Source organism: Nicotiana tomentosiformis, chromosome 4 (genome assembly GCF_000390325.3).
Source record: "Nicotiana tomentosiformis chromosome 4, ASM39032v3, whole genome shotgun sequence".
Classification (NCBI taxonomy): domain Eukaryota; kingdom Viridiplantae; phylum Streptophyta; class Magnoliopsida; order Solanales; family Solanaceae; genus Nicotiana; species Nicotiana tomentosiformis.
Window position 1 is genome coordinate 21814048 of NC_090815.1, and position 72089 is coordinate 21886136.

General features: G+C 38.2%; 2 protein-coding genes across 2 annotated transcripts; both read left to right on the forward strand.

Moving 5' to 3' along the window:
• Positions 1–12133: 12133 nt before the first annotated feature.
• LOC104097088 (UPF0481 protein At3g47200-like) lies at positions 12134–14847 on the forward strand. The gene is made up of 2 exons (XM_009603601.4): positions 12134–12211; positions 13256–14847. Exon 2 carries the CDS (start codon positions 13295–13297, stop codon positions 14693–14695), a length of 1401 nt encoding a protein of 466 aa, XP_009601896.1. The 5' UTR covers positions 12134–12211; positions 13256–13294; the 3' UTR covers positions 14696–14847.
• Positions 14848–44337: 29490 nt separating this feature from the next.
• LOC104097089 (putative late blight resistance protein homolog R1B-17) lies at positions 44338–48011 on the forward strand. The gene is made up of 2 exons (XM_009603602.4): positions 44338–47651; positions 47785–48011. The coding sequence occupies exons 1-2, from the start codon at positions 45761–45763 to the stop codon at positions 47802–47804; spliced, it is 1911 nt and encodes a 636-aa protein (XP_009601897.1). The 5' UTR covers positions 44338–45760; the 3' UTR covers positions 47805–48011.
• Positions 48012–72089: the final 24078 nt, after the last annotated feature.

Genomic DNA, 72089 nt, shown 5'->3' on the forward strand with positions numbered 1-72089 from the left:
TCTCACGGACTCAGAGGAAGTTCAATGCAGCTTGGGTGATTGTGGATAGATTGACCAAGTCAGCTCATTGCAATCCTATGATGACTACCTACTCTTCCGAGCAGTTGGCTCGAATCTATATTCGCGAGATTGTCAGATTTCACGGCATACCGGTATCTATCATCTCTGACTGGGGTACGCAGTTTACATCACGGTTCTGGAGGGTAGTACAACGTGAGTTGGGTACTCGGGTAGAGTTGAGTACAATATTTCACCCTCAGACAGACGGGCAGTCCGAACGCACTATTCAGATACTGGAGGATATGCTTCGTGCGTGTGTGATAGATTTTGGGGGTGCTTGGGATCAGTTCTTACCACTTGCGTAGCTTGCTTACAACAACAGTTATCAGTCAAGCATTCAGATGGCTTCGTATGAGGCCTTATATGGTAGGTGGTGCCAGTTCCCAGTGGGTTGGTTCGAACCGGGCGAGGCTAGGCTATTGGGTACAGACTTGGTTCAGGATGCCTTGGAAAAGGTTAAGTTGATTCAGGATTGACTTCGTACAGCCCAATCTAGACAGAAGAGTTATGCGAATCGGAAGGTTCGTGATGTTGCATTCATGGTTGGTGAGCGGGTATTGCTCCGGGTTTCGCCTATGAAGGGTGTGATGAGGTTCGGGAAGAAGGGCAATTTGAGCCCTAGGTATATTGGGTCTTTTGAGATTCTTGAGAAAGTTGGAGAGGTAGCTTACAAACTTGTACTACCACCTAGTCTCTTTGCCGGTCATCCAGTATTCTATGTTTCCAAGCTTCAGAAATATCACGGCGATCTGTCTCATGTGCTAGACTTCAGTTCGATTCAGTTGGACAAGAATCTATCTTATGTTGAGGAACCAATGGCTATTTTGGATAGGCATGTTCGAAAGCTGAGGTCAAAGAACATTGCTTCCGTGAAGGTTCAGTGGAGGGGTCATCCGGTCGAGGAGGCGACTTGGGAGACCGAGCATGATATGCGCAGCTGTTATCCACACTTATTCACCAGCTTAGGTACTTTTTCTAACTCCGTTCGAGGACGAACGTTTGTTTTAGAGGTGGAGAATGTGATGACCCAAAATATCATCTTTAAATTTAATGATTAATTATGTGATCTAGGCACTATTTACCATTACTCGACTTGCGTGTGCAGTCTGTAAAAAATTTTCGGAAAGTTTTCAGGTGAAAAATGAATTAAAATATGAATTAGAGCTTTAAAACTCAACTGAGTTGACTTTGGTCAACATTTTGAGCAAACAGACTCGGATCAGTTTTTTGACAGTTTTAGTAGGTCTGTATCGTGATTTGGGACTTAGGCGTATGCCCGGAATCAAATTCCGAGGTCCCTAGCCCGAGATATGGAATTTTGATGAAAAATTAAAAGTTTAAGTTCAAATAGTGACCGGATGTCAAATTATGAGCAAACGACCCCGGAATAGAATTTTGATAATTCCAACAGCTCCGTATGGTGATTTTGGACTTAGGAGCGTAATCAGAATTTTATTTGGAAGTCCGTAGTGGAATTAGGCTTGAAATGCCGAAAGTTGAATTTTTGGGAAGTTTGACCGAGGGATTGACTTTTTGATATCGGAGTCAAAATCCGATTCTGAAAATTTTCATAGCTCAGTTATATCATTTATGACTTGTGTGCAAAATTTGAAGTTATTCCGAATTGATTTGATGTGTTTTGACACAAGATATAGAATTTAAAAGTTCAAAGTTCATTGATTTTAATTTGAGGTGCGATTCGTCGTTTTGATGTTGTTTGATGTAGTTTGAAGCCTCGACTAAGTTCGTATGATATTTTAGGACATGTTGAAATAATTGGTTAAGGTCCCGAGGGTCTCGGGTGGATTTCGGAAGGTAAACGGAATAGATTTCGGACAAAGAGTGCTGGAAATTTCTGTTGCAGAAATTTCGTGCGTGGAGCCAATTTTGGAAGCTTATATCTCACAATTCATAAGGAATCAGAACATTTTCAAAACATGAAAGTTATAGTCGTTTGATTATAGTTTTCAGAAATTTAAACCATTCATTATTTGGACATTTGTACAGAAAGTGATGATGGATTGAATGAAGGCTGGTAGAGCAGTTTCGCCAGAAATTTCGCCTGCGTGAAGCCGAATTTGGAAGCTTATATATCGCAATTCATAAGGAATCAGAACATTTTCAAAACATGAAAGTTGTAGTCGTTGGATTATAGTTTTCAGAAAGTTAAACTATTTATCATTTGGACATTTGTACATGAAGTTATGATCAATTGAAGGAAGGCTGATAGAGCAGTTTCTGGTGGACTTTTAGTGACGAAAAATGGACTTTTAGTGACGGAAAATGGACTTTTATGACGGATTGACAGAAACTTAAGGACCAAAAATGGTCATTTCATTCATTTCGTTTTGGATTTTTGGAGCACGGTTCTTGGGCGATTTTCACGAAAAAACATTGGGGTAAGTGTTCCTTATCCTATATTGATTATATTTCATGATTCCATACTCATTTACATCATGAATCCGTGAATTTATTGAAGAAAAATCAAGATTTTTGCAAAATCTTCTAAAAACGAAAATTTAAGATTTGGAGGTCGAGTTGTTATCGGATTTTGGTAAAATTGATATGGGTAGACTCGTAATTGAATGGGTTGTCGGATTTTATAAGTTTCGTCGGATTCCGAGAAGTGGGCCCCACGGGCAAAGTTTGAGCTAATTTCGGATTTTAATGAAAATGTAATATTTTCTTATGAAATTGATTACTATAATTTTTATTGACTGTATCGAATTAATTATGACTAGATACGAGTCGATCAGAGTCAGAAAATCGAGGAAAAAGCATAATACTAGGTTAAATTGGAGCAAGTCGAGGTAAGTGACTTGTCTAACCTTGTGTGGGGAAATTTTTTCCTAGGATTGGTATTGATGTGATTATTGAAATATGTTGAAAGTCGTGTGCATGAGGTGACGAGTGTCTACACGGGCTAAATTGCGAAAGATTATATTTTTAAATTGTGTAGATCATTGTTGCACATTTATTAAATTATTTTATCTTGTTATGTTCTTCATCATTGATTTGAGATATATACTTCAAATTTGTTTGATCTTTTCTTACTAATTATTTTACCTGTTTAGTTGAAACTTGGTTTCTTTTATTCTGTGCATTATTTGAAGGTTGATTTTCTTTAAATTAAATATTATTAATATGAAGTATTTGACATTTTTAAACTTGATATTGAAGCAACGTAGTAAAGATTTTGAAATATTATTTTCCTAAATTATTTACTCCTGAATATTTTTATACTCATTGTGAGGGAGCCGTGAGCTCTTTATTGTGGAAGAATATTATTGTTGAATTATTTTGACATGAGCCGTGAGCTCTTTATTGTGAAAAAATATTATTGTTGAATTATTTTGACATGAGCCGTGAGCTCTTTATTGTGGAAAAATATTATTGATGAATTATTTTGACATGAGCCGTGAGCTCTTTATTGTGGCAAACTATTATTGATGATTTATTTTGGCATGAGCCGTGAGCTCTTTATTGTGGAAAAATATTGTTGTCGAATTAATTTGGCAAGTTAAATTATTTGAGCACTTGAGGTGCAAATTGTGATATATTGTGATATTGATACGCATGCGGTGGTATAAGGTCTGGGTATTGAAATGCATGCGGTGAGATAAGGGTGGCTTGATACGCGTGGCTAGTAGGGGTGACTACTAGAAGTCATGCGGTATGATAAGGGTGGCTAAAACGCGGGATGCTATTTCGGGAAAAAATATTTTTTTAAAAATAAATTGTGAAGGCTCCCGCGGTAATATAAGGGAATGAGATATTGTGAAATTATTTATAACTTGGGAATACGAGGCGGTACCTCGGTAATGCCCTTGTTGATATTGATTTATGGCCATAGTTGCGTTCGATTAATTGTTGTGATTTTCATAAAGTTGAAGGAAATTCTGTTTTGATTCCACGAGATATTATTTGCAATTATTTGGTGTCACTAAATGTGACATATTATTTGATTCATTTCCAATGTCATTTTATTTTACTACATTGATAAATATTTTACCATGCCATTATTATATTCCAGTAGGGCCTTACCTGACCTCGTCACTACTCTACCTAGGTTAGGCTTGGCACTTACTAGACGTCAGTGAGTTACCTGTGCACGGAGACTTCGAGGTATATCTGCCAGCGTCCGCAGACTCTGGAGTCCCCTTCTATCATTTTATGTTGCTTCCTTATATTTTATTTAGACCTTGACATATAGAGATATCGAGAATAAATTCTTAGAAGCTTGTGACTTATTTCTACCGGGTTTTGAGATAGTAAGCAACCTCCACTTCCAACCAAGAGGTTGTGAGTTCGAGTCACCCCAAGAGCAAGGTGGGAAGTTCTTGGAGGGAAGGACCTCTCTACCTCATGGTAGAGGTAAGGTCTGCGTATACACTATCCTCCCCAGACCCCACTAAGTGGGATTATACTGGTAAGGTCTACGTACACACTACCCTCCCTAGACCCCGCTAGGGGGATTATAATAGGTTGTTGTTGTATATTTTTAAGTTTTTTCAGTTTTTTTAAAGTATTTTTTTTTTTGTAAAAATTGAAAAAATAATATTTTTTGTAAAAACTGAAAAATATATATTTTGTAAAAACTGAAAGAAAAAAAAAAGAAAATTGCAAAATATATATTTTCAGTTTTTTCAATTTTTTAAAGTATTCTTTTGTAAAAACTAAAGAAAAAAAAGATTTTGCAAAATATTTTCTTTTTTTAAACTAATGCATATGTAGTCCACTGCTTTAGTAGAGTTTTTTTTTTCCTTCAATTTTTACAAAAAATATTTTTTCAGTTTTTACAAAAACAATACTTTAAAAAAACTGAAAAAACTTAAAAATATATATTTTGTAAATTCCTCTTTTTTGTTTTTCAGTTTTTACAAAAAAAAAAGTTCCAGTTTTTACAAAATATATGCTTTAAGTTTTTTCAGTTTTTTTAAAGTTTTTGTTTTTGTAAAAACTGAAAAACAAAATATTTTTTTGTAAAAACTGGAAAAAAAACTCTCCTAAAGCAGTGGACTACATATGCATTAGTTTTAAAAAATGAAAATATTTTGCAAAATCTTTTTTTTCCTTCAGTTTTTACAAAAATAATACTTTAAAAAACTGAAAAATATATATTTTGCAAATTTCTTTTTTTTTCTTTCAGTTTTTACAAAAAATATTTTTTTTTTCCAGTTTTTACAAAAAACATACTTTAAAAACTGAAAAAACTAAAAAAGATATATTTTGCAAATTCCTTTTTTTCAGTTTTTACAAAAAAAAAAAAATCAGTTTTTATAAGATATATGCTTTAAAAAACTGATTTTTAAAACGGATCGGATGGTGGGTTTTTTAAAACGGATCGGGTAAAAAAAAGAAATGAGTCGTTTTCATCTGGTGCAGCCACGTGACACTCCATCCAAAATAAGGGTATACTTGTTCCAAAGTATGACAAGAGGGGTATATATGACCCAATAGTATAACAAGGGGTATTCTTAGACCATTTTCGAAAGTACATGGGTATATTTGGCCCTTTACCGTTGTGGAAATGATGGAATCTGTATTGTCTGTTAATATATATAGAGAGGATTTAATTCAAGATATCTTAACTAATATATAATAACTAATATAATGTGGGCTGTCTTGGGTGTGTAAATAATTTTTAATGGCACAACTGTTGTATAACACCCTTAATTTATTTCTAACACCATGTTAGTGGTTATGAATAAACTTCTTGACTTACTAAGAAAAGGCTAACTCATTGGCAGTTGGTGCGTGGAATCCGATCTGTCAACTCATGTTGAAGAATAGGAACAATAAATACTCTATATATCCATTTTCATTTGATTAAAGGCTTTTTAAAATATTTACTCCCTCTTTAACTTAAAAAATTTGTTCCAAAATAATTATACTTTAGGAATTCAAGATTAAATTTATTAATTGTTTCCAACTATACCCTTAATATTAAAGAAATAGTAGTTCTTTTTTATACTACTAGATTCTCAAAAAGCATTTAACGGAGTAACTTAGTAAACTATACTTTGTATTTATTATTTTTATTAATAGACGTAAAAAGAGCTAAAGCAACGGTTACAAAATACAGTAATTTTTAAGTATTAATGTCCTAACCCATACTTACAACCTTAAATACTTGATTTATCTAGTTTTATGCATGCTATAAAAATGTACACCAATAAACCGGTTTTATTTGGTAAACGAAAGAACAATATTATCCTTTAATTATATAGCTAGTATTCCTAATCATCACAAACTTTTGATATCATCACATAAGAAACGTCTATCGTAACATTTGTAGAAACTGAATTTATAAATTAGAAAGGGTAAAAAAAAAAAGTTTAAATAAATGAATGGTGGAGTTAAGAAAGTATAACTCGATTTTATCACTTTCTTCAAAATTTATTGCTTTGATGTTGTGGCTTTGGCTGTGTCCATAATCAAAGTCGAACGGAAACACTTTTATAGTTTTCTGAATGGATTCCCATTAGTAGTTTTACGAACAACCGTCTGCTATTATGCCGAGCATCCTTCCACGTCCTTTGGACCTGCTAAAGTTATTTATATAAATGATCATCGGTTTTGTCTTGCTGCAACAATCTGTTCTATATCAAGCACTTCTGTTAACAAATTTGTTTCATGCCATTACATAACCATTTAGCCACAATTATTGGCAGTAAATTAGTATGGCGACAACTTGCATGAAAATACAACGAGTAACCGCGAATACCACAATTCAATTCCGCCAAGGACAAAATTCGCTTCTCTTTTCACTCCATGTATGGCAGACAAACGGCCATAATTGTACTCTGAATTTTCCCTGTATCAACCGTCCGAGAATCAATTCTATTGAATTTCTTAACATTGTTAGTAAATTGGGTTCAAAACCAGAAAAAGGCGGAAAAGCAAAATTTAGAATCGAAAATGCAAAAATATTCCGAGCCTACAATTTTCTAGTGTTCTTAAAGAATTTATTCCCCTTACTCATGCCTAAAGTTGTAGATTAATTCCTCTCAGGATAAAACAGAATAGCGGCACTCCAAATTATAAAGTTTCGGCAAACTCAAATGGCGGAGTAAAGTGTACACTTGTGTTTGTTTTGGAAAACCAATGCAGAATAAGACGAGAAATTTCGGAATTTTTTGGTGTGTGAAAAAATGAGGCAAGGTCTCTCTATTTATAGCCAACAAATGGGTGAGAAAAAAAGGTGTCTTTCCTCGTGGTAGGAGTGTACAAAGCAAACCGACAAATCGTACCAAACGGATAATCTGAGTCAAACCGAGAAAATAAATCCAACTATCACTACTAGAAATTCGCTAAACACCGACCAAAAAAATTGACCAAAGTTGGTCGGTTATGGCCAATTACCGACCAAAATGCGACCATTTATATGTGGACGGTATTTTGAAGGTCGGAAAGGCATACCGACCAAAGTTTGTCGGAAATTACCGACCAAAGTTGGTCGGTCAATTAAATTCAAAAAATAATATTGCAAAAAGAAACCGACCAAAGTTGGTCGGTGTTTTAATTATGTAATTAAAAGATTCACCATCTGAAAATCGAACCGGGGTCTGTACTGTGGCAGGATACTATTCTACCACTATACCATTGGTGCATTTTATTTTAAGACTGTCTTTTATTTGATTTATACTCTTTAATTGTATTTTCGCACAAAAATAACAGACCAAAGTTGGTCAGTTTTATTAAAAAATAAAATTACCGACCAAAGTTGGTCGGTTTTTTAAAATGACCGGCTGCATAATTAACCGACCAATTTTGGTCGATTTTTTTAATATTAATTTTTATTTATTTTAATTAAAAAACCGACCAAAGTTGGTCGGTTTCTTGAAAAATAAATTTCGCGGGACTCAAAAATAGTTTCCCGTATTTTTGCGCCAAAGAAAACCGACCAAAGTTGGTCGGTTTCGTAAAAAATAAAAAATTAAAAAATAAAATATTTTAAAAAATTGGTCGGTTTTTTGGCTGGTATTTTAACCGACCAAAGTTGGTCGGTCGACCTTGGCTGATTTTTTTCGAATTTCTAGTTGTGTATGGTTCGGTTTGATTTGGTTTGGTATTGGAAAAAAAATTCGACTATAATTGGTTTGGATTTGTTTTAACTAAAAAAAAGTGAAACTGAAATCAAACCAACCCGACATTATATGTGTATAGGATAAAATCGATTTATATTAAATGTTCATATGGTAGCGTGACATATGCAATCAGAGGCAGATGGAAGATGAAGCGAGTAAAAACCAGATCCGAAGATAACAACTTCAGCTGGCAGCCTGGCACATGGAAGATATCGAAGGGAACACAATCAACGGAAGAAAATGAATGCTTGCCACCAGATGACATTTAATGGAAAATATTCCTAAGTATTAAATAACACAGATATTGCAGAGAAGTTTTTCATTCATGGCATGCCGTTACATATTTATCAATGACTCCCATTACTGTCATTTAAGAGGGGCTTGATCCTAAGACCTTGTTCTCTAGGTATAGCTATAAATAGCGACTTCAACAACCATTGTTAGGGAAGAAAATTCTGACAAACTTATGCCACACACTATTCCAAGCAGAATAATACTTTATTTTTTGTCTAACGTTATTCTTATTGCTACCTTCGGAAACTTTGCACCCGAAACCAAGTTGTCTGCTATTATATCTCGATTTCAACACTTAGTCTTGTATTTTATTTAGTTTATTTATTATTTTGGGATCAAATCGATTCGCTTGCCTATAAACCTTGTTATAAATTCAACGGTACCATTTTACAGGTAAACAGTTTGGTCCCCATCGTGGGGCAGTAGACAACTGCATAATTGAGGTGATCCTTGCATCTATAACTAACCTGTTTGATTCTTTGTTTCTCAGCAAAAATCGTAAAAGATGGCAGCTAACGATGTCAACATCGCACAAAACGGTGGGGCACAAGAAAATCTGCCTTAACACGAGGATTCGATCAACGACACCCGCAACGAGAAGGTTGTAGCAACGCCAGTTCATGGCGGGCGATATCCCCGACATGTACGGTAGGCAACTCCCGATGATGTTGAGGACGAGCACGCTGCGAAAACGGTGAAGATCTTGAAAGAAGAGTAAAAGGCCATCATGAGACATCTCTCATGGCAAGACAGGTCATGACAGAATAGGCAAGCGCTATCAGGTGCTTCCATCAACGCGAATAGAAGAGGCCATGTTCCTCCCAGTGCTCCAGCAAATCAAACAGCGCAAAGGGTTTATAACAACACCCCGACGAGTAAGATCAGCTTGGATAGGGCCGGGGAAGGGGGGATCGGTAGCGGATCCGATAACAACAACAACAATGATCCCTTCAAAACCGAGCTCATATGGTTCATGAGGGAAATGAACAAGCGGATGGACCAGAACGCGAAAGAATTCCACGCTCTAATAGATCAAATTTCGGGCGCACCACCGGTGCTGAAGGGCCCACACTCAAATAATTACACCTAGTTAGCGTTCAAATCGAGCGTAACACTAGAGTTGATTTTGAAGTTGTTTAAAATGCTAGACGTACCAAAAAATGATGGGACTTGAGACCCTTAGGAGGACATCACCACTTATACAATGACAGTGAAAGGAAACGGCTTGGCTCAACATGAGATTGAGTCGGTCCTGCTGAAGAAGTTCGGAGAAACCCTCACGAAGGGGGCCCTAACATGGTACTCACTCTTACCCTAACACTCAATAGATTCCTTTAAGATGCTCGAAGACTCTTTCATCAGCGCCCATGCCAGGGCTAGGAAGGTCCAAGCCCGGAAAGCGGACATATTCAAAATTTTGCTAGGAGAGTCCGAGTTGTTGCGTAAGTTCGTGATCAGGTTTCATAAATAAAGGATGCTGCTACCGGTCGTACCAGATGAATGGACGGCTGAGGCATTTACTAAAGAGTTAAACTCGAGTTCCAGGCAACTAGATGGACAGATATCCATAACCATTATGAATCAAAGATAAGAATAGAAGATGATCAACTTGGGTTCCCGGCATCTACTAAGGGTCGGGATCGAGAAAAGAACAGGGATAAATCGAAGGATGATTTTGATGCAGATCGACTATCTTCTAAGGACTAATTTTTGCCTTACGAAAGGGCCGAATGACGCGACAGTAGAGGGCTCCGGTTCGCGGATAGGTTCGCTCCCGATAGAAGAACTGACCGCCACAGGAATAACAGGTCATTGCAAGACAAAGAGGTATCGGGTTCCCGGGATTTAACCTATCCCAAGTTGTCGGAGTATAATTTCAATGTCAGTGTAGTGGAGCTGGTTTCGGCAATGAGAAACATCAAAGAAGTGTGATTCCCGAGGCCAATGAGGTCCGATTCTAGCCAGAAGGATCATAATTTATGGTGCGAATATTATTGGACTAATGGCCACCGGACTGGGCACTGTCAACATATGTGCGAAGATGTAGCAACACTGTTGAAAAGAGGCCATCTTAGAGAATTCTTAAGGGACCTAGCTAAGAACAATTACGGTCACTGCTGGGATAATGCAGAGCCCTCGAAGTTAGGGGAAGATCTTCCCCAACTAACCATCAACATGATTTTTGGGGGGAACGAGATCAATGATGTAACCTTTTCGGCAACAAAAAATAAAAAGGTATCAGTGACTGGTGACGTCCAAATCCACTACTAAATAGTAAATGGACACGGTCGCATGCAATATAATATACCCAACTATGAGTCGGGGTTGAATCCCACAAAGAACAATATGCAGGCGACTAGGAGCGTAAGAAAATTATCATTATTATGTTAAGCCAAACACTTAGAAAGGTTTTGAGAAAATATTTATAACTAATTACGAAAATATAAACTAACCTAGAAAGTGAGTAAAATGATCAATGACTACAAGTATGGATACAAGGAAAATTACACTCAAGTAACGATCCAATGTATTTCACGATTTTGCGAATATGAGCGAGTTTATGTTAATTAGCCTCGGGTAATAATTCTTTATTAGCTTCTTCGGAAGACTAACAAAACTTTCTAATTGAGTTATTCCTAAAACAATTAAGAGATTAAGCACACTTGAATATGACTACAAGTAGTTCAATCATATCCCTAGGTCGAATCTATAAAGTGAGGGTTAACGCCTCAAGTTCTTATTAATTAATCTTTTCCAACCCCAAATTATATTTTTCAAAATTAATTCGAAATTAATGGGCGAGTCCTAGGGTTAGCTAATCCCTTTGGAAACAATAAAGAATAAGAATAATTAAAGAAATAATAACTCACTTCATAATAAATAAAAATCGTTCAATACATAAACACAACAAGATATTTAATCCACACTTTAAATATGAATTTTTCCGTAAACAAGATTCAAGTGTTGAAAAAAAGACTACACACTTAGATATTCAATAAAAAGCAAGAAAATGAAAAAAATGAACATAAATGAGTAATAAATTCTCAAGCAAAGCTTCAAATCTTCAAAACCCAAGTGTGTGTGCAAGAATCCTAGCTCCAAAACTTGTGTTGTCTTGTCAAGATATGCCAAAAAATATCCAGAGATCAGCCAAAGATATTTTACAAATGAGCTAGATCGCGTATTTGTGGGCTTGGAATGGAGAAAATGTGAAATGCCTAAGTTGCCCAGGTTTAAAGCCCGTTGGCCGCACATGCAGAAGAATCTTCGCAGGTGTGGTTCAGCAGAAGCGGATTCCAGCTCGCAAAAGCGACAGTGAGTAGACAATTGGATTTCTGCATAAGCGGACTATGAGGCACAGAAGCGCATGCGCAGGTGCGGACTCCGCTTATTTCTCACTAAGAATAAATTTCTTTGAGTGGCATATTATTCTTAGTATCAAGTTTTTCATAGTTATACAAATTTATGACATATTTAAGAACATCAAGTTTTAATAATTATATAATCGCACTTATGTTATAACATATCTAAGATCACAAGTTTTAAAAATCAAATAATTAAATTGAAATGGAGTGAGTACTTTTCTTTGGCTAAGTCAGTGAGCTCTTAAGTCAATGGGTCCATCGGTAGGTGCTTGTCGTACTCCCACTTGCTCCATTATTTAAGACAGTGAATGAGAATCCTAGAAATGTCGCTTATAAATTCATTTGTAGAGCAAGTTCATTGAATCCCTGTCAATAAAAGGTGTTCGTCGATCGGCTAAGTCTGTGAGTTTTCCCTTTTTATGATATATATTGTCTATCATTTACATGTTCATGAAATCCTTTAGCTTAGATAGGACCAAGGGTATGGTAGGGATTATCAATTTTTAATTAAAGATTTCGTATTCGAACTGTAAGAACTGTGAACTTTTGGATAGCGACGACCATTTTATGTTCTTCTTGAGCTTATTCGATGTGATGTTAAATTAGTTAGAACTAGTGAATTTTGAATGATGGATGGTTAAAGAAAAGAGATGCTTGGGATTAACCTCTAACCTCCTATATTGAAGTGAATTAGAAGTCTCAGACATTATATTAAGCCAGAATGGGTCAATCAGAAGTTTTAAATGTGTAGACTGTCTAAATTTCGTAGTTCTGCCTTTAAAATGCAACACTTCTCTGGAGATTATAATTACTTTAGCTACTTGACGGTTTGATTTCTTTGTATAATTATTAATTGTATTTTTGTGTGTCTGTTTCTTTTACTCTTGAGTTGTCTCTTATAATATTGTAATTAATGCACTTCCCGGTTTCTGTTTCTAACTATACCAAAAAAGATGTATTCAATATATGGGTAGTTATTTTTTTAAAAAAATATTTTTCATGAGAAAATAATATTTTAGGTGTTTATTTAGAAGATGTACTAAATTTATTTTCCTTAGAACTATCTTAGCATTTAATTCCATGTTACCTTTGTTATATTTTACGTGTGACACATTTTTTAGTCGGTTCCAAAAAAAACAAAATCTTTTCTAATACTTTCCAACAATTTAACTCTATATTTGTTGTTTCACTATCAATGATATAACTTTACAGCAATAGAAGTATCATAATATAGGAGTATTTAAGACCGCAAATTTAATTTTCTTAAATTTTATGTCTAAGTCAAAGCCTCACCTAAAATGAGGAGTAAGGAATTTCAGATATATAAATAGTTGATTCTTTGTTCTAATTAGTTTTCATCGGTCTTAACTTTTTGTTGATTGACGTAGTTGATTTTTTTTTCCTATTATTGCTAATTAAATAAACATTGCTTATTCACTCATGAAGGTAGAACAAGAAAGTATCCTTAGAACCTGAAATAGATAAATGGAAGACATTAGTCTCTTACAATATGCTACACGATTTCCTGAAATACCAAAAATTCCACTCTGCATGAGACTTGAGGATCAGAACAACGATGACTATGATCCTAAAGTTGTTTCGTTGGGGCCTTACCACCATGGAAAGCCGGAGCTCAAGTTTGTCGAAGATTTCAAGCCCGTGGCTCTACAAATGTTTATTCATGGCAGTGATAAAAACCAAGATTTCTTCCTCGAAAAAATTCTCGAGGAGATCGAAGATGCTAAAAGTTGTTACTACGACATGGAAGATACATGTATTGACGACAATGCTTTTGCTCAAATGATGCTTCTTGATGCATGTTTCGTTCTAAATTATATCGAGTTCGTAAACCAGTGGTCGTTCAATTATAAATGTCGCACTTTGTTTTGGCATCTTGGTTATGGAGTTTGTTCTCTTGTTCGACGCGATATGTTTTTGCTTGAAAATCAGGTTCCTTTTGGGATTCTCAAACTTTTGTTTAATTTAAGATTTGGTGGATGTGGATTTGAAGAGATGTTGCAAAGCTATTGTTGTCAACTTTTTTTCGGCCAACTAGATTCGAGAAATAATGTGTTGATGGAGCCACAACCCTCTCATCTTTTTGAACTTCTTCGAAGAGCGCTTGTGAGTGGTAACTATCAACATCTCGAACAATCCCACCGTGGTTTCAAGTGGAGAAAGAATAATAGTAGTAGTAATGAAAACAGACCGACAATTACATGTCCCTTGGTTTTCCGTCCAATGATGGATCTTATATCAAAATGCATTGATCAATATTGTGGTAACAAGAAAGAAGACAAGCCGATGGTAACAGAATCATCCGATATGTTTCATTCAGTAATGGAGCTGAAATCGAAGGGTGTTCGTTTTATGCCAAGCGGGTTCGGTTCTTTGAAGGCTGTAAGGTTTACGTCTCATTGTTACTATGCGAAACTCTCACTTCCATGTTGGTATGTCTCTGAGTATACTAGAGTATTTTTCCGGAACATGATAGCTTATGAGAGCTGTCCAGGTAATAATAGTGATTGCTCTCTCTCTGCTTACATATATTTCATGAAAACACTTGTCATTTCACCTAATGATGCGAAAGAGCTACGAGAAAAGAAGATTATATTCAACCATCTGGGAAGTGATGAACAAGTGGTACAAGTCTTTAGAGCATTGAAAACTTATGTACATGTGAAAAGTAATTACAAGGATGTCAAAGAGCAAATCGAAGAGCACTGTAACAGAAAGTCGCAGACTTGGATTGCTCAACTGTTAGATACCTATTTTACAAGTCCCTGGACTCTACTCGCTTTGTTTGCTGCTACTTCCCTCCTTTTCCTTACTATACTTCAGACCTACTATGCATCTCCATTTTATTCTCACGCCAAAGGATCTTAATTGATTTTACTTTATTTGTCTGTATCGTAGTTATATGTTGAATGAAATCATGAATCAATCCTTCCATATATACATTTTATGTATTGCTTTAGTCGCATTTTTGTATGATTGTTGACAATATTAAAAGTTCATCAATATCCTTTTGAAGTTCACCCCTTTTTGTATATCTTGATTGATTTTAATTTCTTCTCATCCAATATAGTCTTTCTATCTCTTGTAGATATGCTTTAAGAAGTTTAGCAAGTGTATCCTTTTCAATCTATTGAAATTCATCTAATAATGCAATCCAGTTTTTTGTTCAACCTTAGTAAATAAGATGTTAGGATCGGGAACCCGGGTAGTGCAGAATTTAGCCAAACAACGGTATAATGACAATAACAAAGACAATGGGAGTTGATAATAACGGCAATTAAAGAATATAAAGAAGACACAAATTTAACGTGGTTCGGTCAAGGTGACCTACGTCCACAAGCGGAGAAGAGCAATTTCACTATACCAACAAGAGTACAAAAGAGAGTACAAAATTAGAGTAAATACTCTAATTAATCCCAAATACTCCAAGAGAATAACCTCACAAGATCACTCTAAAGAAAGAGTTCACACAAGTGTTTCCCAATACTCACTCTCTTACAAAATACTCTATAATGAAATAAAGGAGGAGAAAGAAAGACAAAAGTGAAAAGCTCTTGAATTGGTGTGTTTGCAAATGAGGAGAAACTCTTCTTTTATAGCAAGAAATCCTTGGCCTAATAATGGATATTATGTCATGGCAAATGTCATGATCCACAAAATTTATTATAATGGATATTATGTCATGGCAAATGTCATGAAAATTTGGCCATATTACAAATCTCCACCTTGGCTTAATTTTGGCTTATATATAGTAAATTTGATCCACCTTCAACCCCAATGGGCAAAATCATTCTTCATAAATGCCAATCAAGTTCAGGCAAAGCTTGAACTTGGACACTGGAAGAGGTTTTGTAAACATGTCAGCAGGATTGTCTCTAGTGTTGATCTTCTAAACAGAGACTTTTTCTTCAGTAATGGTTTCTCGGATGAAATGATACTTTATATCAATGTGCTTCGTCCTCTCATGATACATTTGATCTTTAGTCAAGTGAATGGCACTTTGACTATCAAAGAAAATGGTAATACCACCTTGGTGTAAACTGAGTTCCCCAAATAGACCCTTCAACCATAAAGCTTCTTTGATCGCCTCGGTCACTGTCATATATTCTGCTTCGGTAGTAGATAAAGCTACTACATGTTGTAATGTAGCTTTCCAACTAATAGTACAACCACCAATGCAAAATACATAGCGTGTAAGAGATCTTCATTTGTCAAGATCACCTGTATAATTTGATCTACAAAACCAACCAAAGTGTTAGTATTTCTCCCAAACTCCAAACATGTGTTTGAAGTACCTCGCAAGTATCCGAGAATCCAATTCACAGCATGCCAATGTGCTTTACCAGGGCAAGCCATATACCGGCTTACCACGCTCACTGCTTGTGAAATATCTGGACGTGTACAAACCATTGCATACATAATACTGCCGACTGCACTGGAATAAGGAACCTGTGCCATGTACCTCTCTTCTTCCTCTGACTGCGGCGACTGAGCAACTGATAACTTAAAATGAGCAGCAAGAGGGGTACTAACCGTTTTAGCATCTTTCATGCCAAACCTCTCCAAGACTTTCTCCAAGTACTTCTTCTGGATCAGAAATAACCTGTTGGCTTTTCGATCTCTTTTGATCTCCATGCCAAGGATTTTTTTAGTTGCTCCCAAATCTTTCATCTCAAATTCACTTTTCAGCTGACTTTTCAAATTGTGAATTTCTGTTAAATCCTTAGCAGCAATGAGCATGTCATCAACATATAATAAAAGGTACACAAATGAACCATCATTTAACTTCCGAAAGTAAACACAACTATCATACATGCTCCTCGAATAACCATGACCCAACATAAAGGAATCAAACCTTTTATACCATTGTCTTTGAGACTGCTTTAATCCGTACAGGGATTTCTTCAACAAGCAAACATGATCTTCTTTTCCTTCAATTTCAAATCCTTCGGGTTGATGCATGTATATTTGTTCCTCAAGTTCTCCATGTAAGAAAGTTGTATTAACATCAAGTTGTTCTAATTCCAAATCATACATGGCAACGAAGGCAAGCAAGACACGAATAGAGCTATGTTTAACAACATGTGAGAAAATATCATTAAAATCAACTCCTTATACCTGACTATAACCCTTTGCAACTAATCGTGTCTTATACCTCGCATCTTCAACCCCTGGAATGCCATCCTTTTTCTTGAAGACCCATTTGCAACCAACAATTCTTTTTCGTGATGGCGGCTTCACAAGAGACCAAGTATCATTCTTGTGGAGAGACTCAATTTCTTCATTCATTGCAATCAGCCACTTGGCTGAGTCAGCACCAGAAACTGCTTGTAAATATTTTGATGGTTCTCCAATTTTTTCAGTTTCCTATGCAACTGAAAAAGCAAATGCAACATAATATCCAAACTTTAATGATTATTTACCTTCTCTTCTTGGTCTATGTTTGGCTATAGAATACTTCTCTTCTTCTGGTTCAACTTCAAGAGTTTCAACTTCAGGAATTTCAGCTTGTCTCAACTTCAGGAGTTTCAACTATATTTTGCTCCAAAGTTGATGAGCTTGGCTCAGAAGGTATGCCAATCTCAATCCCTACCTGGTTCTATGTACTCTTTCCTTTATCTGTATTATAAGAACTAGAAGACTCTTTTCTAGAATATAACATAGATGATTCATCAAAGGTTACATCTCTTCTAATTATAAATTTTGGTGCCGTGGGATCAGGATACCATAGTCGGTATCCTTTCACCCTAGATGCATACCCAAGGAAAATGCACTTTTTAGCCCTTGGCTCTAATTTTCCATCATTTACATGCATGTATGCAGGGCAACCAAATATCTTTAAATCAGAATAATTAGCAGGAGTACCTGACCATATTTCCTCTGGAGTCTTAAAGTTCAAAGGTGCAGAAGGAGCTCGGTTGACAATATAACAAGTTGTAGAGATAGCTTCTACCCAAAAGACGTTTGTCAAACCAGCATTTGGAATCATGCAACGAGCCTTTTCCAAAAGAGTTCTATTCATCCTTTCTGCCACACCATTTTGCTGAGGTGTCATTCTCACAGTACGATGTCGAGTAATTCCTTCATTCTTGCAAAATTCGTTGAACAAATCATTACAAAATTCCAAGCCATTGTCTGTTCTAAGCCGCTTAACCTGTTTTCCTGTTTGCTTCTCAATCAAAACTTTCCATTGTTTGAAATTTAAGAAAACATCACTTTTATTTTTCAGGAAGTAAACCCAAATTTTCCTTGAATAATCATCAATGAAAGTTAACATATACATGGCACCACCTTTTGATGGGGTACGTGAAGGACCCCAAAGATCTGAATGAATGTAATCCAAAGTACCTTTTGTTCTATGAATCGCTGGAGATTTAAAGCTGACTCTTTTCTGCTTCCCGAACACACAATGTTCACAGAACTCCATATTTTCGGTACTTTGGCCACATAAGAGACCTCTTTTGCTGAGGATGGAAAGAATATTTTCTCTCATATGCCCCAATCGCATATGCCACAATTTGGTGATGTCAGAATCTGATTTATCTGATATTGAAACTGCAACAGCACCTGTAATAGTAGATCCCAAAAGAGTATACAACGTACCAAATCTGCGTACTTTCATGATCACAAGAGTACCATGAGAAATTTTCAGAACTCCAACTTCACATGTATACTTACACCCAAGAGATTCTAGAGTGCCTAAAGAGATGAGATTTTTCTTCAAGTCAGGAACTTGTCTAACATCGGTGAGAGTTCTCACCATACCATCATGCATTTTGATTCGGACTGTACCTTTTTCAATAACTTTGCAGGTAGCATTATTGCCCATCAAGACAACTCCACCTCCAATAGATTCATATGTGGTAAATAAATCCCGAATGGGACACATATGATAAGAACAACCCGAATCTAAAATCCACTCATTGTTAGATTTAAAACTATTATTAGTTGCTAAAAAAATAGTTCCCTCAGTCTCATCAGCAGCTACACTTGTTTCGGCAGTGTCAGTATTTTTGTGCTCATTTTTCTTTTCTGTATGCTTTTCTTTGTTTTTCAATTTAAAGCATTCAAAAATAATGTGACCTTTCTTATGACAATATTTGCACATGACATTTATGGATCTGGATTTTGACCTTGATTTAGGTTTCTCACTACTTGAATCTTTCTTATTGGATCTACCTCTTATGAATAAGCCTTCCCCTTGGTTCCCACTAGATTCCCCAGCAATATCTCTATCTATTTGTTCTTCTGATTTCAAAATAGATTTGATATCTTTATAAGAGATATTATCCTTTTCATAAAGCATAGTATCTCTTATATGTTTAAACGACTGGGGTAGGGAAACAAGAAATAACATAACGTGATCCTCATCTTTGATTTCAACATCTATGTTACTTAAATCCATAAGAAGAGAATCAAAAGTATCAAGATGAGTAAGTATAGAAGTACCTTCAGCCATACGAAAAGTGTAGAGTTTTTGCTTTAGGTAAAGCCTGTTTTCTATTATTCTTTTCATATATAGGGTTTTAAGCTTTTCCCATATTCCTTTGGCTAAGCTTTCTGCTGCAACTTCACGCAAAACCTCATTTGAAAGATTTAAAATAAAATATGCTTTTGCATTTTTGTCTATGACGACAAACTCTTCGTCCGTCATTTTATCCGACATCTTCTCCTTTCCTTGCAGTGCCATATCTAAACCATCCTGAATTAGGATAGTTTTCATCTTTAATTGCCACATTCCGAAGTTTGCACTTCGGCCAAATTTTTCAATATAAGATTTTGTTAGAGTTATTTTGGCTATTTAAACTAACCCGGTTAGATCTGGCTCTGATACCAATTTGTTAGGATCGAAAACTCGGGTAGTGCGAAATTTAGTCAAACAACGGTATAATGACAATAACAAAGACAATGGAAGTTGATAATAACAGCAATTAAAGTATATAAAGAAGACATAAATTTAACGTGGTTCGGTCAAGGTGACCTACGTCCACAAGCGGAGAAGAGCAATTTCACTATACCAACAAGAGTACAAAAGAGAGTACAAAATTAGAGTAAATACTCTAATTAATCCCAAATACCCCAAGAGAATAACCTCACAAGATCACTCCAAAGAAAGGGTTCACACAAGTGTTTCCCAATACTCACTCTCTTACAAAATACTCTATAATGAAATAAATGAGGAGAAAGAAAGACAAGGGTGAAAAGCTCTTGAATTAGTGTGTTTGCAAATGAGGAGAAACTCTTCTATTTATAGCAAGAAATCATTGGCCTAATAATGGATATTATGTCATGACAAATGTCATGATTCACAAATTTTGTTATAATGGATATTATGTCATGACAAATGTGCTGAAAATTTGGCCATATTACATAAGATATTACAAGTATCTGGTTCTTTAGAAAATGCAAGAAGCAAACTTGAAATTGTGATTCCTTTGGCCCTCCCCTCTTTTGAGAGGCGATGACTCGAGATTATGTAGGCTATGTTTTTGCTCACTTAAAATGTGGTCTCTCTCGTATTTATGGACTACCAAACTAGATCTCAACTCTTAACAGCACACGATGCAGTCAACGCACAAACTTGTCCTAGTATATATATTGCTATACATGGCTCTATTACGTACCTTAACAACTCATTGAAGTTAGAAATCTGGACGTGTTTGCGTGGTCCAATAAATATTTTTTAATTTTCTTATATTTGGTTGGTCAAAAATTTTTCTAGGAAAATTAATAGCTTAAAAATAAGGCAAATTACTTCCCTAGTGGAAGTAGAGAAAAAAAAGTTGATTTTCTCCTGCCCAACCCCCCTGCGGCAGATGCCATACCAAAACTAACTGCGATCCTCCGATCCAACCCTGACCAGCCCCAACCCGTACTCCTGACCTGGACTCCGACTCCTGACCAATTGCATCGAAATTTCAGACGCATTGAATATTACCTTTATTGAGACAACCAAGCGTTAGTTGCGAGAAGAAAAACAAATGGAATAAAAGAAAATGCGCATCTTCTCACATTATGCACATGTTCGGCAATTTTTTATTAATTGACGTGTGAAATTTTTGGGTGCTTTTGTTCAGCATCTTTTTCTTGGGCATCATTGAACTCTTAAATCACTAGTCACTACTTCTCTTGATAAGTACACCTCCCCTTTTCCAATTTTGGTTCTTTGCTTATTCGTCTTCCTCTAATACCAAAACTTCCATTACGATTAAAGACAAGAATTATTTGTTGATTGAGGTGGTTGTTTTTTCCTATTATTGTAAGTAAACGTTGCTTATTCACTCATGAAGGTAGATCAAGAAAGTATCCTTAGAACCTGAAATAGAAACGGAAGACATTAGGATCTTAATACAAGATGCTCCATTATAATTTCCTCAAATACCAAAACTTCCATTATTCATGAGACGTGAGAATCAGAACATGAGCGATGACAATGATCCTAAAGTGGTTTCGTTGGGGCCTTACCACCATGGAAAGCCAGAGCTCAAGTTCGTTGAGGATTTCAAGCCCAAGGCTCTGCAAATGTTTATTCATGGCAGTAATAAAGACGAAGATTTCTTCCTTAAAACAACTCTAGAGGAGATCAAAGATATTAGAAGTTGTTACCTCGAAAAATTCACGAATAAGTATTAATGACTATGACTTTGCTCGAATGATGCTTCTTGATGCATGTTTCATTCTATATGATATCGACAAAGTAACAAGGTTATGTTTTATACTTCAATACCACGCAAGAGAGGAGTGATTTGTGTGGTGTTCACTTTTTCGCGTGCACAAATTATATAAGGACATGGTTCTTCTATGTGTCCCTTATACTACTGTTGTGGAATAATAAATGCGGAAAGTAAAGAACACAAGTACTTTTATGTGGAAAACTGTAAGGCCCCGTAAAAATATTTCTTAAAAACCGGGGTTTTGTGATGCCGGTTCGAACTTTTTGGATTGAACAGTGCGCTGGGGAGTTGAAAAAAATATTTGGGCAAAAGTAGGCATTTATGCGGCCTATTCTGCGACCGCAGAATAGTCGCAGAGTAGGTTAGTCTTTTGGGCCATTTTTAATGTCATTTTTGCGGCCCATTATGTGATCGCATAACCACTTCGCGGGCCGCACTCTTGTCGCATATCCCGCTTTGAGATTTTTCGGAGGAAGGTTCTGCGGTGCACTATGCGACCGCAGAACCGTTTTACGGTGCATTATGCGACTGCAGAACAGGTCTGTGGGTCGCATAGTGACCGCAGACCTGGTCAGTTCCTTTCCAGTTTTGGCACCCAAATTTTGCGGACCGCATAATCATTATGCGGTCGCATATGCGACCGCAGAACCTGTTCTGGAGCTTCATTTTTTGGGATTTTTAAACCCGACCCTATTCCGTTAAAACACCTACCTTGGACCATTTTGAACTTATTTTCTGATATTTTTAGAGTGAGAGAGAGGGTCCTGGAGGGAGAAAGTGATCTTCATCAAATTTCTCTTCAATTCTCACTTAAAACCTTGAAGATTATTAAGAGAGGCACCTAGGTCTTCTTCTTAAGAGGTAAGATTCTATCACCCCAAACTCTTAATTTCAAAATGTAATTAGAATGGGTCATTAGTAAGGTAATTCATGGGGATGAGAGTGCTTACCTTGAATCCATGTGTTCCTAAGATCTGTGGGGAGGTTGTGAATTAAAGATAGAAAACAATGGGGTGTGGGTTGGTGGAATCTTTCATTAAAAGGGCCATGAAACCTTAATACACACATAGTGTTTGATAGAATGCTCAAGTGAGATAGAATCATGATCGTTCTCTTAATTTTGATTCAATTTGTTTTATTTTCAAAATAGATTGAAGTTGCCAAGATTTTTAGAATATTTTAGAGTGTAAGGAAGCTCAATTGAGGTATGTTGGCTAAACTTTCTCTCTTAGAATCGAATTCCATAATGTCCCCGTGAGTTTCAAAGTATTGGTTGCGTATTAAAATGTTATGGATTTGAATCGTATTTCAAATGAAAGCTAGTATGTCAAATTATGTGAGAAAATCTCAATATTCTTAAGACTCTTAATTGCTCATATGTGTACCTACAGTCTTGATTGGAAATGTCTTATTTTTGATAATCTATGAAGATGGTTGGAAATGAAATAATTGAATTGGGGTATAGTGTGTGGCCAACGTGCCAAGAATTTAAGTTATGATTGTGGCTAGTAGTGAAAAATAATTTGAGAGAATGCGATAAAGGATATGAAATGAGCCTCGACTCAATTGTTTAAAAATGATTTCGAAAATAGAATTGCCTAAAAGTTTTTGTACTCAATTCATGCCCAAAAGTGGTTGCTTTAACTAATGCTTTTCTTTACAAATATATCCATTGTGATTCGAGTTCTTACATACTCAGGTGTTGCAATTGAATTTTGTCATTTCTGAGAAAGAGTATTGCAAGAATAAATGGTGTATTGATTGCTTATGATTTTGATGTGTACTTGTAATGCTGGTCGGTATGCCCCATTATTTGGGAAGAAACCTTTTGTGCTTAAAGTTCCCATTACTAATAAATTTGAGTTATATGTTTGCTGAAATATTCTATATGCTGATATTTGATGGTGATCTTTGAAATTGAAAGAGGTGAAAGTATGAAATATGAAATACGGCCACCGTGCCAGGAATAAAGAATCGTGTGAACGGCCAAATGAGCCAAGGAAATATTCTTGTTGTGAGTGTCTGGAAATACTAATAAGAATTTATACAATGTGAAAAATATTGAGGTGAGTACAATTGTATTTATGTTAGCTTTGTGTGCAAATCAAATCAAAAATATTTTTGGGAGCATCATTAGCAAAATCGAAGAAGGGTGGGTCATAAGGCCCACACCTGAAACTATATGTACCGGTGTAGGGGTGGATTATGATTATTCCCCTTATTTGGGATGAAATTGAAATATTGGAGAAATTGTGACATTATTCTCCTTAATTGGGATGAAACTAATAACAATTGTGGATTGGAAAAGTCAACCCACACGGCATATGTGGGAAGGTGTCCTAGCTGATCGGGTGGAGATCAGACGCCATGTTGCGCACATGGTAGTACTACTCTTGGTAACAACTTTCTTTTGCATCACTCATCAAACCAAATCGTTCGTGGGGAGATGGCCTAGCCGATTGGGCGTGATCGGATGTCGTGCTAACACCGATGGTGGCATATCGATGCTAATGTTCTCCCAACCAAAAATTGTATATAAAGTTCGTATTTTGAAAATTATTATGTTTTAACTGGACATTTGGATATTGTTGATTGTGACTTGTCGTTTCTATGTGTTGTCTTTTCTTATATGGTCATTCTATTTTGAAAGAGGACTTTTAGCTTTACATACTAGTACTATTCGACAGTACTAACGTCCCTTTTGCCGGGGGCGCTGCATCTTTAATGGATGCAGGTAGTTCTACAGCAGGCAGCATTGATCTGTGATAGCGGTACTCTTTCTTCAGCTGACTTGGTGAGCCCCCTTCATTTTGGGGGTCATGTATCTTTGTTTTTCATGTACTGTGTTTTGAGATATAGCTGGGGCCTTGTTGCCGGCATTTCCATATTACTCTTCTATTGTACTTAGAGGATCCGTAGACAGATTGTGGGTTGTGGTTGATATTGGGAATTGAACTAGAAATGTTGGTATTTGAAAATCATGTTTTTCATTAATTCTATAAACTCGTAATATTTTGGAAATTATGAATGAAGCTGCTAATGGGAATGAAATGGAAGTTGTTAATAAAAACTTTTTTAGTGTTTGATTAATGGAGTACATCTCCTATTTATTCATGGATGAGTTTGGGTAGAAGGAAATCTAACAGGCTTGCTCGGCCGGGTTCTCTCGGTTGAGCGCCGGTCGCGCTCCCCGAGTTTGGGTCGTGACAAAAACACCCGGCTCAAAAGGTGAAAAAATCACGACCTACTACCCAGTAAGATTTTTTCCAACACTTCACTAAATCACTAAGCCAAAAATAGCATTTACAAAACTCTTTGTAAACCTAAGGATTACCTCTAACCCTTTGTGGAAACCAGCCTCTAGCTGTTGCGACAACTTCAAGTTAACTCTAACTTGAATACTGCACTCAAAGTACCTAGTACAATTGCTTTTAGATAAAGCTGAAAGGTACAACTCAAAAGCCCTACTAGAAATGGCTAAAATAAAAATTTAAGTTTGGAATTTTGACTAGGGAGTTGACTTTTTGATATCGGAGTCGGATTCTAATTTCGGAAGTTGGAGTAGGTCTGTAATGTCAATTATGACTTGTGTGCAAAATTTGAGGTCAATCGGACTTGATTTGATAGGTTTCAGCATCGAATGTATAAGTTGGAATTTCTTAGTTTCATTAGGCTTGAATCGAGGTATGATTCATGTTTTTAGCATTGTTTGATGTGATTGAAGGTTTCGACTAAGTTCGTATGATTCTTTAGGACTTGTTGGTGTATTTGGTTGAGGTCCCGGGGGTCTCAGATGAGTTTCGGATGGTTAATAGATTGAATTTTGGACTTTGAACTCTGCTGGAATTTTTCTGATGCACTGTCTGGTTTCCTTCTACGCGATCACGTGAGATGGTTCGCGATAGCATAGGCTTAGTTGGGCAGATGAGCATTTTGCTCTATGCGATTGCGATAATGGGGCTGCGATCGCGTAGCTTTGTACGCTAGTGCATCGCGAACGCGTGAGGTGTGTCGCGTTCACGTAGAGTATAGGAGTCAGAAGCTGGGCCACGAGTTTTGTTCTTCGCGATCGCGTGAAGGTGTTTGCGATCACGTAGGTTTGCGGAGATTGTGCTTCGCAATCGTGTGGGATTTTTCGCGATCGCGTAGGGTAATTTTGGCAGTGGAAGATTTTGTGCTTCGCGATCGCGGGACTTGGTCCTCGATCGCGTAGAAGAAATGAGTGGATAGAATGTTTAAGTTCTGAAAATGGGAATGTTTCTATGTTTACTGATTTGGAGCTCCGAGAGAGGCGATTTTCGGGAGATTTTGAAGGGAAACAACGGGGTAAGTGTTCTTAACTCAAATTTGGTCAAATTACCCGAATCTATTGCTAGTTTTAGCATTTAATTGGTGATTTAAGTTGAAAATATTTAAAAATCCTCTTAATTGGTATGGTTGGACTCGTGGTTGAATGGGCGTTCATATTTTATCACTATTGTCGGGTTCAGAGACATGCGATTTTTGAGTTAAATTTCGGATTTTGTTAGAAAATTAGTATTTTCATATGGAATTGATTCATATAACCTGTATTGACTGCATCGAATTAATTAATTTGGCTAGATTCGAGTCATTCGGAATTGGATAATCGAGGAAAAGGCCTACTAGTGGATTGAATTAACGCAAGTCGAGGTAAGTGACTTGTCTAACCTTGTGTGGGGGAAATATCCCTTAGGATTAGTATTGATATGATAATTGTGATGTGCTGAATGTTGTGTAGGAGAGGTGATGAGTGTGTACACGGGCTAAATATGGAAGATTATGTTTTTAAATTGTATAGGTCTCTGTTACATATTGATTACATTATTTTATCCTATTATGTTCATCATCATTGGTCTATTTTTATATTTTAAATTGCCTCACCTTTTTCCTGCTAATTGCTTTACCTGTTTAGTTGAAGCTTTGTTTCTTTTATTCCGTGCTCATTATTTGAAGGTTAAATTTCTTTATTTAATTATTATAAATATGAAGTATTTGACATTTAAAATTTGGTATTGAGGCAAAGTGTTAAATTTGTTAATTATTATTTTGTTGAGTTATTCACTCCCGAATATTTTGTTGAGATTTTTGTATACATTGTGATTGAGCCGTGAGCTCCTTATTGTGAAAAATAATGTTGTTGTTGATTTATTTGGCAAGTTGAAATAATTGGGCTCTTGAGGTGCGAATTGTGATATTGATATGCATGCGGTGGTATAAAGTCTGACGTCCAACATGGTCAACCGAGGGCGGAATATAATATTCAAGATCGGACCCAAAGTATCATCAAAACTAACCATCGAGATTATCAGATTTTTCCTCGAATCTACCGAAGGCGTAACCGGTCATGTTTCTAACGGTCTCGAAGAAAGCTCTACCAACTCATCCGATAAGGGTCCGTGATTCTTGCCATTAACCGATCATTATGGCAAAAATCACAGAATTAGTCAAAAAGGGAACCAACGGTTTTCAAAATCAAGGACTTATATTTTTTGTAGTACACTTAAATAATACCCTAAGGGGTAGATCTCCCTCAATATATAAAGGGGACTTGACAATCCATGCAGAACATTGTAACATATACTAATAAGCAATACATTCTCCAAGCTCTTACTCTTTGATATTTTTCTGTCAATAAAAGTGTATTCAACTCAAGGTTGGCCTGCATTCTTAAGCTGAAATCATCCAACTCACGAGGTTTTACGGTTAATCTATCGTTATTTATTTCAATTGCAATCTAATTTATCGCTTTATATCAAGTTAATCCACGTGTCCTTATAACCACTAACAAATTCAATTGTTATCCGATTTTGAGGATAAATAATTTGGCGCCCACTGTGGGGCTAAGGATAATAGTGGTTATTTGATACAAATCTTCATAACCCACACAACTTTATACTTACTCTTTGAAGTATCTTTGATTTCAGGATAAAAATGTCAAACTCTCAATTAGCACCCCTACATATGGACAACGAATCCGGTTATCAGGGTGAGAATAACAACATAGCGCCCGACAACGTAGGTCCACCCGCTGGTCCCGTAGGAATTTCGATCGCAAATCCGATTGATGTTAATTCACATGTGGCAATCGACGCCAACTTGCCTACCGACACCGAAAATAGCATCCGTGGTAGGGCCCGATCGGCGGCTCGAAACACACAAAATGATGAAGAAGACGGGATCAGCCTACAGATGATCTTCGAAATGTTGCAAGCTCAACAGGTGGCGATAACTTAGTTGCAGAGCCAAAGCCAAACGCTAAGCAGGGTTGAACCTGATCTGCCCCGTGAAGTCACCTGCAGAAATGAACCGTACATAGTAAGGTCAAATGAATAAGAATCAAGTACTAACCCCTAGATTATAAAGATGTTCGAGGAACTGACAAAGCGGATAGAATCAGGGAAAAAGAAAATCGAAGCGAACAACAAAAATGTCGAAACCTACAATTCCAGGGTAGATCAAATCCCAGGAGAACCTCTGATATTGAAAGGAGTGGATTCCAGGAAGTTCGTGCAAAAACATTTTCCTCCGAGCACGGCTCCGAAGCCAATCCCCAAGAAATTTCGTATGCCCGATATACCTAAGTATAACGGAAAGACCGATCCAAATGATTATGTAACCTCTTACACGTGTGCTATCAAAGGGAATGACTTGGAAGATGATGAGATTGAGTTTGTTCTACTAAACAAAATTCGGGGATACCCTATCAAAAGGAGCTATGACATGGTATCACAACTTACCTCCTAATTTTATTGATACATTTGTTATGCTTGCAGATTCCTTCGTGAAAGCACGTGCTGGTGCCATCAAGGTCGAAACCAGGAAATCAGACCTTTTCAAAGTTAAACAGAAGGATAACGAGATTCTTAGAGAATTCATGTCCTGTTTCCAAATGGAACGAATGGATCTGCCGCCAGTCGCTGATGATTGGGTTATTCAAGCTTTTACTCAGGGACTCAATATTCGGAGCTTGGTGGCTTCACAACAACTGAAGCAGAATCTTATAGAATACCCTGCCTTTACCTGGGTAGATGTATATAATCGGTATCAATCAAAAATCAGAGTCTAAGATTACCAACTCGGTGCCCCCTTGGAGTCTGTTTATCCCGTCAGAACCCTCGACAAAGTCAAAAGAGACATCGATCGTTATGGAGATCGGAGGAGCAGTGGGTCAGGGCGAAACCCCTAAGAAACGAAAGGAGAAATGATTAAGGCCGAAACAACCGGGGGCCCATGACCAAAAACAGCTTCAACAAGTCCATCGGGACTAAAGAAGCATCGAGGCTATCGGAATACAACTTCAATGTCGATGCTGCCGCCATTGTATCAGCTCTCGGGTGCATCAATGATACCAAATAGCCTCGACCTCTACAATCTGATCTAGCTCAAAGGGACCCTAACTAGATGTGTAAATATCATGGCAGTCACGGTCAAAGAACAGAAGATTGTCGGCATCTTAGAGAAGAAGTAGCCCGTTTATTCAACAATGGGCACCTTCAAGAATTCTTGAGCGACCGAGCCAAACACCACTTTAGAAACAAGGATTCTAACAAACAGGCAGGACAAGAAGATACCGAACCTCAACACATCATAAATATAATCATCGGTGGAGTCGATATCCCACAAGGGCCGATGTTGAAACGCACCAAAGTATACATCACTAGGGAGAAACGAACTCGATACTACGTACCGGAAGGAACTTTATCTTTCAGCGACGAAGATGGGGAAGGGATCATATAGCCTCACAATGATGCACTAGTAATATATGTACTCGTAAATAAAACTCGAATTAAACGTGTGTTGATTGATCCAGGTAGCTCGGCCATCATCATTCGGTCGAGGGTCGTGGAATAACTCGGTCTACGAGATAAAGTCGTGCCTGCAGTTCGAATTCTAAACGGGTTCAACATGGCATGTGAAACCACTAAGGGGGAGACAACGTTACCGGTCAATATCACTGGAACCATATGAGAGGCCAAGTTTTATGTGATCAAAGGAGACATGAGGTACAACGCCCTTCTCGGAAGGCCGTGGATCCACAACATGGGGGCAGTTCCCTCAACTCTTCACCAAATGTTAAAATTCCCAACTCCGAAAGGGATTAAGATAGTCTACGGGGAACAACCGGCCGCAAAATAGATGTTTGCAGTCGAAGAAGTGATTCCAATATCAATACTCACAATATCGAAAGAACCTAATTCGGCCGCAAACCAAGAGGCCAAATAGCAGTCATCAACACTGGCCACGACCCAATCGGATGAGTAAGGGACTTATGAAGACGATGATTACGGGGTCCCCCGTTCTTTTATAATCCCCGATGACTCCGACGCAACCAAATCGATGGCCGAAGAGCTGGAACAGATTATATTGGTCGAGCATCTGCCCGATCGGAAGGTAAACCTGGGCACAAGGTTAACTCTCGAGCTCAGCAAAAGGATTATTCAATTCCTTGTAACTAATATAGATTGTTTCGCTTGGTCCCATCTTGATATGACAGAGATACCACCGGAGATAACCACTCACAAGCTGAGCTTGGACCCGAAAATCAATTCGATCAAGCAGAATAGGAGGTCCCAGTCCGAGGTCAAACATGCTTTCATCAGGGACGAGGTATCTAAACTCCTTAAATAGGGTCTATTCGGGAGGTTAAATACCCAAATTGGTTAGCAAACGTAGTGGTAGTCCCTAAAAAGGGGAATAAACTAAGAATGTGTGTAGATTACAAAGATTTGAATAAAGCATGCAAGACTCTTTTCCTTTACCCAACATCGACCTTATGATCGATACCATGGCCGTCCATGAGATCCTTAGTTTTTTCGATGCCTATTTCGGGTACAACCAAATACGAATGGACCCAGGTGATCAAGAAAACACCTCCTTCATCACTAAATATGGCACATAGTGTTATAATGTAATGCCGTTTGGATTAAAAAATGCTGGTGCCACATACCAACACTTAGCAAAAAAAGGATGTTAGAAGAATAAATAGGAAAATGATGGAAGTTTATATTAACGATATGTTGGTTAAGTCCATATGAGCAGAGGACCATTTAAAGTATTTGCAGGAAACCTTCAGCATATTGAAGAGGTACAATATGAAGCTGAACCCGAAAAAATGTGCGTTCGGAGTTGGATCGGGTAAATTCCTCGGGTTCAAGGTATCCAACCGAGGAATCAAAATAAACCCCGACAAGATCAAAGCCATAGAAGATATCACGATCGTAGACAATATAAAGGCCGTATAAAGGCTAATCGGGTGCATAGCCGCTCTGGGGCGATTTATTTCAAGGTCGTTCGACAAGAGCCACTGATTATTCGCACTGTTGGAAAAGAAGAATAACTTATCATGGACTCCTGAATATCAATGAGCTCTGGAGGAGCTCAAAAGATACTTATCGAGCCTACCGCTGCTTCACACACCAAAGACAGACGAACAACTGTACTTGTACTTGGCGGTCTCAGAGATAGCGGTAAGTAGAGTCCTAGTTCGGGAGGAACGAGGTACGCAATTTTCGATTTATTATGTTGGTAGGACCTTAGATGAGGCCGAAACTAGATACCCTCACCTAGATAAACTAGCGCTCGCCTTGCTAAGCACCTCCAGGAAACTAAAATCATACTTCCAATGTCACACCATATGTGTGGTAACAACTTACCCATTAAGGAACGTGATGCATAAGCCCGAACTCTCAGGCCGATTGGCCAAATGGGCCGTGGAAGTAAGTGGTTACGATATCTAACGGACCCGGACCGCCACTAAGTCCCAAATTTTGTCCGACTTCGTGGCCGACTTTACGCCGACCTTAATACTCGAGGTCGAAAAAGAGTTACTGATTAACTCGAGGACTCCCTCGGGAATATAGACCCTCTTTACGAACGGCGCTTCAAACGCAAAAGGGTCCAGTCTTGGAATCGTACTAAAGCCACCAACATGTAAAATAATTAAGCAATCTATTAATATTGTGAAATTGACTAATAATGAGGCCGTATATGAGGCCATGATTACAGGCCTTGAATTAGCCAAAAGCTTGGGGCAGAGGTGATAGAAGCCAAGTGCGACTCACTTCTTGTGGTAAACCAAGTTAATGGTACATTCGAGGTCAGGGAAGAACGAATGTAGAGATACTTGAAAATGTTACAGGTGACATTACATCGGTTCAAAGAATGGACTTTGCAACATATACCTCAGGATCAAAACAACGAAGTTGATGCCCTCGCTAACTTGGGATCGTCGGTTGAAAACAGCGAGATCAACTCGGGAGAAATTATACATCTTATAAGATCGGTGGTGGAACAAGGCCACACCGAGATCAACTCAACGAGCCTAACTTGGGACTGGATGAATAAGTACATGGAATATCTCAAGACAGGAAAACTTCCCTTGGACCCAAAGGAATCGAGGGCCCTGCAAACGAAGTCATCCCGGTTTAGTTTGTCCGAGGATGGAACCTTAGTCAGAAGAACGTTCAATGGCCCGATCACAATATGTTTGGGACCAGGAGACACCGAATACATTTTGAGGAAAATCCATGAAGGTACATCATTGATTCAAAATATAATCAGAGTCGGTTACTACTGGATCGATATGGAAAAAGACGCGAATGAGTTAGTTCGAAAATGCGATGTATGCCAAAATTAGGCTCTGATGATTCATCGAGCAGGAGAGCTGCTACATTCGGTCTTGTCACCATAGTCGTTCATGAAATAGGGGATGGACAAAGGAATCGAATGACGAGGCCATGAGTACAAGCCTGGAACTATTAGATGAAAGGCGCGAAGCAGCCCTTGTCCGATTGGCCGCCCAAAAACAGCGGACCGAGAGATATTATAATCGAAGGGCCAACTTTCGATATTTCAATACTAGGGACTTAGTACTAAGAAAAGTTACATTGAACACCCGAAACCCGAACGAAGGGAAATTGGGGCCAAACTGGGAAGGATCATACCAAATTATCGAGATCACCGGAAAAGGGTCCTACAAGTTCGGAAAAATGAACGACAAGCAATTACCGAATAACTGGAATATAACTCACTTAAAGCGATATTAATGGTAAGGTACAACACCGTTCTTTATTTTATTTTACATTTCAAACTAACGCTTGCAGGTAACCAACAAGGGATGATACGAGATCCTAGGACTGAAAGCATGCGTTGCACTATTTTTTCCTTAAACCGGCTTTGTCCCAAATGGGTTTTCCGGCAAGGTTTTCAATGAGGCAACAAGTAAATCGTACTAACTTAGAATTGTAGGTCGACTATGAAGCGGTGACAATAATTACAATAGCATTCGAGGCCACTCTTCAGTAAGGAAACTTCATGATTTAAGGGCCTCGATCAATAGAATTTATTGTAAGGGCCAAACGGTCAAAACAATTGTGCCTATACAGACCGCTCGAGCCCTGGCACAAAACATGTACACATGTACAACTATTGTGCACAAGAATATAAAAGATGATTCTTCCTTGCACATAAACATCTTGTCCTTTGAAATATTTCTTACATCTTTCAAGAAACCAAAGAGCCTAAGGGCCACCTTAATCCGAGTTCGAACATTCACTTCACTCGGGGACTGTAGGCATTTCCCGAATTAAAAGGCTAAGGCCATTACGAGTTAATAACACTCGAGGGCATGAAGCTTATTTGGCATTGCCTAAATTAAAAAGCTAAGGCTATTCTGAGTTAATAACACTCGAGGACATGAAGCTTATTTGGCATTTCTCGAATTAACAGGCTAAGGCCATTCCGAGTTAATAACACTCTAAGGCATGAAGCTTATTTGGCATCACCCGAATTAAAAGGCTAAGGCCGTTCTGAGTTAATAACACTCGAGGGCATGACGTTTATTTGACATTGCCCGAATTAAAAGGATAAGGCCATTCCGAGTTAATAGCACTCGAGGGCACGAAGCTTATTTGGCATCGCCAGAATTAAAAGGCTAAGGTCGTTCCGAGTTAATAACACTCGAGGGCATGAAGCTTATTTGGCATTTCCCGAATTAAAAGGCTAAGGCCATTCTGAGTTAATAAAACTCGAGGGCATGAAGCTTATTTGGCATTGCCCAAATTAAAAGGCTAAGGCTATTCCGAGTTACTAACACTCGAGGGCATGAAGCTTATTTGGCATTGCCCAAATTAAAACGCTAAGTCCATTCCGAGTTAATAATACTCGAGGGAATGAAGCTTATTTGGCATAGCCCAAATTAAAAGGCTAAGGCCATTACGAGTTAAAAACACTCGAGGGTACGAAGCTTATTTGGCATCACCCGAATTAAAAGGCTAAAACCATTCCGAGTTAATAACACTCGATGGCATGAATCGTATTTGGCATTGCTCGAATTAAAAGGCTAAGGCCATTCTGAGTTAATAACAATCGAGGGCATGAAGCTTATTTGGCATTGCCCGAATTAAAAGGCTAAGGTCATTCTGAGTTAATAACACTCGAGGGCTTGAAGCTTATTTGGCATTGCTTGAATTAAAAGCCTAAGTCCATTCCGAGTTAATAACACTCGAGGGCATGAAGCTTATTTGGCATTGCCCGAAATAAAAGGCTAAGGTCATTCCGAGTTAATAACACTCGAGGGCATGAAGATTATTTGGCATTGCCCGAATTAAAGGGCTAAGGCCATTTCGAGTTAAAAACACTCGAGGGCATGAAGCTTATTTGGCATTGCCCAAAATAAAAGGCTAAGGTCGTTCCGAGTTAATAACACTCAAAGGAGTGAAGCTTGTTTGGCATTTCCCGAATTAAAAAGGTCTACGACCATATTAACACGGCTCAGATACGTAACAAAAACAAGGCCTTTGAAAAATTCTTATGACCGGTTCTAAAGGCTACCCTCAGCCAGCTATAAACCTAAATTATTTTGGGGAAAATATTTCTGTAACACCGAATCCCTATAATGCCTTAAAACAAAGTAACGTTAAAGGCAAGATTTGTTCGAACCTTCGAACATAATCTAACTATTTCATGCTAAGGCATTTCGACCTCTGCAAAAATAAATAAAAGCAAAAAGATAGTGCAAAAGCTATGAAAGTAAAAAAGCTTTTTACATATATCAAAATATCTTTACAAGGGCTGAATAGCCCCGATACATATTTTTTACAACGGCCGAATGACCTCGACAAAAAGATAAGAACATCCTAAATGGATTAATCTTCATCGGGGCCTCACCATCGGACTCACCCGACTCTTTAGACCCCTCGAAATCTTCCTCGGGATAAGCTAGCTTCCTGGCCTTGGCTTCGTATATCTTGGCATTTTCGATTTCAGCCAATACGTCAAAATTTTGGGCATGGACTCCCTAGAGGGCCTCCCTTCGAGATTGCCACTTCGCATGCTTCACCATGTTTTTTGCTTGGTCTTGAATCGCCTCGGCATCAGCTTTATATTGGGCCACCTTATCATCGGCCTTGGCTCTGACCACAACAACCTCTAACTTGGCTGCCTCAAGTTCCTTGGCCAGGTTCTCTTGACCAGAAACAGCCGAGTTCAACTGAGATTGGAGTCCACCTGCACCGAGTGTTTCTCCTTTATAGCATGAAGCTGAACCTCAACCAAAGCCAACTACGCCTGGGCAGTCTCTTTTTCCAAGGCCAGGCGGTCCATATTTTTCTTCCATTCTTTGGCCTCAGCCTTCATCGTGTCCACCTCCACCTAAAGCTACCCGATCTGGTCAAGTCTCTTTTGAACCTGTGGGTTCGGGTCATTAGCCAATGTGTCTGAATCATTATCACTAAGTTAGAATATTCGTCTTACCTGCTCGACGAAATCGGCATGCCCCTTCTGAGGCGCTTCTAACTCGGCCTGGAGCCTCTCACTAAGAAGCTTGTAAGCATCCTTCTTCTCAGCAATCTCCCGAGTCACGACCTCGTGACGCTTGAACTCCTCCCGATGTCGGAGAAAGGCCTTGTGATGAAGTATCGAGGCCTGAAAACACAAAGGAAAATGTTACGATTGTTCATGATTAAATCTAAGTACACAATGGATGGACATTCGAAATTACCCGATTCAGCGTCCGTTGAGCTTCGTTGAACAGGCAGGGCACTTCCACCTCGTTCATTCTAGCTTGATCCTCTTCGGTCACCAAGAACCGAAGGTAACTGGAAATCCTCACCGAGGCAGAGAGAATTCGGGCATCCTCCGGAATGGACATATAAATTGCCCGTCTTCGAGTAGGATCAACACTCGGGGATGGGAACTGATTCACTAATTTTGGGCTTGAAGAAGACCAGCCAGCTCCCGGGGATGGTATCTTCTTTGGTATCGGTAAGTCGCCTAACCCGGTGACATCCTCCGAAGTAGTAGAATCTAGGCCATCGAAGAAATTATGGAAAGAATCGGCTACTCCTTGGGCCCCTTCGCCAAGGTTACCTCTCAATGCCTGAGCCTCGTTTATCATAGAATCAGTAAACGAAGGTGATCCAAAGAGATCGATCAACCCAAGTGCCCCCTTAGGCACATTGCCTTATGACTGAGAAATATCGGTCACAGTTTCTTTTCTGACCTCCCTAGCTCGGGGCGAAACAGTCTCGACCCTCCCTGGTTTGTAGACTTCAGCCACTGTTTCTTCTACGGCCTCTATGGCTTGCGGTAGTTCAGAACCGCTTCTCAGGCGGGTCATCAATTCAGAATCTTCTTCTTCTTTGGACTTATCCCTCAACCAACAGAGTGAGTCCGATGAGTTCTTGGGCGCTGGCATTCTTAGGCTTGCGCGCTAGCCGCTTCCTCGGTCTCTTCTTTTCAAGGCTCGAGGAACTAGGAGCTATTCCTCTTTTCTTCTCTTTATCCTGCTTCGGAGCAGGGGGATCGACGTATATGTCATTATCGGCTGATGGAGGCCTCATTTTGACATCTTTTTGTAGACTTGTAAAAAGAAAGTAAAACGATTCAGAGATCGATGATGTGAAAGTAAGATCAAATATAAATTAGAGAAAACATTCTCACTATGGTTATGGGCCTCCCATCGGCCCTTCGAGAGCTCACGCCATAAGAGCTCGGAATAAGGCTTCTGTGTCGCAATACCCTCGACCCACTCCTTGAGTCGAGGAACGACATCTGGTATCCGGGCAACAACTACATCATCACATAACATCGATGAGAAGGGAGTGAGACAAAAAGCAATAAGAGAAATTTTGAAGGAAAAATTACACTTACGTTTCATGTTTCATTTCTTGGGGAATGACATGTCCGCAACCGAGATTAAGTCTGAGGTCCTCACTCGAACAAATCGGACCAACCAGCCCCAGTCCCGATCCTCGTCGATGCTCGAGAATAAGGCCTTAGTGGCTCGACGTACGGGCTTGATTAATCCTCCTCGGTAAAATCAAGGGCTATACATGCGCATGAGGTGGTCGAGGGTAAATGGACACCCCTCGAGCTTGCTCACCAAGAAACAAAGCAGAATAACAATTCTCCAAAACGAAGGATGGATCTTCCCGAGCATCACTTCATACCTTTTGCAAAAGGCTATGATAACTGGGTCTAAAGGACTCATCATGAAAGGTAAGTGTAAACACTTACACAACCCTCCGCGTGGGTGGTGATCGATTCCTCGGAGGTAGGGACCACTACGAGTTTATCTTCCCAGTTGCAGTCCTCTTTGACCTTATTGAGGAGGCTCGCAGTAATAGTACATACGTACCTTGATACCGGCTCGCACCAGCCTGATACCAAGGGGGTTTTCTCGAACTTGAAGTCGGCCCCGGTTGGGCACCCCGAAGGGACAAACGACTTTAGAAGGGGTTCCGGTGTTGGTTCCTTAATAGCAGCAGGCGAAACATTTTCAGATGGTTTCGAGGAAGAATGGGTTTCTTTTTGAGGAACAGATTTTGAAGTTTTTGTCATTCTTTATAAACAATTTAGAAGAAAGTGTCGGTAAAAGAGGAGGTGTGCTTAGCGAAATAACTTATGTAAACTTTCAAAAGACCTAGAAGAGAAGGTATGATTATCAAATAACTTATAAGAACTCTCAGAAAACCAGAGGGGAAGAAGTTTGAACTTAAGCTTTCTGAAAACCAGTAGATGAGAGTGATGAAGTTTTATCAAAACACAAGAGAAAATCTTTGAATGTAAAAGTTCTAATGAATGAATGAAAAGGGTATTTATAGTTTTCTCAAAATGGCAGTTCACTTCCTGTATCGACCGACCATCAACTGACACCCATTTAATGCCTTGAAGACTGGACCGACAAGACGTTTTCAACTGTTTTTATCACTTACGTCATGAATTCGTCGTCATAATTTATCGGAGTGAGAATCGGGAGCCCATATCGTTTCTCATCATTTACTCTCCGAAAAATAAGGGGATTTGACATCGTATTTTGTCTCTTACGTCATGGTATATCGAAATGAGAATCTAAGGCTCATATCATTTTTTGTCACCTATTCTCCAAAAAACGAGGGGACTATCTGTGTACGGGTAAAATCGAGCTCGGTGTTCGATCGAGCTTGAGAAATAGAGGGCCAAGATCGGTACATCTGTAATAGGGCAAAAATCGAAATTCGAAGTTCGATCTGACGTCCAACATGGTCAGCCGAGGGCAGAATATAATATTCAAAATCGGACCCAAAGTATCATCAAAACTAGCCATCGAGATTATCAGATTTGCCCTCGAGTCTACCGAAGGCGTAACCGGTCATGTTTCTAACGGTCTCGAAGAAAGCTCTGCCAACTCATCCGATAAGGGTCCGTGATTCTTGTCATTAACCGATCATTATGGCGGAAATCACGAAATTAGTCAAAAAGGGAACCAATGGTCTTCAAAATCAAGGACTTATATTTTTTGTAGTACAATTAAATAATACCCTAAGGGGTAAGTCTCCCTCAATATATAAAGGGGACTTGACAATCCATGCACGACATTGTAATATATACTGATAAGTAATACATTCTCCAAGCTCTTACTCTTTGATATTTTTCTGTCAATAAAAGTGTATTCAACTCAAGGGTGGCCTGCATTCTTAAGCTGAAATCATCCAACTCACGAGGTTTTACGGTTAATCTATTGTTATTTATTTCAATTGCAATCTAATTTATCGCTTTGTATCAAGTTAATCCACGTGTCCTTATAATCACTAACAAATTCAATTGTTATCCGATTTTGAGGGTAAACACACTTACATCGACTGGAATCAAAATTCTTACACGGATGTCAAAGAGAAATTGAAGAGCACTATAACAGTCGAAAACATGGATTGCTGAATTGGTAGATACCTATTTTACAAGTCTCTGGTCTCTAATCACTTTGGTTGCTGCTATTTTCTCATTTTCCTTACTATTCTTCAGACCTACTATGCATCTCCATTTTATTCATCACCAAAAGGATCTTGATTTTAATCTGTTTGTCTGTATCATAATTATATATTGAACCGACGAATTAACCCTTCCATATATCCATTTTCTGTATTGCTTTTTGTGTTTTTCGTATGATTGTTTACAATATTAAGTTAATCAATATCGTTTTGAAGTTCACCCCTTTTTGTATTTAATTTCTTGATTTGCTTCCCATCCAAACTTGACATTCTATGTCCTGTAGATATATATATATACTTAAAAGGTTTAACAAGTGTATCTTTTTCAATCATCTAATGTTTCCAGTTCTCTGTTTAACCTTAGTATAAAGATGAAGTGTTTTCTTTGTTATTATATCTCTAATAATCATATGAGCTCAGGTAGAACAAGCCCCTTTATAACTTTTGGCTTGTTATTCGGCACGAGACTCACTTATTATGTGGCAAACACAACTTATACTAGATTACTTTAGAACTTTGGCAGCACGTGGATTTTGGGTCCCACTTTTTGTAAATATTTGCCAACTCCCAGCCCTTGCCCTTTTACTCTCTCCCCTTCCAAATTTCTGCAACTCCTTAACTCAATGCTTCCATCGACCAGACTTCATTATTTTTATTCGTTCTCTAGTTTTTCAAAGACACTCAAAAGTCAAGCGCATAGAACACTTTAAAAAAAGAAGAAGAAAAAATCAGAAAGGAAAAAAAAAAGCACCATTAATGTTGATATATAATTAAGTTTTAGCAGTGTCCATGAAACCAACAAATGCAGACACAACATCTATCATCTTTAGTTTCTCCCTTTTCCCTCTGTTTTTTTGTTCTAATTCCTCGGTCTTCTTTCTCTCTTCTTTTTCTCTATGGAAATAATGAAAATGTGTAGAACAATACATCTAAATTTTTTTTAAATAAGATTGGTAGAGTATTACGGAGCTATATTTTGTTTTAATTTTGATTTCACTGTTAGGAAGAGCTAGAGTAAAAAATATCAGATTTTTCCTCTCAACAAACATCTTTTTTTCTAAAAAATAATTCTGTAGCAATTTGACTTTATTTGGGTTAAGTTTATCAAAACCTGGGCGATAGAGACTCGCAAAGTGACAATGATGCCGTGCCATTTTATTTATGATATTAGTAAAAGCACGAAGGGTGATGCCGTGCCATCTTCATTTCCTTGCCCTATTTGATTCCCGGTTTGGTGATTTTCTTGGTTACATTATTACTTATTTCGAAAGATGTTATTTGGTGATTTTGTATTTGCCGTTTTTATGATATTTTCCCTTTCGCATGTCCCCTCCCAGTTAATATTTTACCGTTTTACTTGTTATTTTGTGCTTTATATATATATGTACAGAATTTCACTTAGGTGTCTTGTCATAGCCTCGTCACTACCTCATCGAAGTTAGGCACGACACTTAGGGAGTACATTAGAGTCACGACCCAAAATCCTAACCTGTCATGATGGCGCCTATCTCAGTACTAGGCAAGCCGACAACATCAATCACCCATGATTTCCTTTAAATTTAAAAAAATGTAACGTTTAATACAATACCAAAAATCTAGCAATTTCCGATACAACACTCCCAAAACCTGGTGTCACTGAGTACATGAGTATCTAATATGAGTACAAGTCTGAAAAATACGGTCTATAATAGTCTGAGACCAAATACAGTAAACAAGGAGATAGAGAAGGAGAGACAAAGTCTGCGGAACACAACAGCTACCTCAAAATCTCCTGAAAGTCAACAGCGTGAAATGATCAACACTCGCTATGTTCAGAAATACCTGGATCTGCACACAAAGTGTAGGGTGTAGTATGAGTACAACCAACTCAGCAAGTAACAATAATAACTAAGGAACTGAAGATAATGACGAGCTACACAGTCATAGTTCACTTTCAGTAGTTCCAGCAAGGAATAGACATGCTTTCAAATCCGACAGTTTAAGTCAAATCAATTTTATACAGTTCAATTTCAAGTAATCCGGATATAAATTCTTTCAGAGATTTCACAACAATGACAGATAGCAACCAAGTGCAACAACAAATGCAAAGCAAGTACAGCCTCTCAGGTAACAGTCACTCAGCTCATCACAACATCTCAACCACTCGGCTCTCAGCCCTCAGCACTCACACTCAATGGGTACTCGCGCTCACTGGGGAGTGTGTACAGACTCCAGAGGGGCTCCTACAGCCTTAGCGCCATAATCTGCACGGACAACTCACGTGCTGTACGGACAACTCACGTGCTATAATATCCTGCACGGACAACTCACGTGCCATAATATCCTTACCTCACTAACAGGCCCTCGGCCTTACTTAGTCCTTCACCTCTCTAGTCTCTCGGGCTCTCAGAAAATACAAAGATCAGCCCAATCAAAGATAACATAGTGCATCAACAAATGTCAAGAAAGACTGAGGTATGATTCGCTAATAAAATCAAGACTGAGCACAAGATAATAATTAGCAAATAATTCAACAAGTTCGTGATCTCTGTTGATCCTAACAGTACTATCACATAGCCTAAGCATGATTTTTAACATGATTTACAGTCAAATTTCTTCAACACAAAGAGAGCTTATAGCTAACAACAGGTTATTCAACTTTACAGTTTTACGGGACGGACCAAATTACAATCCCTTCGGTGCACGCCTATACGCCCGTCATCTAGCATGTGCGTCACCTCCAAAATAATCACATGACATAAAATCCGGGGTTTCATACCCTCAGGACAAGATTTATAACTGTTACTTATCTCAACCCGTATAATTATTTATTCCGCTATGCCCTTGCCATGAGAATTGGTCTCCGAAAACCTCGTATCTAGCCACAATTAATTCGAATCAGTCAATACAAATTATTGTAATTAATTTCATAAGTAAATACTAATATTTCTAATAAAATCCGAAACTAACTCAAAAATCGCCCGTAAGGCCCACGTCTCTAAACCCGACAAAAGTTACAGAATATGAATGCCCATCCAACCACGAGTCCAACCATATAAATTTTACCAAAATCCGACACCAACTCGACCCTCAAATCTTCAATTAAAATATGTGGAGATTTCTACCATTTTCAACCCAATCCTTACCCATTTGAACTTAACAATCTTTGCACAACCTTATTAGTATGTATATATGATACTCTACACCCAAGAATCATACTATTAATCACTTATCTTTACTCCAAACCCGAAATTGAAGAATTAGAGAAAGAAATTCTTACCTCTTTGAATCCCTAGCAAGATCCTTGTGAAATCTTCAAACCTTGAACAAGAATTGATGGATAAATCACTAAGTCTTCACTTTCTCTCTCTAAAATGCTCTCACCTCTCTCTAAAATATCAGATTTTTGTCTAAAAAATGAGCTTCAAGGGTTATAAATCGAAGTTGGGTCGGGTAAAAAATTAGAAAGAATGGAAGCTCCGACGTAGTTATGCGATCGCATATGAGATCGCATAATAGGTATGTGGTCCGCATACCAGCCGCATAATTTGGCCTCCAAAGTTGGGCATTACTGACTTGTTCTGCGGTCGCATAATGCACCGCAAAACAGGTCTGCGGTCGCATAGTGCACCGTAAATTTTTCTCAAATCTTGCCCTCCTCCTGCTCCACTTTACGACCATTATGCAGTCCGCAGAGTGATTCTACGACCGCATAGTGGTCACAGAAATGATCATTTTCCGACAAAATTTTTCTTTACACATCAGTACATTGTTCAACCTAAAAAGTCCGAGCCGCGGCGAGCTAAGCTGTACAGATATTGGTATTGGTCCCAGCGGTGTGTAAAGGTGCGTCAGCTCGGATCATATTTGCTTCTGAGACTTGAGGTAGAGCTGCTGGCGTTCGCAGACCTTGAAGTCCCCTTCCATTTCCTATCTTTAATATTTATCTCCGAACATTTATATTTATTTCAAACTATACTTGTAGACTTCTAGTTGCTCATGTACTGGTGATACCAGATTCTGGGATTGAGTTAGATCGTGTTATGTTATGGGTATATTTCGTGTATTTCAGCTTTAGTCAATGTTAATAATTGTTATTATTTTGTTTTGAACTATTTAATTATTAAATTGGTTAACTAATGTTGGCTTGCCTAGCAAGTGGACGTTAGGCGCCATTACGACCCTGAGGTTGGGATTTCGGGTCGTGACTAAAAGGCTACACGGACTGAAAAAATTCATGTGGCATGCGAGTGCATGCCTCTTTCTTGGGATGAGACCGTTTAAGGGGGTAACACCTTTCGAATCACCAAGTTGAGGAGGATAATTAAGACTACGAATAGTTCAAGGGTGTAACCAATAATCTGCGCCAAATTTAAGGGGCTTGAAGGTATTTTGCCGAGTTTTGTATATCCTTGTCCCTATTGTTCCCTTTTCCCCTTTCTTTCTTGCCTTTTCTTATTTTATTTTTTATTTATTCATCTTTATATTTTCCTCTTCACGCAACCCCATTCTTATTATCTATTTAAGTTGTATATTCGCTTCTTTTTTCATTTTCTAAATCTTCAAAATTTTATTTGAATATAATTTTAATTATTTTTTCTTTTTTATCTATCTATAGTTATTTTTTCCTGATCTCAATATTTGTTTTTTATAATGATGACATCAATAGACATAATATTAATCTAGCTACTTGTACATTGAAGGGGTGTAATTGCTAATTTAAATTTTATTTTATTATATATTTTTAATCACATTATTCAATAAAATTTGAATCGAGAGAATTAAATCGAATTAGATAAAGTTTATTTGATTTGATGATTCACGTACTTATTTATGCATCAAGAGCCTGTAAATCAATCAAATTAATTCAAAATGGTTCGAGCCGAACCGAATCTAACCGAATTAATTAAAAATGGATCGAACCGTACATCTTTGTGGATTCGCCTCTAGTTGTAGCTTTGGCTGTGTCAATGATCAAAGTTGAAAGGAAACACTCTAGTTTTCTGAATTGATTCCCATTAGTAGTTTTACGAACAAACCTTCTGCTCAATTATAACATTTTCACTTTTAAAAAATCAGGAAAACAGTGTGATATCGGAGCCTACCCTCTTGATTTCAGGAAACCAAAAAAAAAAAAAAAACGGGGATGGGGTTTTCTTTACTTACGAATTTTACTCTTATATATATATATATATATATATTGACTTTGTATGTTTTTAGGAAATTATTTTTTCAAATATCACTGTTTCAAACACGATAACTAATGTGAACCAATCAAAATAAAAAAATGATATATGTTCACTTTCTCCTTGCAGTCATAGATATGGCTATGACAACGAGTCTCCTCCAACTCCAAGCAACCCTCGTACTTTCTCCATTAATTGTCAACCCTAAAGATGCTTGCTTATTTCAATTAGAGCAAATAAACAAATCAGTTGTTTGTTCAGTTAGGTAAAAAATGTCTATCAAAAAATAAAATATTTTTGTAAAACTTCAATCAAATGAAGATGATTGAAATTAATTAAAGGGTGTTATACAACAAGTTGTGGGATTAAAAGTTTAAACACCCCAGGCAGCCCACACTATTTATTCTCGTTTTCTACTCTACTCCCCAAAAAAGAAAAAAAAGAGTATTTGATATCTTCAAAAATTCTTTTGTTCCTTCCTCACCGTACTAACCGGGCGCATAGTCGCTCTGGGGCGATTTATTTCAAGGTCGTTCGACAAGAACCACTGATTATTCACACTGTTGAAAAAGAAGAAAAACTTCTCATGGACTCCTGAATATTAACGAGCTCTGGAGGAGCTCAAAAGATACTTATCGAGCCTACCGCTGCTTCACACACCAAAGACAGACAAACAACTGTACTTATACTTGGCGGTCTCAGAGATAGCGGTAAGTGAGGTCCTAGTTCGGGAGGAACGAGGTACGCAATTTCCGATTTATTATGTTGGTAGGACCTTAGGTGAGGCCGAAACTAGATATCCTCACCTACAAAAACTAACGCTCGCCTTGCTAAGCACCTCCAGGAAACTAAAACCATACTTCCAATGTCACCCCATATGTGTCGTAACAACTTACCCATTAAGGAACGTGATGCATAAGCCCGAACTCTCGGGCCGATTGGCCAAATGGGCCGTGGAAGTAAGTGGTTACGATATTGAGTAGCGGGCCCGGACCGCTACTAAGTCCCAAATTTTGTCTAACTTCGTGGCCGACTTTACGCTGACCTTAATACCCGAGGTCGAAAAAGAGTTACTGATTAACTCGGGAACTTCCTCGGGAATATGGACCCTCTTTACGAACGGCGCTTCAAACGTAAAAGGGTCCGGTCTTGGCATCGTACTAAAGCCACCAACATGTAAAATAATTAGGCAATCTATTAAGATTGAGAAATTGACTAATAACGAGGCCGAATATGAGGCCATGATTACAGGCCTTGAATTAGCCAAAAGCTTGGGGCAGAGGTGATAGAAGCCAAGTGCAACTCACTCCTTTTGGTAAACCAAGTTAATGGTACATTCGAGGTCAGGGAAGAACGAATGCAGAGATACTTGGACAAGTTACAGGTAACATTACATCGGTTCAAAGAATGGACTTTGCAACATATACCTCAGGATCAAAACAGCGAAGTTGATGCCCTCGCTAACTTGGGATCGTCGGTTGAAGACAGCTAGATCAACTCGGGAGAAATTGTACAGCTTATAAGATCGGTGGTGGAACAAGGCCACACCGAGATCAACTCAACGAGCCTAACTTGGGACTGGATAAATAAGTACATGGAATATCTCAAGACCGGAAAACTTCCCTTGGACCCAAAGGAATCGAGGGCCCTGCGAACGAAGTCATCCCGGTTTAGTTTTCCGAGGATGGAACCTTAGTCAGAAGAACGTTCAATGGCCCGATCGCGATATGTTTGGGACCAGGAGACACCGAATACGTTTTGAGGAAAATCCACGAAGGTACATCACTGATTCAAAAAATAATCAGAGCCGTTTACTACTGGATCGATATGGAAAAAGACGCGAATAAGTTAGTTCGAAAATGCGATGGATGCCAAAATTATGCTCCGATGATTCATCGAGAAGAAGAGCCGCTACATTCGGTCTTGTCACCTAATTACAACAACGGGAGTCGAATCTTATTGACTACTGGGGAAACAGAGGTAGCGAAGTATGCAAATCCTAGTAGCCCTCATGAGATGCATCTCTTGGATTTAGATAACAGTTGGAAGTTACTTCGTGGTAAGGTATTTGGACCAGAACATGATCATCCTCCAGAGTTGGAAGAAATTGGAAAGAAAATAGTAGAAAAATGCCAAGGACTACCCTTAACAGTTTCAGTGATCGCGGGACATCTTTCTAAAATCACCAGGACAAATAAAAGTTGGAAGGATGTTGCCCGAACCTTAGGTGAAATTATTTCTAGTCATCCAAATAAATGCTTAGAAGTGCTCGGTTTGAGTTACCACCACTTACCTAATCACCTCAAACCTTGCTTTCTTTCTATGGGTGGTTTCCCAGAGGATTATCAGGTTGAGACTTGGAGATTGATCCAATTATGGATTGCGGAAGGTTTTTTAAGGACATCCAAAAGTGGTAAAAGTTTGGAGGAAGTAGCAGAAGATTATTTGGTGGATTTTATTAGCAGGAACTTGATCATGGTAAGAAAAAGTAGATTCAATGGTAAGATAAAAGCATGTGGAATACATGATCTTCTTCGTGAATTCTGTTTGACTGAAGTTGAGATAACAAAGTTTATGCGTGTTGAGAGAATTGACCCAGTCCATACTCTTCCAACACAAAAACATAATGGTCATCGCTTCAGTTTTCAAACTCGAAGTTATTCAGTTGGTGATTCTTGCAAGCTATTACCCCCAGTTACCAAATCTATCTACTTATTTTCTGAAAGACGACTTTATTTAAAACTTGATTTTTTCTCCCGTTTCAGCCTTCTCAGGGTATTGGCCATCTTCGATCAAAAGTTCCGTTCATTTCCGCTTGTGATTACAAAGTTATTTCATTTGAGATATCTCCAAGTTCAATCTTACGACAATCTTCCTCCATCAATATCAGAGCTTCATAATTTGCAAACTCTAATTTATGAGGGACAAGATTATAAACATACAACTTTACCCGGAAAGATATGGATGATGAATAACTTGAGGCATATACATCTGAGTCGAGCCTGTTATTTACCTAGTCCTAGAAGAGAAAGTATTCTAAATAAGTATCTTGTGATAGGAATGCCAAATCTAGAAGAACTTTCTAATCTCTGTTTCACCAGTTGTACAAATGAAAACTTTTCTATCATTCCCAATTTAAAGAGATTGATCGTCCATCATATAGGTTCATCAAGAAGAAAGAATAGGGCTAATCACCTCATTGATATGTCTAGCTTGACAAAACTCAAAGCATTGAAGTGTGTCAGCAATGCTTCTTGGTCTTGGCGATCGACCTCTATCAAGAGGTTTGTTTTTCCAACATCACTTAAGAGGCTGACTTTAGCTGGTGGGTTTTGTTTTTCTTGGGAAGACATATCAACTCTTGTCATGTTGCCAAATCTTGAAGAGCTCAAACTTAAAAGGAATGCAGTGAGTGATCCAATATGGAGATTAAGTGATGAAGACAAGTTCGAAAGCCTAAAGTTATTGTTACTTAGTGAGCTAGAATTTGGGCATTGGGAAGCTAGCAGCGAAAGCTTCCCAAGTCTAAAACGCCTTGTTATGAGGAATTGCATCAACCTGAAAGAAATTCCAACAGATTTTGGGGAAATTTGTACTTTGGAGTCAATTGAGTTACATAATTGCAGCACTGTTGTTGAGGGATGTGCAAGAAATATTGAACAAGAACATGAGGACATGGGAAATAATTTCCTTAAGGTCTACATCTATAACAATCGCAGTAAGTTTTACATCTCTCTTATAAATTCTTCAATTTTTCCCATAATTAATTAATTACCTCATCTTTGTTAAATTTTGCTTACCTCCTTGAAATTAAAATGATGACTTCTACTTTTTACCTTGCATATATGCAGGGAATTATAGCTTATTTTGAGGGACAATCTAACGCTATCTCCCAAATGCAGAACCTTTTCAATTAGATTTTGAAGAGTAGAATCTTTCTTTTATATCCTTATCAGTAGTTAAATTTATATTTTTGGGAATAAGCATGTTTAAATGTCTCGCTCATTTGTGGTTTAGTATTTTGTAAAGAAATTATTGATGTATTATAATACTCCCTCCGTTCACTTTTAGTTGTTCGCCTTTGATTTTGCACTTTCTTTAAGAAAAATAAATGAAGTAGATATTTTACTATTTTATCCATAATAAGGTTTACCCGTAAAACGGTACAGTTGAATTTATAGTATTTTTTATGACAAGCGAATCGATTAGATCCCAAAATAATAAATAAATTAAATAAAATGCAAGACTTAGCGTTAAAATCGAGATTAAATAGCAAATAACTTGGTTCCGGGGGCAAGGCTTCCGAAAACAGTAATAAGGATATTGTTAGACAAAAAAATAAAGTATTATTTAGCTTGGAATAGTGTGTAGCATAAGTTTGTCAGAATTTTCGTGTGTTACAATGGTTGTTGAAGCCACTATTTATAACTATAACTAAGGAACAAGGTCCTAGGATCAACCCCTCTTAAATAACAATAGTGGGGTCATTGATGAATATGTAATGACAGGCCATGAATTCAAAAATTCTCTGCAACGATTGTGTTATTTAATACTGAGGAATATTCTTCATTAATTGTGACAAACATTCATTTGCTTCCGTTGACTGTGTTCCCTTTGGGATCTTCCCAGTGCCAACTGAAGCTGTTATCCTCGGACCTGATTTCTACTCGCTTTATCTTCCATCTGTCTTCGATTCTACGTATCGCGCTATCATACGATCATTTAATATAAATTAATTTTACCCTATACAGATATACTTCCTGCTTTCCGGTGGCACATCTTTGTGTCACCAGAAAGTTGGTGAAGATTTCTTTCTTGGCGGGATATTTTCTGAACCCTTCTAAAAAGTTTCTGACGCTTGATAAGACGCACGTCTTCTCGCATTTAATACTCCGAACACATGTTAGTCCACGATTTAACAATATTTTTGCCGGTTCTCGAGGTAATCGTAGCCACGATTTTAGCCACCTAATCCTTTACTTATACGCCTCATTTTTCTTTTTTTACACTTAACAGTTCCATAAACTCTCTCAACTTCTTTGCATTCAACTCTTTCTGCTTTCATCTTTATTTAATCCTTTTCAAAAACTCTTATCACTTTATGCTGATTATGGCTTCTTTCATTAATTCTTTCAAGAACTCCGATCTTCTCTTCAGTGAGGGCCCAAAGAGGAGCAAAGAAAAAGAGGTCGATGTTGATGCTGACCCTCCTAAGATGAGCACCATCATCTCCAATCATCTCAACACAACCAATGATTTCGAAGAGAAGTTCCCTTCTTCAAACTCTCGCACCTGGGTTGTTAGCAAATTCCCTTCTTCTATTCATCCTTTTAGTATTCCTGCTGTAAAGGAGGACTGTGATTTCCACGACCTAAACATCATTGCTCTCGATCTTGTGGAGAAAGCAACCTTCACTAAGAAGGGCTGCATGTACGTTTACATGTACCCCTTTAGTTTGGGTGCGTATTCTTTAAGCGAGGGACTTGACCCTGTGATTTTGGAGTTGTGCCACCGGTACCTGATTTGTTTGGCATATGTGGGCCCTTCGGTGTGGCGAACAATGGCTTGTATGCTGCGGTTGTGCCAGGAAACGAAAGAGGACCTCACTTTGGCTCATATGATGAACCTTTACTCTCCCAAGATTTTTCGTGGAGGAATAATAAATTTTAGCAAGCGTGGCCTCCATGCTTTGCTCATCAACATGGATGACGACAATGACCATGGGTGGATGGAGCGGTTTGTCATTGTTGCCACCAGGGATATCATCCCGGCCACAACTTCTTCCTTCCCTGAGTCCTGAACTCGCTCTCATAAGTTCAAAGTCTATCTCTTTCTTCTGAAAAAGGTTGTTTCATGCCATTACTGATCATTATCCTTTCATTATTTCAGCAACTCGGTGGACACCTCTAAGGGTTGAAGGCTTGGATCGGTGGGTTCAGAAGATTCTGGACATGCCCATACCCGAAACTGCCGGTGGAAGGAATTGGCCCTCAAATATGGATGGAGAGCCAAGAACCATGGTAAACGGACTCGTAAAACTGACTCTGCCTTCATTTCATCTATGTATATAAGAAAATTGGTTAACCTCACCTTTTTGCTAGATTCAGGTCTCCTGCAGGGTTCTGTTTCCATCCTTGAGGATGACGTTTTGGTTGATCACGTAAAGGCTGCGAGGTTTTTGAAGAAGGCTCTCACCCGAACGGTGCCATTGGATCCGTTTTCGGTGCTAGAGCTTCCTCTCGGAGTCCCCGGACAGAGAACAAGCAACAAAAAAGGCGGCGTTCTTCCTCGGCTGAGGGTAAGAATAAAAAGTGAAGAAAGTCGCACCTGAGCCAGCCGCAACCACTATGGTTATTGACGATGATGGGGAAGCCAGTGATGAAGGAGCTTCCATACAAAGAAGACAACGACCTTCATCAGCTCAACTGAATGCTCAGTCTGAAGAGCTTATATCCCCAATCGAGGATGATGCCCGAGCGTTCTAGGGAGAATTTGACTTAGTGGAGGGTGCCAATTCTCCCTTTCCGGTCCCAGTTGTTACTCCCAGTACTATGGGGTTGAGTACCGAGCCTCTTCCACCTTCGGTTGGTGAGCAACCAACAAACAACACAGCCTCTGCCGCAACTGCTTCATAACCTAAAACACCATCAGCTTCATCTCCTTCCACAGCGGCCATACCTTTATCACCAGCAACTGCTACATCACCCCTAGTGACTGCAGATGTTCGATAGGAGGATATCCCTCCTCCCCAGTCCCAAGACCAAGGGAATTTAGGGCACAACTACTCGCCCCATTATGCGAATCCCGAGAGAAGGAGGAATGTCTCTCTCTTAGTGTCTACTGAGTGCCATGTGCTGTCCCGGCCGGTTGAAATCGCCAATTATCTGAAGCCGCTGGCTTCAGAAAAGGATAAGAAGAAAATACACTCTCTTTCGGGAGAGTGTTAAATAATGCCATGCACAATATGGCAGTGGTATCGAACTTACTCTTTTATTGCTTGTTCTTTCTTCATTTTTTGTGGCACGGTTTCTAACTTTGGTATTTGATTTGCAAGCCAACTTCCTTGCTTCTGAGGGCCTTCAAAAATTGATCCTTGATAAAAAAGGACTCAAGTCCGAGCGTGATCAAATGTTAGCCGAGAGGGACCAAATTATTGCTCGCCTCCCGATGTTGGAAGCAAAAGCTGATGAGGCAAGTGAGTTAGAAACTCGGTTGCAACAAAGTGAGCAGGAAGTGATGGCCCTCAGCCAAGAAGCCTCTCAGCTAAATGTACAGTTTCAAGAAGTTAAGGCTAAATGGGTTGAGGTTCAATATGTTGTGCTCGTTGCTGCCGAATGTGAATCTTCCTCCATTGAGAGAGTGAATAACTTGGAGGAAACCTTGAACTCCAAAGCTGAAGAGGCTGCTACTGCTAAGGAGAAGCGTGCCTAGATGGAGAATAGGTATAAGAGGATCATGGAACATAATATGGTTCATATAACCACTATTTGTGATCTTGATCTTAACATTAGCACCACGAGATCTGAGCGGGATGACCTTCTGACCGAGGTTGATAGGCTTTAATCAGAACTTTAGCGCCGAGCGGATTCCCTCATCATTGAAAAAACACATTCTATGTATAATATGAGGAGGAAACACTTGGATTCAACTGCTCGAGAATGCCTCCCGACTCAGCCTAATGCAACTGACTCCTCTAGTTCCGGTTTCGAGTTTTCAAGAACCGAAGAGGAACTTGAAGAGAATAACAATGAAGGCCAAGATTCTAAGTCGATGACAGATCCGCCTACTTCTCCCGGGGGAGCTAATGCTTCTCTTCCCCCGAGTTCTGGTGGCGATGTAGTTTAGCTTTTTGCTTTCTTTCCTTTTGTTGTTTTCCTTTTGTATTTTTGTACTTGTGCTTCTTGGCATGTTTGATAAATAAAAGTGATTTTTGTTTAAGCATTGTGCAAAGTTTATTCTTTTTGCGTCGAATTATGCAAGGCTCCGGGTGCATTTTTCTCTGATAGCATTTGGGTTCGGGCATAAACTCTTCCAAAACCAACCCTTTACTGGGAGAGTTTCATAAGAGAGGGCCCTCTTATGTTTACGGTGTTCTTGAAGAGGATGTCTCCTATTCATTTCGGCACTAGAATTTGAAGTACTTGGTTAACTTTCAAATGATAAAATCAATTTATCGTTTAGACAAGAAACAAGATAAAATGAAGGGATTTTATTTTTCCTTCTATCATCAAAAGTACATAAGCATTCGTTTTGCTGAAAGTAAAGAAATTGCCATTACATGAGGCCAATTTGTACAACTTGTTTCTATGGGATTGACTGTGCAGTCCCCAGTCCTGATGAGACATTTTTGTTCCCGGATCTCGTAGTCCCGATTTTCGTAGCAATCAGGTTGTCGTATTCTTATACTATTCCCCTCCTAGTGTTCGAATGTGAAGAATGCAAATTAGAACACTGGAAGTCTTGCTCCTTTAAGGAAAAATACTAGTGAATGGTTGGATAATCTTTGGTTCGATAGCAAGCTTCATTTCCCGTTAGGAACTTTGCTATCGAGCAAAAGATTATTCAACCACCCCTTAGTGGCTTGTAGGAAAGAGCACTCATGAACGGTTGACTAGCCTTTAGTACGATGGCAAGTTTTGCTTCCCGTTAGGAATTTTTTATTGAGACAAATACTATCTAACCAGCCCGCAGTGGTTTGTTGTTTCAATGCCTTGTTATTTAAAGATCTTATCTCTGTTGATAACTTTTCCTTCATAGTATGCATTCCGTTGTTGACTCATTAAAAATCTCTCCAGAAATACCCATTTGGGACAAAAACTAGGCAAAGGGAAAAAGAGTGCAACACATACTTTTAGTACAAGTGGTGACCATCAACAGTAATACCTTTTGAGCCGAGTCACATTCAGGTTGCTCGGCAATTTGACTCCATCTTGGTTTTCTAGTTTGTATGATCCATTTTCGGTGACAACTGAAACTCGGTAGGGGCCTTCTTATGTTGGGCCCATCTTTCTTGCGTTGAGCTTCCGGGTGTTTTGAGACACTTTCCTTAAAACCAAATCTCCCAATTTGAAGTATCGGATATTGTCCCTTCGGTTATAGTACTTTTCCATTCTTTGTTTCTGGGTCACCATCCTTATGTGCGCCAAGTCCCTACGTTCGACAAGCTGCTCCAATTTGACCAGTAATGCTTCATTGTTTGTTTCTTCGTCCACCTAGAAGTATCGCAAAGTCGATTCTCCTACCTCCACGGGATCAAAACTTCTACACCGTATATGATAGAGAAAGGTTCCATCGTCCAGTATGCCCACAACACTCCCGGTAATTCTTCGGGCCACTTGCCTTTGGCTGCTTCCAACCTTATTTTGAGGTTTTGAATAATCACCTTATTGGTCGATTCCGCTTGCCCATTTACGCTCGGATGGTATGGCGAAGACGTGATTCTTTTAATCTTTAAGTCTGCAAGGAATTTTGTGACCTTTTAGCCTATGAACTGTGCTAGGAAATCTCTTACAGTATTCCGAACCGCAAAATTTGACGAGCGCAAAATACACACTTAAATTTTGCTTGCTAATTAAATATAGTATACTATAATATTGTATCCACATGGATTGGATTTAAACAACATTCTCGTAGTTTCTAACTTGGTTGCTATCCAAGATGATCAACAATTGAGATTTATAATATGTGTAACTAAAACTAACTAAGAATCTAAAGCTATTGACTAATGAAAATCGAAACAAGGAATGAGTAAAGAAGGTTATCAATGCGAGAAGATAGGGTTTTGATAGGATAGGTGCAAGATAATTGTCCGGGACCTCAATCTAGATAATTCACTTCTAATGATCAAGTGAGTCTCTCTAATTCACTCAACTATTAGTTCAAACATTCAGCAAAAACTTCTCTCTCAATTAAGTCCTAGCCTCACAAGATGAACCAATTTAAGCACGTGAAGATATGCAAGAATGCGTAATGGATTGGTCTTTAGGAAAACCTCTTTTGATTATTCTCCTAACTAGGTTTAATCAATGATGCAACTAGCCTCTTTCGATTATTTAGAAGAATCTATGAATTCAACCAACAATATCATGCAAAGATATCACAAGTTATGCCTCTCTCGATTACATGCACAAGTGACTATATATGCAATAATTAATTCATCCAAAAATGATTCAATACATAAAACTCGAGTTATAATCCACAAACAATTATCAATACACCAAATCCATCAAACCTTAAATGGAACTACTCCATAGATATGGAGAAATTCATCACAAATAAAATTAAAGTATAGAAAAACATAAATTCAATCCAAACTCGAGTCTTGAGTGAGAAAGGAATGATGAAATCCTTGTGCTTGTATTCTTCCAACTCCTCCTTAGCCTCCTTGGTCCTCAACCCCCGAACACGATCCTGGCTTAATCTGTTGGGTTTTTACTCAGACTTCATAGCTCCAAGTAGCTCGAATTAGCTCCACAACATCTACATAACTCGGAATCACTCCTAAAAGGCATAAAACACATAATAAGTGCAAGACACTACCAATTAAAGCTCAAATAAAGTGCAGTGAATTAGCGTGGGATAAGCGACTAAAATACGAGATTATTTCCTACCATCAACACCCCACACTTAAACCATTGCTCATCCTAGAGCAATCAAACTACACTTCATATAGACGCGACCTTTTTCAAAAACTCTCATAACTCATCACACCAAGAATATTTAAAACATATTAAGTACAATACCGTAACATCCTCGCCTCAAGATTTGACTCAAAAATACCACACATTTTTTACAACCCGCTCACTTACTCTAACACGGAGGTCAACGACATTACCTTTCCTTTGTGAATCAAGTGCCCTCACACAACAATCGAGAGTAGTTCCACACACAATGAAATTTTAGAACAATTAGGAACTCAAGATAGAAAGAATTCACTCACTCTCTGTACTAAAATTCTTATGCCACAGAAGACGTACCATAGGCTTGGCCATAGTGTACTACTCTACTAATTGAGCTCATTCAATCGAGGATCAAGTATGACATTAATTGGTTGTAATGTAGCTTGCTGGATGGGTAGGATACATTTAGATATAAGAGTGACTACACCTCCCTAAGCACTTTTAATACATACAATTAACCATTAAAACTCCACACTTATGTCCAACCATAACTCCACATTCACATCAATATACATTAACTCTCTACTTCTTTAAGCACAATTACATCAAGTTACCACTATCAAGGAATATTTTTCACCCCCATACACTTATTTTTTTCTTTCTTTTACAATTCAAGTGGCTCTTACTTTTTCAAAATAATGCACCTTTCTCTTTATTTCAATAGTTCCACTCAAAAGCCAAACCAACACCCCACACTTTAACTTTTACAAATTTCATAACAAATTCAAGTGCTCAGGAGAGGTAAAAGGTTCAAATAGATGGTCAATTCAAACGACTGGGTAAGGCTTGTATGTGGTTTCCAAAGAAACAGGATTACATGCTCAAAAGAGTTAACTACGATACATAACAATTAGGTGGGTAATGCATATATCTGGCTCAACAAGGAAACATCTATATCACTTCCAAAACTGAATAAAACTACTATTTCGCTTTGCAAACGCACATGAAAAATTCTAGACATCAAATGCAATGTACAGAATACACAAAACCTCACACACACATGGCACGTAACCCATTCAGGATTGGACTATCAAGACACTCTAGTCAAAGTAGGTAAGCAAAGTTAAGATCATACAATTTAAGGTACTTATACAAAAGTCAAAAACTGAGCCTGAGCATCACAACTAAAACACTTACTATTCTCAAGGCATAATAAAGTTAAGAGATATTGCCTTCAATTCAAATCACAGCACAAGATTTCCTACTCCTAAACAAAATCTAAATACACCCGGTTCAAACAAAACCCTTGAAAAAGAACCGCAACATAAAGAAAAAGCAAGGGGGAATTATTACACTACCTACAAACGAAAATCTTGTTGTCTTTTTTTCTTTCGACTTTAATCCCTCAAGAAACTTGTCGATGATATCCATCGTCGGGAAAAATCAAAAAATTTAAAAGTTTTCAATTTTTTCTATCTCCAACTACTACAACTAACAAAACGAAAACTAATATACATATATACAAATATCCTCCACCCCATACTTTAAGTTGTGTCATGTCCCCATGACAAACAATTAAAACCCATAAGGTAAAGGAAACATCCCTGAACATCTAGTTGGGGTGTGAGTGGAGGTCGGGCTCCATTCCTCACGCCTGAAATACTGCACACATCCATGCAGAGAACTTCTTCTCAGCCTTCTTGGGGTACACCCCACACTTATCTTTCTCGCTCACTTCAGCCTTCTCTTTCGAACCCTTAACTTTTCACTCAACCCTTGCAACTGATTTTCCTTTTTGCACCCCTTTTTCTACATCCATATTTAAAGTCAAAGTCTCCTCACCCACTCTAAGCATGAGTTTGCTCTCATGTATATCTAATATCGCTTTGCCCATCGCTAAGAATGGTCTTCCTAGGATGAGGGGTACCTCCTTGTTTTCCTCCATATTCACCACTATAAAATCCATAGGAAATACGAACTTATCCATATAAACTAACACATCTTCTATTATCCCCTCAGGTATTAAAGTCATTTGGTCTACCAGTTACAACGATATTGGTGCAGACATTATCTCTCCAATCTCTTTCTCTAGTTTCCTGTAAATAGATAGAGGCATTAAATTAATTGAGGCACCAGAATCACATAAAGACTTATCAAAATTAATAGTTCCTAAAGTGCAAGGTATAGTAAAATTCCTTGGATCTCCACACTTTTGTGGGAGTTTATTATGCAATATCGCTCTGCAATGCTCTGTGAGCTTCACTACTGAGGTCTCCTCTAATTTCCTCTTCTTTGTAAGGATCTCCTTCAAGAATGTAGCATAAGAAGGCATTTGTGAGAGCACTTTTGTGAATGGTAAGTTTACATGAACATGTTTCAGCACCTCCAGAAATCTCTCAAACTGCTTGTCCATCTTTTCTCTACATAGCTTTTAAGGGAAAGGTAGCATAGGCATATTCTTGCTCTCCTCATGTTCCTCCCTTCTCGAGTTTTCTTCCTTCTTATTTTTCTCAGCTTTCATTGGGCCTTTCTTCCTCTTATCATCATAAATTTTCATCTGCTCCCCACTTTGTTTTTCAAGTATCACATCTTTTTGAATCGGGGTGGGGTCTTTCAACATTTGCCCACTTTTCAAGGTTACAACGTTCACTATTTCTTTGGGATTTCTTTCAGTATCAGCAGGGAGAGTGCCTGGAACCTTCTCAGATAATATTGTTGCAATCTGTCCCACTTGATTCTCTAAATTTTGAATTTCTGCCCCTTGTACTTCAAATATTTTATCAGTTTTCACCATGAAGACCTTCATGAGATCTTCTCAACTAGGCTGATTGGGTTGTTGAGGCTGAAACTGTTGCCTTGGCAGATTCATAAAACCAGAAGCTCATTGTCCCTGAAATCTGAGGTTGTTCTGTTGCCATGCATTAGCGGTACCCCCTGGTGCACTCTATAAAAACTGGGGTACTTCTGACCCATCGCATTAAAATTATAATTTCCCACAGCATTCACTTCCTAGGTTGAGGCTTGACACTCATGAATAAGGTGTCCTCTTACACATATACCACAGGCTACATGAGTCTCACTTTGTATCGACGGTAAGGCCATCTTTTGTATTTCTTTAGCCATAACATCAAGTTGTACCTACACAAATATATTAGCATCGACTTGGTGAACACTAGTTGATCTTCTTCTTTTAGCACTCCTAGAAGGCCACTAATTAGCATCTTCAGATAACTCATCAAGAATTTTAACTATGTCCTCTAGAGTCTTCTTCATCAAAGGGCCTCCAACTGTATTGCTTAATGTTCTACGCGAAGCCGGTGTCAATCCATCCCAAAGGTCCTAGAGTTGCATCCAGAGTTCAATTCCACTATGTTGTCACTTTTAACAATCTCCTTAAACCTCTCTCATGCTTCAAAATAAGTTTCAGTCTCTTTTTGGCAAAAGTTATGGATTTATCCTCTAAACTTGCCTGTCTTAGCTGAGGAGAAATATTTATCAAGGAATTTTCTGGTCATCTCCTCACATGTTCTAATCGATCCCGTGGGCAAGCTTCGAAGCCACTGCTTTGCATCATCTTTAAGTGAAAAGGGGAATGCCCTTAAGTACACTGCATCTTGGGACACCCCATTCTAAATGATTTGAAGCAACCCCCTGCTTCAACTTGAAATTGTTAGCTGCAATTGGAGGTGGTCTAACACTTGATAAGCCTTAATTGTAGACTGGTCTAGCATAATCACCTAGTGATCTTCCAGGCATGGGAGCTATATTTCCAAACTGGTATGCAGCCAGGGGTTGATTTTGAGCAATTCTCTGACCCCTCTCTTCTTCATAGATAGTCATGCCCCAAACCTGAAGAGGCGTGGCCAGCACCCGGTGCCATACTCGGCCCGAGCGTATCACTATGTAACTGTGAACTTTTGAGGGGTAACCCTCAACTTAGGCCGATGGGGCCATATTCTGAATCATCTAAAAATAACGTCTTATCTGTGGGGTAAACATACCTAAAAGTTGATATATATTATTGTGCAGGCCGACTAAGCCGCCATGAACATCTACTGATATACAAAATATCCAAAACTCGTCTACAAGCCTCTAGAGATGACTGTATCGTGGTCGGGACAGAGCCTCAACCTACCCATCAAACCTATATAAATAATGGACTCCAAGGTCTAGACCTGTTAACTCCGGGGAAGTGGAGCTTACCAACCAAGCTGACGTTTGGCTCTGTCTACTTGGAAGGTCTATCTAGCTATCTATCAGGACCTGCATGCATGGAATGCACCATCCCCAACAAAAGGGACGTCAGTACGAAATAATATACCGAGTATGTAAGGCAACAGAATAACTGAAAGCTAAAACTGAACTGATAATATAATAACTGAAAGTAACTGGGAGTCAAAGATAATCTGAAGATATGCTTACATGCTAATAATGATTCATCTCTCTCAATATAGTAAGTAAAATATATGTCCGTCCCTATAAGGCTTGGTATGTGTAACTGCTCTACCGTAGTAGGCTCGCTCATAGGCGCTCGACCATACTAGGCCCTGTATCTAGTCAATCTTGGGCTCGCTCATAGGCGTTCGGCTATAGTAGGCTCGGTATATAACTTACTATATGATCAGAGGTTGCCCAATAGGGCCTGCCCACTGATTATAGCTCGATGGTGGTGAAAATACTGTAATATTTTATATATATATATATATATATATATATATATATATATATATATATATATATATATATAAACCCTCTGCTCTCTTGACTGGAAGAAGACAATACTCAATTGAATATAAAGTCCCGATAAGGGAGAATATTGTATCTTATGAGACTAGGATAATGTATATAAATTCGGGAGTATGAACTTCTCTTTATGACTTGTTATCAAACACATGTAGTTACGAGATCATGCCAAAATAAAGGAACGTTTAGAATTAACATAACTTAACTTCGTTGAGTCCTTAATACCTTCCAAGAAATTCTTCAGAGAACTCAACTCAATCTACCACAACATAAGGAGATTCAAAATCAGTGCTGAGTTAAGTCTAAGTCCGCAACTTAAACTAGTAGCTCATTTATCTAAATTTCGGCAGCATCTCCCCTGTAACTAGGCCCTCCTACAATACCATATACCAAAAACAACAAGAACAAAATAATAACAGCATGTAAGAATCATTTTCCAACCTTACCTCCATCATAATATGCCATAAAACAACCCACGCACCCTAATCACTTCATACATAAAAGGACAACCAAAGTAGTGTCAAACAACCTAATAAAACGTAACGAAGAACGATTAGCCCACCATTCTGTCATTATGTGGTGTTTATCCACACCATTTTCATCCAAAACACCATTAAACAGTAGCAAAATATACAGCCCAAAGGCAACACAAAACAGCCCAAAAAATAGCCCACTAAAAGTCAAATAACTCGAACTCATAGATTCCGATCACCGTCCCGTGAGTTCTAACTATTAGGAAACGAATTTATCAACCTTTATTGATATTTAAAAGCTTAAATGCAGAAAGTAGGCATATTAATATCTATTAAATAATTCCAAAACTCAAACTACAAAGAAAAAGAGTGGCGATATAGTGATACTTACGTCGTAGGGATCGTTTTAATGTTATCGCTAGTTGATTTCGTGTCCGGGATGATAATCTTGTTTGAAGCACTTATAGAGAGATTAAGGGTAAGGTTAGGGGTGTTATTTGGGAGTGCTCTCTGGAAAAATGGAGAAAGAGACGAGCTAAGGGATGTAAATATCCCATTTTTAAAAATAAGTCAAACAACGTGCTACTTGGCACCCTATGATTGGCCCTTCTTCAGATGCTTATATCTTTTTATCCGGACATAGTATGAATGAATGGTTAAAAGAGTTGGAAACTAAATTCCAAGAACTTAAATTTGGTATATAATATGTAACAAAAATATCCCATATAGCACACGAAATAGATTACTCAAAAATCTTCATTACAAGGCAAATCCTTAGTCGTTTTTTCCGCAACTTAAATCCGATTTTTCTCAAATTTTATATTTTATATCCAAACATCATATATAGTCATATAATGACTTTAAACTCATTTAAATTATGACTAACAAGTCTCATATTCATCTTAACTTACTTATTACTTCGGTAAACCTTTCTTATCCTTGTAGAAGGAATTCGTCCTTTTTGAACTCACATTAGATAATCCTACGATGATAGTGACGTCTGAAGTACGAGGTGTAACAACATGTCCCCTTAGAAAAATTTGTCCCTGAATTATAACTCTTAAAGGCTTGCGAAAATGGGACGTAACATCGTTAAATCACTTTATATAATTTCAAAGAGGATCTCATTTTCAAACTTACATCAATTGACTTACGACGTATTTTCACGTACAAAAACATAGGGTGTAACATCATTCCCCCCTTTGGAACATTCGTCCTCGAATGTTGACTGATGTGCTTATGGGTCTCATAACCTATAGCTCTTGCAAATACTTTAATATTGTCCTTGCCATCTAGGCAATTGTTCTTTGAATAAATTCAAAGACCAGGGTATTTCCCCTATAGGCCTTTTCTCACATCACGACTTGTGATCGGAATTCTTCCGATCTCGTAACTTTGACTACCTTCTGTGATGCAGCCTGTGTGACTCTATCCTTTTATGCGCGAATCTTCTCTCTCTTTTTTCTCAAGCTTTTTGCCAATCTCTTGGCCTCACTTTGTGAACATATACAGAACTATAACAAGATATCCCTCGGGGCATATATAGGTGTAATGAAGTTCTTTTCTTGGTACTTTGTCGAATGTACCACTACTGCTATATTTTATTTCTTAGCCTTGGTTATCTCTCCTTATGGCTTTAGTGCATCTAGGTAGGTCGTACTGTACTATAACACTTACTTCAGATTATTATTACTGAGGTGTGCTACACGACTCTAGGTTACTCTCTCACTGCTTATCCCATATGTATAAATCCAAGTCCTTTAATGCTTCCTTATTACTGTTCACCTAAATAATATCATTATAACCTCCTTTTATACTTTGGAATTTTTATCCATCTATTGTTGATTTGTCACTAGGGCTCACGTTTCATCGGGGAACATCTAAAGTGATTTTCCTGATCCACCTAGGGGTGATACTATACCTTAATAACCGTATTTCATAGCATCCCAACATGATTCATCTTATATGGTTATTCTAATCCCATGCAATTCATGAAATACCTTTTCTTAAAATCATTACTCATTCAGAAGCCTAAACGTCATCCTCTTATCTATCACCATTACACCCTTATTCTACTACAAGGGCAGCATTTCATCTCTTATAATTGTTCATATTCTTAGACTCCTCTGAGTTCCTTTAGACTGTACCGAGGTTTCTATAACTTATGGAAACCATCAGCTCTCTTGTTTTGATAGGCTTAATCTCGAGGCCTAACTTGTTCTAGTCACCTTCTCACTCACCTTTTCATAACCTTACTCTTGTCTACCTAAAACCTTGTCGCTCTATCATACTTTAGCTTGCGACCTACACATATCTATTTATACTACTCGCAATCTTCCTTTAAATTGCTAGCACCATAGATTTCCTTTCGTGCCCTCTCAGTTGCCTTTAAATGTAAGCAATTACTTTTCCTGGTCTTTCTGCCACTTGTGCATAAATACTTGGCTTATCTTGTTGCCCACGAATACTGGAATTTCATGTAACTCATATGATATCAAATATCACATTTGATTTTTACTTCTCGTTCATTAGAAACGATGGTGCCACTTTCTTATGAAGTGTATATAATATTGTAGTGAGACTATTGTTACAAGACCATTTCTTCTTTATGTCACTATGCTTAGGTTGAAGCCTTCTTCCTTATTTCCTCGGCTAGTCTTTCAGGGTAGTACATAGTGGAGACCCTCTGACTCCTGTAAAGCTACGAGCTCATTACATCGCATACCCGAAGGAATCTTTGATGTTCTTACTCACTTATAATTATCCTTAGTTACATACCTCCGCACCTTTGTGCTCGTAGGGTTGCTTCTAAACTGAAATTTTGAATGTCTTCCCAGAGGCGCTCTCTTTTATTTCTGGAATGCTCATACAATACCTTTAGCTACCCTAACTTCTATCTGAACATTTTCAACAATTGCGATCTCATATCTGTGATATTGGATTCCCTGTGTTAGGGTTCACTATGTTTATCTCGCACGATCTGTTGATTTATTTGTATCCTCTTATCTAGCCATAACTAGACTCTTCCTGAATCCACTACAGACTAGTCGTTGGTCCATTCTCATATCTATATTCTGCGTAACCCCTTTTGGGTTATGTCCTTTGTCTTAACTTACCTCTCATACTGGCTCATTATGTATCGAGTGTTCATTCCCACTTATTTATCAGTATCATCTGGTGCGGAACCCTTACTTCCCCTCCCCGGCGTCATGCTTGCATAATGTTCTGGAGTCGTATCATATATGTAGGATCTGAATAAATACAATCTCATTCCTTTCACCTTTTTACCGCATTCTTTATTTACTATTCCATAGTTACCTCTTCATATTTGGCGTCTTTTCACATCTTTACTGTCATCTTACCCACCTTGCGGTAACCCTTTTGTACCAAGGATAACTAAAGTTCTTACACACGAGGGTGACACCTAGTGTAACTGGCACACTTATTCCCTTAAGCTTAACTTTGCTCACAATGCTCGCTTTAGGGAAGCGTCTTCCCGAATGACCTTTAAAGGTTATTCTTCTGTTGTCTATTCTATTATCGTCAGAATGTGATCTATAAAATTCTCATGATGCCGGCTATTGTCAAATTATTCGGTCCCTAATTCATATTCATTTTATCTTGTTCACCAGCTCATACTAATTTCTATTACTCCGGGGTCTAAAGTTTCCCTCTGGTAATCACGTTGGAATCACCAACTTATTTCTCGAAAAAAGGATATTACTTTATGTCTTATACCCTTCTATTGTTTCAAGGCATGTATCCTCTTGTCTTTTCCTTCATCTGACTATAGACTATGCCATCGTGTCATATTTTTATTTAACGTTATCACCCATATATCACATCTTACTCATGATGCTTCATTTACTCCCTTCTTATTCTCCGGATAATATTTTTGTCTATCACTTTATTCTGAAAACTTCAAAAAAATGTTCTTTCACTATTAGATCCCCTTGCTTTATCTCACTGGCTCTTCGTAATACCTAACATTCTCCTTTTTTTAACTCGGGGATGGAGTCATACTAAGCTAAATATTTATCCCTTCTAGGATTCGACTGCCTATCTTCTGAAATTTCTAAAAATTCTAGTATTCATATATGATTGTACTATTCTATAATTCACCATCTGAGTGTCTCACAAGGAGATCTATTACCACATTTACACTATCTTTGGAAATGTTCGCTAATAATAACAATCCATCCACTATTTTTCGGTTACTCGAACCCCAGCTGGATTCTGATATCCTATCCTTCTCTTAAACTATATCTATTGTCCCCCATATGGCATAATTAAGATGAGTGTGGCCAATTGTATATAACTCTATTATTATTTAAAGTAACTCATAATGCTTGTATTTCTCTGTCTAAATTGCAAATACTGATCATCTTCCTTAACTAGGTACCTCGTGCGCTTCTTCATCTTACTTCTTTTACTTGCCGAAACTTGTATCTACCTTCTGATTCTCTTATTTCTTTTTACCATATGGGTGGATAGATATTCTTACCTTAGGGATCCTTATCAAGAAGCTTACACATCTTAGTACACACATGATCTGTTGAAGACCTCACATTTACTCATCATAAGCATGATGAAAAATCGAGTTCCTCGACTCAACTCTTCTACAACTACATTAAATCTCTTAAAAACTATCTTTCTAGATGTTGGTATCGTTGTATTACGATAAAATAAAATTTAGGAGTTTGAATTCTTACAATTGAGCTCTACCACACGATCTAGAGTAAGAAGAAAGACTGACAGACCTAAATGCTCTGTAGCCTCATACTTATAAGTGTGGTGCACAACACACCCATAAACAAGACTCTACTAGACATGACTTGTAGACTTCCTAGGACAGAACTACTCTGATACCAAGTTTGTCACGCCCCAAACCTGAAGAAGCGTGGCCAGCACCCGATGCCATACTTGTCCTAAGCATACCACTTTGTAATTGTGAACTCTGGAGGGGTAACCCTCAACTTAGGCCGATGAGGCCATATTCTGAATCGTCCAAAAATAACGTCTCTCTTGTTTGTGAGGTAAACATACCTAAAAGCTGATATATAACTATGCTGGCCGATGAAGCCTCCATGAACATCTACTGATATACAAAATATACAGTACTCGTCTACAAGCCTCTAGAGATGATTGTATCATCGTGGGGACAGAGCCTCGATCTACCCATCAAACCTATATAAAAAAAATGGACTCCAAGGTCTAGACCTAGTAACTCCGGGGAAGTGGAGCTTACCAACCAAGCTGATGTTTGGCTCTGTCTACTGGGAAGGTCTATCCAGCTGTCTATCAGGACCTGCAGGCATGAAATGCAGTGTCTCTAGTAAAAGGGACGTCAGTACAAAATAATGTACCATGTGTGTAAGGCAACAGAATAACCGAAAGCTAAAACTGAGCTGATAATATAATAACTGAAAGTAACTGGGAGTCAAAGATAATCTGAAGATATGCTTACCTGCTGATACTGACTCATATCTCTCAATATAGTAAGTAAAATATCTGTCCGGCCCTATAAGGCTCGGTACGTGTAACTGTTCTGCCGTAGTAGGCTCGCTCATAAGTGCTCGGCCATACTACGCTCTGTATCTCGGCCATCTTAGGCTCGCTCATAGGCGCTCGGCCACAATAGGCTCGGTATATAACTTACTATCTGATCAGAGGTTGCCCAATAGGGTCCTGCCCACCGATTATAGCTCGATGGTGGCAAAACTACTGTAATACTTTATATATATAGACCCTCTGCTCTCTTGACTGGAAGAATACAATACTCAATTGAATATAAAGTCCCGATAAGAGAGAATACTGTAACTTCTGAGACTAGGATAATGTATATAAATTCGGGAGTATGAACTTCTCTTTATGCCTCGTTATCAAACACATGTAGTTACGGGATCATGCCACACTAAAGGAAGGTTTATACTTAACATACCTTAACTCCGTTGAGTCCTTAATACCTTCCAAGAAATTCTTCAAACAACTCAAATCAATCTACCACAACATAAGGAGATTCAAAATCAGTGCTAAGTAAAGTCTAAGTCCGCAACTTAAACTAGTAGCTCGTTTACCTAAATTTCGGCAGCATCTCCCCTGTAACTAGGACCTCCTCCAATACCATATACCAAAAAAAACAAGAACACAATAATAACAACATGTAAGCATCATTTTCCAACCTTATCTCCATCACAATATACCAAAAAACAGCCCACACACCCTAATCACTTCATACGTAAAACGACAACTAAAGTAGGGTCAAACAAAAACGACGAATGACCATCCCACCATTCCATCATTTTGTGGTATTTATCCACACAATTTTACTCCAAATGCCATTAAAAATTAGCAAAATAGACAGCCCAAAGGAAACACGAAACAGCCCACAAAACAGTCAACTACAAGTCAAATAACTCAAACGCACGGCTTCCGATCACCGTCCCGTGAGTTCTAGCTATTAGGAAACGAATTTATCAACCTTTCTTGATATTTAAAAGATTAAATACAGAAAGTAGGCATATTATTAACTATTAAATACATTCCAAAACTCAAACTACAAAGAAAAAGAGAGGCGATATAGCGATACTTACGTCGTAGGGATCGTTTTAATGTTATTGCTGCTTGATTTCGTGCCCGGGATGATAATCTTATTTGAAGCACTTGTAGAGAGATTAAGGGTAAGGTTAGGGGTGTTATTTGGGAGTGATATTTGGAAAAATGGAGAAAGAGACGAACTAAGGGATGTAAATATCCCATTTTGTTTAAGAAAGTCAAAAAAGTGCTACTTGGCACCTTATGATTGGCCTTTCTTCAGACGCTTATATCTTTTTATCCACTTCGTATGATCAAATGCTTAAGAGAGTTGGAAACTATATTCCAAGACCTTCAATTTGGTATATAATATGTCCCAAAAGTAACCCATATAGCACATGAAATATACTGCTAAAAAACCTCCATTACAAGGCAAATCCTTAGTCGTTTTTTCCGCAACTTAAATTCGATATTTCCAAAACTTTATATTTTATATCCAAATATCATATATAGTCATAACATGACTTTAAACTCATTTAAATCATGATTAACAAGTCTCATATTCATATTTACTTACTTAAGACTTCGGTAAACCTTTTTTTATCCTTGTAGAAGGATTTCGTCTTTTTTGAGCTCTCATTAGATAATCCTATGATGATAGTGATGTCTGAAGTACGAGGTGTAACAACATGTCTCCTTAGAAACATTTGTCCCTGAATGATAACTCTTAAAGGCTTGCGAAAATGGGACGTAACATCGTTAAATCACTTTATATACTTTCAAAGAGGATCTCATTTTCAAACTTACATCAATTGACTTAGGATGTACTTTCATGTACAAAAACATGGGGTGTAACATAGATAATCTGTGCATCTCTAATAGCTGCTTCCTCAGCATCCCGTGCAGCTTTTTCTCGTTGTTGGGATACATCTCTTGCAACCAAATCTACATTATCATCACTGTTTCCAACCATAGTTTCTTTGGTTGATGATTGCCCAACGTTTTCTAACATCTCAATGAGATTTTTTTTATTCAGCAGTCGCAGTTGTTTTTCTATCTCTGGCTTGTATGGTAGCACTTCTTTTTCAGAAGCTCGAGTCATGCAACAATCGTAACATGTAATCTGTGCATAGTCATAGAACACCAAACGTAAAAAGGAAAAAAAATAAAAAGAAAAAATTCCTGAATTAGCACTACAAACTATTTCAAACACTTTTCATTGCCAATCCCCGGCAACAGTGCCAAAGTTTGACGAGCGCAAAATACATATTTAAATTCTACTCGCTAATCAAATATAGTGTAATATAATATTGTATCCACTGGAATTGAATTTAAACAGTATTCTCGTAGTTTCTAGATTGGTTGCTATCCAATATAATCAACAGTTGAGATTTATAAGATGTCTAACTAAAATTAATTAAGAATCTAAAGCTATTGACTAATGACAATCGAAAGAAGGAATAATCAAAGAAGGTTATCAATGGGAGAAAATAGGGGTTTGATTGGATAGGTGCAAGATAATTGTTCGGGATCTAACTCTAGATAACTCACTTCTAATGTTCAAGTGAGTTTCTCAAATTCACTCAATTATTAGTTCAAACATTCAGCAAAAATCGCTCTAACCTCACAAGATGAACCAATTTAAGCACATAAAGATATGCAAGAATGCGCAATTGATTGGTCTTTAGGAAAACCTCTTTTGATTATTGTCCTAACTAGGTTTAATGAATTATTCACCTAGCCTCTTTCGATTACTTAGAAGAATCTATGAATTCAACCAACAATATTATGCAAAGATATCACAAGTTATGCCTTTCTCGATCACATGCACAAGTGACTATAGATGCAACAATTAATTCATCCAAAAATGATTCAATACATAAAACTAGAGTTAAAATCCACAAACAATCATCAATATACCAAATCCATCAAACCCTAAATGGAACTACTCTATCGATATGGAGAAATTCATCACAAATAAAGTTAAAGTATAGAAAAATATAAATTTGATCCAAACTCGGGTCTTGAGTGAGGAAGGAATGATAAAATCCTTGTTCTTGTGTTCTTCCAACTCCTCCTTAGGTCACAAGTATATTAAAAGTCCAGAAAATAATATTTTTCCATGTATATATACCAAGTACGGTCGGTGGAACGTCCCGGCCGGTCATTTTGAGAGTATTAGCCCCGATCCCTTATTTATTGCTCCCTCTATCTCATTCTGTGGTTACGTGACTTGCCGGGATGCTTGGCGTCAGGTTTGGGAGAGTTTTAGAATGAAAATGGGACACATAGTCCCTAAATTGAAAGTTTAAGTCGTAGGAGTCGACCGTAGTTTGATTTGTGTGAAGATGACTCCGGAATGGTGTTTCGATGGTTCACATAGCTTCATAGGGTGATGTTAGTCTTAGGAGCATGTCCGGATGTTGATGTAGAGGTCCGTAGGTCATTTCGGCGTTAATTGGCAAAAGTTGGAAGATTTTGAAAAGTTTGACGGGGAGTGAACTTTTTGATATCGAGATCGAATTCTGATTCTGGAAGTTGGAGTACGTCCGTAATGTCAATTATGACTTGTGTACAAAATTTGAGGTCAATCGGACTTGATTTGATAGGTTTCGGCATCGGATGTGGAAGCAAAAAGTTCATAGTTCATAGGCTTGAATTTGAGTTGTGATTTGTAGAATCGATGTTGTTTGATGCGATCTTTGGCCTCAAGTAAGTTTGTATGATGTTTTAGGACTTGTTAGTATATTCAGACGGGATCCCGGGAGGCCCGAGTGTGATTTAGATTGAATCCGGAACAAATTTTGGACTTGTGCAATTGCTGAAGTTCCCGCCTTCTAGTGTTGTTACAACCCAACTTGTTGTTTTAAGATTTTACGCCCCGTTCAATGACTTAATATTCCGAGCAACTTTGTAATACGTATTATGACTTGCATGTGCAATCGAGTTTGGTTTTTGGAAGGTTCGGAATTAAATTGGAAGAACAATCCTTATTTCTGAGGCTTAAATGAAAAGAGTTGACCGGAGTTGGACTTTTTAGTAAACGACCCCGGAATAGAGTTTTGATGATTCCAATAGTTTCGTATGGTGATTTTGGACTCAGGAGTATATCCGAAAAATTATTTGGAAGCACGTAGTTAAATTAGGCTTGAAATGGCGAAAATAGGAAGTTTAAGTTGGAAGTTTGACCGGAGAGTTGACTTTTTGATATCGGGGTCGAAATCCAATTCTGAAAATTTTTATATGTCCATTATGTCATTTATGAATCGTGTGAAAAATTTGAGGTCAATCAGACTTGATTTGATAGGTTTCAGCGTCGAATGTAGAAGTTAAAATTTCTTAGTTACATTAACCTTAAATTGGGGTATGATTCGTGATTTTAGCGTTGTTTGATGTCATTTGAGGTTTCGACTAAGTCTGTAATATGTTTTGAGACATGTTGGTATGTTCGGACGGGGTCTGAGTGGCTCTGGTAAAGTTTCGGGGTGGTTTCGGATTATTTCTAGGCCATTTATAGCTGCTGGTTTTTGGCTACAGCAGTGTGCTATGCGATCGCGTGGAATTGGCCGTGATCACGAAGCACAAAATGGGGAAATATGGCCAGAGAATCGCGATCGCGGAAGGCCTTTCGCGATCGCGTAGAGGAAATTGTCTGCTGCACTAACCTGACTTTGGAAGCTTATATCTCGCAATCTATAAGGAATTTGGAGATGATCCAAAAATAAAAGTTGTAGCCCTTTGTGTTAAGTTTTTAGAAAATCAAACCAATTGTTATTTGGAGTTATGTAAAAAACGGTATGGTTGATACACTATAGGCTATTCAGGAAGAGTTTGGAAATCGCGAAGAAGCAATTTGTGATGCACAGAGTTGATTTTGGAAGCTTATATCTCAAAATCTATAAGGAATTGGGATATGACCAAAACATTAAAGTTGTATATCTTGGTGTCTAATTTTCATAAAGTTAAATCATGCATTATTTGGAGTTCTGTATGAAGGATTATGACCGTTATACTAGAGGCTGTCCGGAAAAAGTTGGACAAGGCTGTTGGGGAATTTGTTCTTCGTGATTGCGGGAGAATGGCCGGGATCTCATAAAAAGGGCTGGAAAATTTTGTACTTCGCGATCACGGGAGTTTTTCCGCGATCGCATAGAGGAACTGACTGGGCAGCAGATTTATGTTCTGAAAATGGGACCATCTTTGACGATTTGGAGCTCGGGGAGAGGCGATTTTCGGGAGATTTTCAAGGGAAACATCGGGATAAGAGTTCTTAACTCAATTTTGGTTAAATTACCTGAATCTATTATTATTTTTATCATTAAATTAGTGTTTTGGGTTGAAAATGGTAGAAATTTTATAGACGTTTAATTGAGGATTGTCGATTCGTTATCGGAAATTGATATGGTTGAAAATTGCGTCGGGTTGCGAGAGGCGAGCCACGCATTGACTTTTGGTTGACTTTTAATGTAAAAATTTTAAGTCGGCGTTATATTATCCAGAATTATTTTCGATGAATTTTAATGAAGTTATACAATTAATTTGAATATATTTGAGCTATCTGGAGGATTTATTCAAACAAGATGGCTATTTTGGAATATCGACATAACTTCAAAAAGGTAAGTATCTTGCCTAACCTTGAGTGGGGGAATTACACCTTAGGCATTGAGTCTTATGTGAAAATTGTGAAGCTGAAAACCATGTACGTGAGGTGACGAGTTGTAACGACCCGGTCGATCATTTTTAGAGTTATAGCCCCGTTCCCCTATTTACTGCTTCTTCCATATCTATTTTTGCTATTGTGACTTGCCGGGAGGTTTCGTTTTGGTTTTTGAAGTATTTTGGGACACTTAGTCCCTAAATGGAGGTTTAAGCCTTGGGATTCGGACCGTAGTCGGAACTATGTGAAGACGACTCTGAAATGGAGTTTCGTCGGTTCTGTTAGCTCTGTTGGATAATTTTGGACTTAGGAGTGTGTCTGGATTGTGTTTTGGAGGTCCGTAGCTTATTTAGGCTTGAAATGGCGAAAGTCAAATTTTTTTAGATTTGGACCGGTAGTGAAATATTTGATATCGGGGTCGGATTCCGATTCCGGAAGTTGGAGTAGGTCCGTAGTGTTGAATATGACTAGTGTGAAAAAATTGAGGTTAATCGGACGTGGTTTGTTTGGTTTTGGCATCGGTTGTCGAATTTGGAATTTTCAAGTTTCTTTAAGTTTAATTTGGAGGGTGATTAGTGATTTTAGCCGAGGAAGGGCACTTGCCGGGACTAGAGCACCTATTAGAGCAGCAATTGAGGAGCCGCCAGTAGCTCCAGTTGGGGTACAAGTACCAGAAGTACCTGTTGTTACTCCCGGATATCAGGAGACTTTAGCATATATCTTGAATATGTTTGGTATATTAACTGAGGCGGGATTAATCTATGTTGCACCAAATATTTCACAAATTGGGGGAGTAACTCAGAATCCTACCACCCGTACTCTAGAGCAGCGAGTTTATATTGGTCAGGTTCCGGGTGTAGTACCGGTACAACCTGTTATTCCGATTCAGCCTGAGGTCAGGCCAGAGGCATCATAAGATGAACAAAAGAGACTTGAGAGGTTTAAGAGGTATAGTCCACCTACTTTCAGTGGCACAGCTACAGAGGATGCCCAAGGATTTCTAGAAAAGTGTCACCGTATTCTCTGCACCATGGGTATTGTGGAAGTGAACAGAGTTTCCTTTACTACATTTCAGCTATCAGGCGCAGCGTATCAGTGGTGGCAAATCTATGAAGAAGGTAGACCAGCCG

Bases quoted from the DNA above. Each gene is read 5' to 3' on its own strand.
- LOC104097088 (XM_009603601.4), top strand. From the start codon at position 13,295: ATGGAAGACATTAGTCTCTTACAATATGCTACACGATTTCCTGAAATA.
- LOC104097089 (XM_009603602.4), top strand. From the start codon at position 45,761: ATGGAAAAAGACGCGAATAAGTTAGTTCGAAAATGCGATGGATGCCAA. The intron at 47,652-47,784 runs GTAAGTTTTACA...GCATATATGCAG, and splicing joins CTACATCTATAACAATCGCA to GGAATTATAGCTTATTTTGA.